At 45.3% G+C, this 66,647-nt stretch overlaps 2 protein-coding genes and 2 pseudogenes across 5 annotated transcripts in view; 2 read left to right on the top strand and 2 right to left on the bottom strand.

Annotated features, from left to right (window-relative positions):
- Positions 1-6,017: 6,017 nt before the first annotated feature.
- TENT4B (terminal nucleotidyltransferase 4B) lies at positions 6,018-49,704 on the bottom strand. Of its 4 annotated transcripts, none has more exons than XM_039880823.1 (13): positions 49,628-49,704; positions 48,398-48,993; positions 19,366-19,489; positions 17,908-17,954; positions 16,240-16,360; positions 15,059-15,166; positions 14,086-14,214; positions 13,133-13,346; positions 11,917-12,043; positions 11,718-11,821; positions 11,432-11,619; positions 9,867-10,031; positions 6,018-8,700 (listed from the first exon to the last, which is right to left on the bottom strand). In XM_039880823.1, exons 2-13 carry the CDS (start codon positions 48,958-48,960, stop codon positions 8,524-8,526), a joined length of 2,067 nt encoding a protein of 688 aa, XP_039736757.1. In that variant the 5' UTR covers positions 48,961-48,993; positions 49,628-49,704; the 3' UTR covers positions 6,018-8,523. The 4 variants fall into 4 exon arrangements, with proteins under 4 accessions (XP_039736757.1, XP_039736758.1, XP_039736759.1 ...); XM_039880824.1 differs by lacking the exon at positions 49,628-49,704 and having other exon boundaries at positions 6,018-8,390; positions 8,655-8,700; positions 48,398-49,089; XM_039880825.1 differs by lacking the exon at positions 49,628-49,704 and having other exon boundaries at positions 11,432-11,478; positions 48,398-49,090.
- LOC120617406 (uncharacterized) lies at positions 24,842-24,959 on the top strand (annotated as a pseudogene).
- Positions 31,148-31,266, top strand: LOC120617467 (uncharacterized; annotated as a pseudogene).
- Positions 49,705-66,095: 16,391 nt separating the features above from the next.
- The window catches only part of HEATR3 (HEAT repeat containing 3), a 29,996-nt gene continuing 29,444 nt past the window's right edge, over positions 66,096-66,647 (bottom strand). Inside the window, exon 14 of the mRNA XM_039881087.1 lies at positions 66,096-66,647. This exon is cut by the window's right edge and continues 203 nt beyond it. The gene's annotated coding sequence lies outside the window, so the exon portion shown is untranslated.

Here is a 66,647-nt window from a genome sequence, read left to right as displayed (position 1 = left end):
CAGCTCAGCTGGTGAGAGCACCACCACCCACCCACACAGCCACAAGGTCAGCACCGACGTCAGCTGTCGGGGTACCTCTACTGGGCGGCGGGGGCGGTGGGAGGCCCACACAGCTTCAAGAGCTAAAAGGCCAGCAGTGGCGTTAGAGGTATATTATTTGGGGACGTGGAAGTAAATACTCTACCCCCCGAAAAACCACCTACAGTTGCCAGGAGCTGCCTCAGGAGGAGAATGCAGAGGGGATGGGGGACAAACTTAGAACTACTCGGCTTTGAACTATGACACAGCTGCTGCTCTGCCCGCTATCCAGCAGCTTGTCACTCTGTGAGCAGGGCCCAGCCCAGCTTCCCAGCGCCCCTGCAGCCCACCCTGCCCGGCCACCTCCCGGTCTCTGTTTCCACAGGTGGTCGTGTGTCACCCTGTCCCCTTAGCTTCGGTCTTCCTGTGGGGATGTCTTGCCTACTGAGGCGAAAGCAGTTTTCCTGAATTGGATATTTTTGAAAGTAAAGATGCATGATGTGCTTCGCTTTACAGCTATGGAGAGTCCTTGCCCAAAGCCGCGTCGGCGAAGATGCCAGCTGAGCAGGGGAAGTACCAGATGGTTCGCATCCGAAATTAAGCAATAGCTTCTGAAAACTGATAGGCCACTGGATACTTTTAACAACCCTCTCCTCCCCTTTCAATGTCGACATTAAACACTGACTTTTTACAAACCTCTAATGGGTTTTCTCTTCAACGACATTTTAATCTGATGTTTTCAAATAGGAATTAGTTACCTGCTTTAGAAACGTACACACGTGTACACAGATTTATGCTATTTCCCAAATGGATTATCTGACAGATTCGCTTTTTTTCCTTAATGGTTTTCTTAGACACGCAAGAAATATAAAGCATTTTACTTAAAAGGTGAACAATGGTCCCAATTTAGAAGTCAGAGCTGTTGCAGCCTCAAGCTGACCTGGCAAACAGAGAATATCTCATACCGCACTTTACCGGACACTGATGAATAGAAATTACAGTGGAAATTCTACAATCACGTGATGAGAGCCTAAGAAAATGATTTCAAGGAGACTATCTCCTTAAAAGATGGCAGGTAGCACTATGCTGCTGAGACTAGATGGCTGTCTGCAGTTCCCCGCACCTGCCTTTCACCTTCTTTCCAACAAAACTTTCCAGCAGGTTCTCCCATTCTCACCAGAGTTCCCTCTCTCTGCTCACCACTGTACTTTAAAACATTTTTAGAGCTTTAGTTGTTGCTGCTACAGCTATTGACAGGTCTCGAAATTAAAAGGTCAAGTTTTAGGGGGCAGGTGGTGGTGAACGATCAACGTAAATGATGTTTTCCCGTCCGTTTTGCACACGCCGCATTTTTTTAAGTGGAATATAAAGTCAGCAGGGTGCACGTGTTAACACTTCAGTCCTAGCAAAGACATCGGCAGGTGAAACACTTCTCAAAGCAACTCATGAAAATTCACCTAAAAGGATAAAACTGGGCGTTTGTTTATAAGGGCCGTGGAGTATCTGACATGTTTTTTGGTGGTTTCTTTTTATTTACTTATTTATTTTTTTTTACCAAAGCTACCTGCGAGCAAAAGCCAGCATCGTAGAAAGGGATAAGTGGAGCTGTCTCTGTGTCATGACGTGGAAAGATCTTTCTGCATGGTAAGGAGTGGCAGAATCCGACCACGCGATATCACTTATGTGACGGGAAGACTCGCTGAAAGCATGTATGTGCAGACATGTTTATGTAAGCAAATGATCCCCAAATATTGAAGTGGCTAACTTTAGGGCGCTAGCTGGGTCTAGAGGGTGAAGGGCCCCTGGCTCATTTTATTTGGATGTTACATGTCATTTACATCTCCACAATGGAACACACAGTCACTTCTCGTTGAGAAATTAAGTACATTCACTGTCTGGGTAGAGGGACAAAACTGTCCTGTAAAATCACTTCATTCTCGAATTTACCCCTTGAGAAACTTCTTAACAGGATTATAGTTTTTTTGCTTTTTTTTTTTTTTAAAGAGAACATTGCCAGTAAATGAGTAAGACGTGAACAGGCTGGAGCCAGCAGTGGTCTACACTACCGACCTACCCTTTAAGTCGGCTTGGAATTGTCTCAAGCAACTGTCCTGGATTCTCTTCACCACCACTCAGGTGGGGCTCGGGCAAGCACCAGAGGCCCAGCCGTGGGACGGCCCCCTCCACTCCCTGGAGGAGCAAAACCACGCTGAATACACGGTTGGGTTGTCTTTGGCTTTTAACCACACTTGCTCTGTTCTTTGCAGAAGCAAACGTTTTCATTCCTCTTAACGGTCTGTGTGACAAATCTGTGCTGAAGTGTCCCGATTTCTCCAGACAGCAAGCACGACCCATTGCATTAAAGCCAAGGATAAAACCAGGTTGGCATTTGCGAACACCTGAGTTCTAGGGAGCCAGTCTCCAGCCTTGCAGGGGCTGCAGGCAGGCCAACGGGTATCTCTGGCTAGGACCTGAACAGGAAGGAAAAAAAATAGAACCTTGAGGGTCTCCCACTCCTTTCCTGGCATTAAAGAGGACGAAAACCCACATAAATGCCATCCAAGTACAAAACCTCTCATTGTTCAAACAGGGCTGTCTTTAGAATTACGAGATAAATTAAGAAAAAGCAGCCATTCACGTTCTACATAAAGGCTCATACCAGAGGTTTTGAAGATAAATTAAAACACAAAGCTTTTATTGACAGTGCAGGTTATGGATAATAAACCCAGTGGTAAGTGCTGGGGACAGGTGTGCATAGAAATGCAATTTATAAAAATCTTCCAAAGCAAACAATGGCTATCTTTGAAGAAATCGTCGTTAGCTAAAAAAAAAAATCCAGGTGTGCCATTCATTCACAGTATTGATAACTGGTGCCCAGTAATAGGACCTTGGGAAATGTCGAGATTTCGTAAATCATTTGTATCAAATCTCTTTGTCTGGTAAATTCCTCAGTGCCTCTGCAGCGGTAACTAGACAAGATTGGAAAGCTTTTCGAGATGATTCAAACCTCCAGCACCTCACAGGAGTCCGTGTTTCTTAACACAGAAGGCAAGGCTGATCAAAGGAGGAAATAAAAAGGTTATTAAAAACAAGCACTGGTTTTCCAAACTTCTAAACATACGTATCTATGTGTATAGTTCGCTAAAAAACGTTGATCTCAATAGTCTTCCCATCTTATTTCCAGAAACTGCGCTGGCTGCTGCCCAGCTTTTCACCTTTCACACCGTGTGAGAAGGCAGTGCCCTCATGAAAACAACGGGAAGGCTCTGATACCTGGAACAAGCCTTTGGGTTATTTTAGGATGACAGGACTTTCAAAAAAAATAACTCCTGAAAATTTCCATACATACAGCAATCTGAGAGAGGGGATCTTAAACTTTGTAGATTAAGTTGAGAGGACGAAGGAACGTGATAAATCGTAACCAAAGGTAATAATGACACGATTTAGGGAACAGCTATGCATTGCACAGAACCCGAGTTGAAAGACGAAGATAAATTTAAACTTAGAGAATGTGGGCTGATAACCAATAACCTCACTCCAAGAGGTATGGCTGACTAATCCTTAGAGACAAGGACAAAATAACCTTCACCAAGTTACCGACCTTAGAGAAGACTCCCCCAGACCTCCCCTGCCACCTCACCCCACTGTTCGGGTAACCATCGGTTGGTTTTAATTCACCATCTCTCGTTACTTCAGCATCTTTCAGATAAAGCGACACTTCTAACGAATTCATCCAGACTGTCTCCTTGGTGGAGACCTCCCCTGTAATCGCGTAGAAGCTGCTGCAGTAACAAGTGACCAAGGTCCTCTGAAACCTCAAGGACTTAAGTTAAAATGCCAAAACGAGGACGATGTGCCAATACGGACAAACGCTTTTGCACAAGAGCCGCCGATTTCCCCGTTAGCGTCATCGGCGCTGCTCACACATCTCTCGGTGAATCCCGGGAGGAAAGTCAAGTTAGTGACCCCGCAAGAGGACAGATAGCTCCATCTTGTGGGTTCAGCCTTTTGCTGAAGGTTATCTGCTTCAGGCTGGTGGACTATAAACTAGGTTAAACTTAGTAACACACATACTTAAGTAGAAAAAGCAAAGGCCGGACACTTAAAAAAAAAAAAACCTGACATAAGAGGAAAACAAACATTAACAGCTTATTAACTAAAAACTGTCCTTAAATAAATATTTAATTCCGGATATCAAACAGATCAGTAGAGTTTATAAGCAATTCTTCTGGTTAATAATTTTGTCCACATTCAGTTTATACCAATAACTGGTGTCCAGCGATATGGGCTAATAGCGAGCTAATAATTTAGTTCCTTATCTCTGATGAAAAACGAGCTGCTTAAAGTATAAACTCGAGACGGATAACAAGACAATTGAGAAAAAGGCTTCCAGGTTACGTCAAGTGTTTGATCCATGCCAATAACTTCCACAGTAAAATCTGCCTTGTTCCTTAGCTATGCTAAATATCAAGTACCCTATGAAAATGTGTTAACGTATGTTAACCTTTATTCCGCCCATAAGAGTTTTGACTAAATGGCAGTTAAGAGCCTGGAGGATCAGCAGCTGAGGCAAGGTGAAGACGTGACTCCCACGTGATCGCTTACACCTGTCTTTGTCCCCACTTGAATGCTGCCAAGTTCTCTAAAGATTTCACTAGACGAACAATGTCACTGATGAACATTAGGATAGAGAGTAACTATCACATATAACTTCTACCTAATTAACAGAGCTTTGTTCACAAACAGGAGAATGTTGCTTTCTACTAATTGAAACAGTTTAATGAGCTGAGACCCAAGAACCCATGAACAAAAATAAACCCTTCCGATCACTGATCTTAACGCTTCCGTGTCCATCATGACGAAGTCGTGAATGTCGTTTCATACTTTACCATTTAAATTTTAAAAGTTAACTGAGAAGAAACCGATTTCCTATCAATATTCCCAGTCAGTGGCTGAAACAGTGCAAAGTCAACAGTGTCATAAGGGAAGGAACTGAAAAACCTGTAAATTGATATTAAAGTAACATTGAGAAGACATAGTCCCAACCAATAAAAATATCAATAGGACTTAGCACTACCTGATAGTGGCAATTTCTAGGGATTTCCACAGACCAAGCTGGGTGACTGCATCCTGGTCAGTGGAGCGGGACTTGCCAACAAGCCCGTCGGCACTGCAGGGTCCTGCAGCTCACGAGTCACTCTCTCCTGACCCTCCCACAGTTCTGGAAGGCCCAAACCCTAGTCTGTAGGTTAAGGCGAACAAGATTCACCCTTACCATTGCATGGGGGGTGGAGGGGGGCGGAGGGAGGGAAGAAAACACATGGAGATGTAAGACTCCGGAGGAAAAAAGCTTTAAAAATACTCTCCCTCCCACCCACGTGTTTGCTCTGTGAAGATTTTATCCAAGAACGTCTGAGTCAAAGCAAATAACCTAAATATTGAGAGGCTCGAAATACAAGTCACGGTAAAAGCCACCCGAAAGAGGACAAAAATATAGTACGATCGACTGCGGAAGGCTGGAGGGCAGGTCCGTGTAAAACCGGGGGACCCCGCTGGTTCGGAAACCACGGGCAGCCTCTCCAAACCCAACAAAGACGCTGGAAACCAGGCCCCTTCGCGGACAGCTCCGAACCGGAGGGGAAAATGCATTTACCTTTATCGTCAAAACAGAACCACTCAGATCTTGTGACCCATCGGCGCCTCCGAAACCCAGGATTTAAATGTTCACTGACTTTTTAAGGAGCATTGACACCGACCAGGTGGTACAGGTACGTGACCGCCAGAGCGATGTCACCACAGTGAGGCGGAGTCTGTAAAAATCCAGTTCCACAAGCACTAGCGAAGGAAGGTTATGACTGGATAGGGATGGACTGTAATATTTAAATGGCGCGTTTCTCACAGGTTCACGGGATCTCGTGAACAGTATTAAAACTCAAAAAGGTAGAGAGACAGGAGTCAAATGCAGAGATGAAATGTACAAAACAAATGAGCAGGCAAACTAAAAGTTCTTGAAAGTATTTTACTTCAGATTGAAAAGTGAACAGCTTCCACACTGTTCACCGCAAGATACACAAATACAATGCTGGTTGTTTGAGGAAATGTACACACCTCAATTTCTCCTTCATGCTTTTTCTTTTAGAAAGATACTGTTTACCAAAAAGAAACATCAGCAGTACAGGAAAAACTATTTTCCCAATAAATTTACGAAAACCTAAGATTCCCAATGGAATCAAGATTTTTCTTCCCGCTACCACCACCTTAATATAATCACATGCTTAGTGGACACTAGTTACCCGCACCCTAAGAATACATTCACTTTCAACAAAATGAGGGTGGTTCTTTAAAAAAAAACAGCAACAACAACAACAACTTCAGTGTGGTAAATGTAACACGGATCTCTGCAAGTATTAAGTGTCTGAGATATAGGCAGCTAATACTGGATTTAATTTTATTTTATAAATAATTGTTCCCTTAGCGGTAAACATAAATCTACACATTCACAATAGTCCTAGAAAATAAATACTGTGATTATGCACACGCTATGTTATGACAAACTGGTTTCAGAAAACAAAAGCTCAACCAACATCTTGATAAAAATTCAGATCAGAATAAAATGTGACTCTAAAATTGAAAACATTGTCAAAGTAACAGCACATTTAAAATCTTCCGCGGTTCACACAAGTATTATGAGTTTCCAGGTTCGGAACACATTTTCTGTTGTGAATTAAAATACGAACATATTGAAAATTATTAACTTCAGTGATGACATCGGTTTCCGTCTTACTTTTAGCATTATTTTCTTTATAAAAAGTTGCACTAAGTGTCCATTAATGGTCTGATTGGTCTTCTGTATTTCATAAATGTATATAAAAGAAATTCCTAAAAGCCAAGAGTACTTTGTGTGTGTGTGTGTGTGCGTGTGTGCGTGTGTGTGTAAAAGAATCTCATCTCGGAAATGGCTGTAATTGACAGAGCCACACACACCGACGCTAAACAGAGAGCTTTCACCTCGAAAGCGAGCATTTTCAGAAATGTCACTTACATCCTATCATAGCAAAGATTCCCAACCAAGTTTCAAACTCAACATGTGACGAATGACAGAAGTATACATCTCATTTGCACTCAAAGCTGACCACAACCAAAATTTACAGTATGATTGAAACAAGCCAATGTTTAAAAAAGTTTTAATTAAAGATAATTCCATGGGAGGAGGGGATAAAGAATGGGATGACAAGAAGTATTTGATCTTAATAAGGCAATACAAAATAGATCCATTATCAAAGACCATTTAATTTTGAAAGATCAACAATACCAAAAGCATAAAGTGGAGTATAAGAAAATAGTTTTTTATAAGTATGATTTAATTAAAGCTGTTTACAGTTATTCTCTCCCACAGTAGTTAAGCGTGAATTTTTAAAAAAGAATAAGAGATGAGGAAAACAAGCAGGACCCCACGCGGGGTAGAGGAGGCAGCATGCAAAGGCTGTGGACTGCAGGTCTCACCGCAACAGGAATGGGACCAGACACGGCAGCCTTTTTTCCCTATTAGGGGGGAAAAAACGTACGCAGCAAAAAAAAAAAAAAAAAAAAAGAAAAAAAAAAAAACAATGTAATTGCCCACTGCCCAAGACGACAGCACTAGAAAATGGTTGCAAGTTAATTTTTAGAGATGACTAGAGATTTTTCAGTGTTTGCACAAAAGTACATAGTACATATATATATATATATATTTGTTTTTACAAAATAAAATAACCATCATTTGCCACCATCAACCTTTTCTTCGGAGAGGAACACATTTGCAGCAGCAGGTCACAAGGGTTCTATCACGCATTTCGATGCGGAGGAAAGCAAAATGAGAAACAGAACTAATCACTTCCCTACGTGTGGATGTTAAGATGACAATTCAGATTATTTTGCAAACTAATCCTGAGAAAAATCTGTTTACAATTTAAACAGTAATGTTATGTAAAAAGTATTAACAAATCCACTATTACAAATATCGATTTCCTATATGGTCATCTATATATACACACAATAAAATGGTAAATATATGCAAAAATATTTTAAAAAAAAAAAACAAAAAAACATGCACAGATCACTTCCCCCTTTGGAATCGGTCTTCTGACAAGATGCCTGTTCTCCTTCCCGCCCCGATCCCGGTCCGGGCGGTTCCCGCCTATTCCCCACCCGCACCGAACGCCACGCCCTCTAACTCTGCATAAAGCCAATGGAAATATATTTATTTTACATTCAAGCTTTAAATCTTAAAATGACCCTGTTGTAGCATAGACTCATCAGACGAGCAGCCTTCCCCCCCCTCCTGCTTTTTGTGTTTTGCAGTTGTCAGTCTTCATGATCCATTCCGTGGCGAGCTGGGAAAAAAACGCAGTTGCGAAAGCACGTGAGAACAGTGTAAAGGCTCCGGGGTGTGTCCGGGAGTCCCCAGGCCACCGTCCCGGGCGCGAGGTCGCCGCCCTCAGAAGACAGTCCGCCGCGCGCCCCCAACTATCTGCACAGGTCTGAGAGGGGGGCGTCCCGCCTGTGCCTCCGCTTTTTGCCGTGGTAATACTGGCTGTTGGGTTTGCCTTGATGCTGCTTGTTTGCCATCAGGGCGCCGTGGCCCGCTGGGGCTGTACCTTGGAAGCCTTTGCTGGAGGAGCGGAACAGCCTCGCGGACCCGTGCTGCGGGAAGGAAGCGGGCGAGAAGGCGTCAGCATCGTGGCCCCGGCCCGGCCCGGCCCAGCCCGGCCCGCTGCGACCCGACCGGGACTCCTGAACCGGGGGGCTCCTGAACTGGGGGGCTCCTGAAACGGGGGCTCGAACGTGGGGTGCGCTGACTTCTGGCGGGCCAGGGACGATGCCGCGGGGTGAACGCTCAAACCTTTGCAGTGTTTTTTAGGGGGAATCTGGAGACACACGCAGCACCGCCCTGCCTTCTCAGCAGTGTATATGGGATGTGAACCTTGGCGTGAGAAACCGAGCAGCCAATGTACCACATGACAAATGGCATTACTGAGAAGCTCGGAGACATGCAGGTGTGCTGCCAGCTCAGGGGTCCCATGGCCGGCCGCCCCTTTCCTGCTATCACCTGTCACTTTAATTGCCACGGCTGAGCTAGTCTGTGTTTGGGACATAGGACTAAGGCTGTACAGGTAAGGTGGATTCTAGGCGTCAACTTGGATCTGAGGTGACGGACATATAGTCACCTTCTACTGCCAAGGGCCTCCCCCAGGGTCTCCACTCTGCTGGGGGACGGTGAGGCGGCCTGAGGCCGGAGCCCGGCATGACCCAGCTTCGTCCCCTCATTTTGAGTCATTACTCACAATGAATAAAATTTCACACAACTGGAAAACTTAAACTAGAGTTAAATCTGTGGCCTTTTTAAGTCAAAGCTGATGCTGATCAACTGACCACAGCTGACCACTGCCCGATGCCAGCACAGGCAACTGAGTCCTGAACATTAAAACATAAGAGGATGTAAAATATATTCCCAGATCGGGGCAACATGCCACGAAGTCGGGCAAAAGCTCCATCGGGTTTACTTCAATCTAACCGAAACTTCTTATACCTTGATGCAAATTTTTATGCCACATCTGTGATAAAACAGACAGGCCAGGCCACCTTAAAAGGACAGGCCGCTGGATTCCCACAAAGGCCCGTGTCACGAAGGGCCCTGAAGGATGCCTTCGTCCTAGAACTGTTGTGATTTGGGACCTCTTCCGATAAAACAGGTTCCTTCTCTGACCTAGAGTCCTCTCTCTTCCCGTGATAGATACATACAACTGACATGGAAGAAATTCTAGACGTTTTGTTCCGAACGATAACAACCAACGACACCAGGTCCACACCTGCGGTTTGCTGCTGCTGCCGGACGAGCTGGCGGTCTGGGTGCTCTGCATTTTCCCGCCTGCCTGTGACGACTCCACGGCCACACCCGGCGGCCCCGCTCGGTTCCCAGGGGACGGCCGGCAGAGCAGCTGTTTCGGGGTTTTGCATGGTGTCGCATCGGAGTCCTAACACAAGCCACAGGAGTCACAAGGTGAAATGCTGAGAATCGAGGAAGCTTAGAGGAAACGAGTCCAGCCACGTGCTCGCCGGGCCGGAGGGACGCGCCCGGGAGCTGAGGGGCCCGCAGCGGGGTCGGAGCCCGTGGCTTAGGCTTTCCCCCCGGCACTCACGGTGGCTCGTTCTACCGCTCACTGCCAAGTCCATGCCCACCCGGCCTCGTTAATTGGCCCTGAGGGAGCTCACGGAGGCCAAGTTTATCTGCGTTTGTCTACAGTGACCGCGGTACAGTGGGAGGAGCCTGGTGTGGAGTGAGGACTCAGGTCCGCGTCCCGGACTCAGTGTCTTCGACCAAACACAAAAAGAGCGCTTTACGAGGCTCGGCCTGGGACTCTGCGATGACAACACAAGGGGCCCTCCCGCCGAGCAGGCCATGGACACGGCTCTGCTCCAGGACCCAAAGGGGCCCATGGCTTGGTTCCGCATGTGAGGGTCCGAGACTCCGACAGGACTCATGGTTGTTGTCAACAAAATTATGTCCCTTCCACATAAGCCCACTTTCAATGTCAATTAAGTAAACTGGGAATTAACCCCGATGAGGAAAAGCAACTCTAAGTGTAACGGATACTGAAAACTCGATGGGCACAGGGACAGAGAGCACACGAGGGGCTGCGGGGGGCAGGAGAGGACGTGGCAGGGATGGCCACAGGTTTCTTTCCGGGGCGATGGAAACGTCATGGAATCAGACGGTGGTGATGGCTGTACAACATTGTGAATATGCCAAAACCAATGAATTGTGCGTTTAAATGGTAAACTTTCTCCTATCTCGATGTTTAGAAATTGAATCAAGAAGCTCAAAAACATTATCGAGTGGAAGAAACCTCACACAAGAGTATACACGACAATGAGCCCACTCATGGGACATTCCAGAACAGAAGAAACTAATCTATTGCATCAGGCAATGGCGGCAGTGGCCACCCCTGAGGGCGGGCCGGGGAACGGCCAGAAAGCACGTGGAGGGGATGTTCAGGGATGGTGGCGATGGTCTACATCTTGCTAGGTTTTGGGTCCCTCGTGTACGAATTTGCTAAAATTTAGTGAATGTACAACTAATATCAAAAGGAAAAAAACAGACAAACACTGCGCCTGGCTGGTGACGAGCAAGCTACAGCACTTTGGGCGACGTGTCCCAATGCCTACGATGACTGAAGTGTACCAAAGAATAAGATGGATTAACGGATGGAGGGACGGGTGGCAGGTCAGACGTGGTGACAGATTCCAGTGGTGGCACAGGTGGGTGCTCACTAAAACCCTTCCGCTTTTTCCACATGCCTGACAATCTTACTACGATGTTGAGAAAAAGCACGATCGTTAAAGTTACTGGGAAAAGCCATGTCTTCATACTTACGACGTCACTAGAGCTGGACTGTGTGGCAGAAGAGGAAGACACGGGACCTGATGAAGAGTTTGAAGAGTGTTTACTAAGAGACTCCGAGGTTTTACTTCTACATTTTCCCAGGGCGTCATTTTCTTCAGATAGGTTATTATTACACTGATCTAACTGCTGAGTGTCTACTATCAAGGTAACACCATTTCCTGAAAGAGTGGCAAAAGATTGGAAAACGTTTCTTCCCATTAAACACACACAGCACAGAAAAGCCTCGAACGCCCCCCGCCAGCAGAGCAGCGCTTACCGTTGCACGAGGGCTCGGGCCTGTGCTGCAGGCCCCACTGCTTGGATATCCAATCTCTGTACGTGGCGACTTCGTCCGTCACTCTAATTATTCTGCCTAATATGCTGCACGTGTTTAAGAAAAGAGAGGGGTCCATTAATTCGACTCTAAGGAGCCACGAGCAGCTCCGACGTGAGGGGCCGGCTCCAGCGGGACTCACCTCTCCGTCTCGTTGTTGGGGTAGTACTTCGCGATGGGTGACACGGCATGGCTCAGAACGACGTAGGCGTAGTCAAAGGCCTGCTTCACCTGCATGGCCCCGTACGAGCTCCTGCCAACGTCGTTCCCTTGAAAGGAAGCGCACGCAGAAGATGGAGAAACTGGACCGCTGCTGAGCGTGAGCCCATGAGCGCCCTCTGGGGAAGAGGGGCGATCGCCATCGTCCCCGGGCCCCCCTCCCCGGGGCTCCGAGCATGTGCACCCTAAAGTCAGGAGGCTCTAACGCATCTGAGTCGCCTGCGGGTGTTCTAGCCTGACGGGGATGCCTCACGCACAATCAAGCTTAGTCAAAAACACTTAGTTTTATTTCTGTTCAACGCGTAAGTGCCGCCCACGCCAAATTATGAGCTCCTAAAAAGCAAGGGCCACCTTGCTAAAAGACCTGGGTGTCCCTTCGTAGCGCAGGCTCCCCATGGCCGCTCCCTCACTGAAAAACCACACACGGCTATCGATGTTGACAAGTCGGCTGGACGCGCCGGAAGGGGGTGCCCAGGCAGCGACCGGACCGCTTCATCCCTCTCTGTCATGTTTTCAAAGCTAACACATTAGAGCAGGTGACTAAAGTCCAATAATGCGGACTCTAAACATTTTACAATCCTATCAGGAAAAAAATATTGCCCAGAAAAACCAGGATACAAGCGAGCGAACAGAACTTCATGAAGCATGGAAGGGATTCACTTTCCAGACAACATAACGCTGGAGGAAGCACAGGGAGACCATGCAAGATCCAAGAGGACGGGAGGCCAAGGGGCGCACACGCCCCCTCTGAACCCTTCCGCTCGGGCCTCTGAGGCTATTTCTGTGCTGGCCACTTCAGAAAGCCCCGCTGGCCACTAGCTGGACCAGTGGCAATGAGGACACCCAGAGAAAAGGAAAACGGCCATCAGACGAGATGCACGCAAACCCACCCGAGTAGCTAATACCTGCTCTCCTCTGCCTTTAAGAGTCAAAGTGATTCTCCTCCCAGCTCGTCTGGAAGTATGCAACGTGTTTTTCTGGTGTGTGTGTTTGCTTATAAAATATTTTGATGGAAAAAAAAAATGACTATGATTAGGAGTTAATCCTTAATGTTTTCACCTCAGGGGAGTTCCAAGCACAATATGGTGACTGCCAACGGCCTTTCTTTGAATGCCCACAAATTTACCTAATTTCAATACCTGGTTGGAGAGGGTCTTCAATATAAAGCATGGACGGCCTGTAGCCGTCCAGCATATTTTTCTGTACTTCATCTTTGGCCACGTAGGAACCACCATCCTTTATTCGGATGCCAGTCTTTAAATAATTGAAGTGTCGCCCATATAATTCAAAAAATTCTATTAAGAGAACACCATAGTTCGTGTTGGGGATGCAAGCATCTTCTCTGGGATGTAACTAAAACCAGAAGAAAAAAAAAGAAATTATATTGGATTTTCTCTAAATTATCAAGGTGGGGATAATGAACGACATCCTAACTTCTGGAAGGTTTGGTTTGCACAGCGGTCGGTAGGCACCGGGGCAACAGCACGCTGTACGCACGGCAGAGACGACGCCAAGTCCCACAGGAGCAGCACTGGCTGGGGGCGACTCATCCGGCCAAAGGTTACAGCGGCCCCAGGCTGCTGACAGGGCCGCTGGCCCAACACACAAGAGCCCAACACTCTGACCCACGATCAGAACCAGGCGGCCGGTGACGATGTGCCACATAAATACACTCATGACAATCCTAAGGCTTCTCACTCCTCACAAGGGGCAGGTCTCCATCCCCACTAAACCTTCAAATTAGCTGCTTAGATGCTGTTTTTATTTTTGGCATTTTACTACTATTTACACTTCTGGAAAGCACGCCATACCTTCTTTGCATGTTAAAATCTGCAGTGACAAGTCTCAAAAAATAGTAGAACATATGGGATTAAAAAATATATATGTATATATTCTTTCCTAGGGATTTTTAAATACTTATTTGTTAAGTTATAAAAAAGGTACCTAGTTTAAAGGCAATAGTCTTAAGTAATCTAGGGAAACATCGCAATTAGGAGCTTGATAGAAATTTTTTCCAAAATGATTCCTCAACGGATTGATTTCTTTAAGCTTCAGTGCATACTAGCTAGCATGGTATAGCCACACGACTTACCTGAAGGAAGCTGACTGCCATTAAAAAGAGACTATAAGAACCAATTCCACCTGTAAATACTTCATTAAGGTCTCTCTGTAATAAGAATTGTTTCAATACTAAAACCAAGTATGGTAATACAGGATATTTCTGAAAAAAGAAAAAAATTGTATTTTAATGATTCCTCTATTAGTAACAGCTCCAAGCATTAACGATGTAATGATCTCTAAGCATAAACTGGTCCTTACATTACAAACTTAATTTCCTATTTTAAGAGCAATACATAGAAAAGTAAGCTATAAGCAATTAAGGAATTTTCAATCACATCTAAAATTTTAAATGTGTAGATGTAAATAATGGCCCTTGAGCACGCACTAGTAATATACGTTTGATGACACTCATTTACGCCATTACCGTAGGACATTCGTTTGTAAACAGGTAACAGAAACAGTACAGGACAAAGTCTCATTTCTTACGGCACTCTATCAGTGGGATTTTAAAGAATCATCTATCGCAGGTAGGTGGCACTCCACCAGGTAAACCAACCAGGGTCTCTGGAGCGGGAAGAGCGCCACCTGCTGGCTTCCACAGCCTTAAATCACGATGAGATACAGTGAGAGAAGCCCCAGAACCACCGTACAGGCTGACTTGGGGCTTAATCTAGAAAAGGCCCACTAGGGAGGTCCTCGATCTGAACTGTGGGAGATTAAAAGCAGACAGGCATCAACTGTACAGCACGGTTTCAGCCCTTAGCTCCCTAAGAGCAGAAGAGTTCTCCAGAAGCTTTCTCAACCGTTAATTCTCACTTGAAGCCTCATTATAAATTAGTAATTAGTACAAGTAGATTCAAGGAAAGTAAACCCATTGCACAGAGAAGTTTGTCAGCAACACACACACAGAAATAGTTAATAAAGTATATCAGAAAACAACAGAATCTCAAGGCCAAACTCCGTTTCTATCGCTTTCACTGAATACACACGGTAAGTCCTCGGACCTTGGTAAAATCTTTGATGAGGTCAGCTGCCCTCACGCCGTTTTGTACATTAAAGCTGATGTCGACTTTCACCTCAGTAAAAGAATCTGTTAATTTAATAATAGGTACCTAGAAGGAAAAGAAAGGTGAAATTAAAATACTTAAACCAAATTAAATGACAAAGTCAGGGATGGAAGGTCCTGGCCTCCCCACGAGGACCTAAAAACTGCGTGTTCTGAATATTACAAACCACAGCTAGCTGGGAGTTCTACACATTTTCCATCACATAGTTAGCACTTAACCTCATACTATATATTTTATAATTTCTACGGGTTGAGAATTTTGAAAGCAAGTACCAGAAACCTTTCTTGACATCATATACTTTGGAGAACAGTTGCCAACTTGATACCACGTCAAGAATTATGAACCTCGACCACATCCCCAAACCGTCACCAGTGAGAAGACAGCTGGATGCTTAAGTCGCACACATGACCCACTGGCATTATGGGGCAGTTTTGCAAAGAGCCCCCAAAACAACCTAACAAGAGAGGATTGAATGTAAGATTTATTCCCAAGTAAAAAAATGATAGAATGATTTATATGAGATTAGGAATTCTTTAAAAAAAAAAAAAGAAGAAGAAGTCCATTTGCACCGCGCATGAGAAAACTCAGGCCAGCAAACTCTGCGTGCGGGACTGGGTTTGCTCAATTAATAGCTTTTTATAAGAAACGATACCGGTTGCTTTGCTTCAAGAAAACTAATATGCAAAAACCCAAACTTCTTAAATAGATATATTTTGAGTTTCCATGGAAGTTCTTCATCAGCCATTCCAGATACCATTAAAATATGACTTGATTTACAAAATGTCGATTATACGCAATTCATCAAGGACACAAAGAGCAACATCTTCTGTGTCACCACCAACCGTCCCACAGACATCCGTGTTTTCACACGCACTTTTCTCCATTACAAAACCTCCGCCGTGAGCACCACGCACGCTGACACTGTCACTCCGGGGAGGGACGCACACCAGAGCAGGCCCACTTGTTCCTCAAACAGAACTCTCTGCACAAGTGCTGTGATGATTCCCAGCGGAAGCTTCGCGCACAGCCCGCCTGAGCTGGCCGAAATGCAATCGTAATTTTATAGGTTTCGTGCATAAGGAACTCGACACGTTACGATGAAATGCCCAAGAACTCACAGTCGCTTTGTCCAGAACCTTCACCGAGTCCTCGTCTGCGACCTTGTGCTTCCGAAGCGCTTCTTCCAGCGTCCAGAGGGGCAGGTTCTCCCACTTCCCGAACACCACGAGGTCGATGTCACTGGACACAGAACACACGGCCAAGGTGTTTGAAGAAGCAAGAAACGGTCCTTGTTTTGTTTCAACTCAGATTTGCGCTGACACACATCAAACCAGTGAGACGAGCACCCACCTCTCACCCGCCCCCGACAACCGAGACCGACTGTGCTGGCGGGGACTGCTTTGCAGAGGCCAAGAGGAGGTCGGTGATTTTAATGACCTCCTCCTCACAGTCACTGCACGCAAGTCAGGCCTCAGGAAGCGAAGTAAAACCTCAAAAAATACCAGTGAACGTTCCCTGTTCATACCTGTTTCTGGTACTAAAACACTCTCGATGTTGATGAGATACTGTTACTTAGACCATTCAGTGTAAAAACAAGATGCAGACAGTGTATCTAGTTTGCTACCATTTGTGTAAAATAGGGCATGAAAACACACCTGCACACACATTTCCTTTCGTATGTACAGAATTTCTCTGGAAAGATATGCAAGAAACTGTAACTGTGGCCTCTGGTGGGGAGGGGGGAGGACAAAGGTCAAATCCAGACTTTTCGCTGTGATTATTTCTGTGCCCTTTTCAGACCTGAATTATGTGGATGTACTACCTAGTCATAAAATTTAATTAATATTTTTAGAAAGAGTGACTCAGGACTTTGCTAAAGCTCAGAACCTAAATAAGGAAAAATATTAATGAATTCGAAGCTGAATATTTCATGGCTTCTCTAGGCTTAGGACGGCAATGAGAAGAATGGAAATCGCCAGGATCCAGCCACCTCAACGCATCCTAGGTTTGGGTAAAGACCAAGTCAAGCTCAAATCAAAACACTTACAGGATGCTTATAGTTAATCAAACTGTGACGTGCACCTAACATCTGTTAACAGGGTAAATCCCATGTTAAGTGTTCTTATCACAATAGAAACAAAAACGCCATCATGATGGAATGTTTTTCCTTCACGAAGACTGCAGCATCTCAGTTCTTAGAGAACAGGTATTCATTCGCCCCTCGAGGAAGCCTTACTATCCCCCAAAAGGGCCCCCACCCCCAGGCTGTGGGCCAAGAAAGCCCTCATTTGCGAGAGTGAAAGAAACGAGGGGCCTGAACAGTCCACGACCTTCCTCAGGAAGAGTCTGTGCCCTGAACGTCTGGGTCAGGATGCTGCAGAGGCTAACGCTATGAGTTCTCAGAAAAAAAGGAGACGCCTAGAGGTCCGGAGCACACACGGCTCCGCAGTGAAAGCAGGTGTTTCTCCACAATGTCCACCGACACCTCTGAGAGCAGGTTAAGGTGTGGGGCTGACGTGTTCTCTGCAGGGTAGTCCACTGCTCACTGGTGAGCGACTGCACTGCTCCACGCTCCCTTTTAACCCATCTGAGATGATCCAGATGTCATCTGTTTGATAAGATGATCTGGAGTGACATTCTACGTCAAGGCAGTTCAAACAAAACACAGGTAAGTGAATTTCTGTTTCATAGATCTGTTTCATTTCTGCTCTTACACCTTCAACAGCCAAAATAAATATACTCTAGAAAAATGCGCCACCCCTTGAAAGCTTCATAACCATACTAACCTAGTAGGTAAATACAGGCCAGTTTTGAAACTCCCAAATATCTGGACCTGAAATAGAAACAATTATTATATTAAGAGGTATCAGATGAAAAGCCACCGAGGCACGGTGAAGTGCTGGTTTCTGCTGCCCTCTACTGGCACTTGTTAGTACTGCATGAGCATGTCTCTACCGCCTGCTCTGGCGGATCAGGGATGCTGTGTGATCCACAGGCTCACTGGAATACAGGTTAGACATATTAGGTTCCAATATCAAACGCACGGACTAAAAGAGAGAACTTCCAAAGTAACTGGCAGGTCCCTAACGTTCCTTCATGATCACCAGCCCCTAATTTGTGTTCTCTAAAGCCAAGTGGCCTCGCAGTAGCTGCCTCAGGGTCAGGCCACGCGGCGGCCGTGTGGTCGTGCTGTGGCGCAGGGCCGGGCACGTCCCAGCCCTCCCCACGGAGACCGTCAGAGGACTCAGGCAGGCGCGTGTGTGCGAGTCGGTGCCTGCCACCTCGGGAGCGCCAGTGACACTCGGGGCAGACAGCTCTCGGCTGTGAGGGGTGTTCGGCAGCATCCATGGCCTCTACTCACCATGTGCCAGGACGCCTCACCGGTCACGATAATCGAACCGTCTCTGATCGTGCCAAATGCCTCCTAGGGGCAGATGTCCCCCGCTGAGAGCCACCGAGTTAGGTCACATAGGGGCCACAGTGTGGCATGTAGCCGCTGGGGACACAGTGTCCTCCCTCTTCCCTTTACTTAGAGCACCTGATTTGAAGCTTCTTTGTCTCGCCAATTGGACTAAAAAACTTCGCTGACTTCCCCTCACCACCCCACGACAGAGTCTAAGGAAAAGCGTGTGACACGAAGTAGTGGATTCCGTGACTGCACACAACTGCACAAGAGACCCTCAAAGGAGCCCTAAAAGGTGAAGGTTTAACTCTGTCCACGACAAGAACCGCAAATCGCAGCGAGGTCTGGGCCCGGGGTGGGGGCCGGGCTGGGGCCGAGGGGGCCGGACGGAGAAGAAAGCGGCACCTCCAGGGGAGGAGGACAGACTGCCACGGGCATCAGCCTCGCAGGACCTCAGATGGCACAGGAGGCCCTACGTGACCTTTCACTCCACCATGAGTGACGGCGTGAGTAATACGGGCAGGCTGGGACCAACGCGCGGCGGGGCTGGACACGGCACGTCCAGTAAGCGACGACCACGAGGAGGCTCGTCCTCCTCTTTACACTAAAGACCCCTAAGAGAGCTTGTCTTTACTCGTTGCTCTTCAGTACGGCAGAGACATCGTCTGAAATCAGCCAATTCGATACAAGTAATCAGGAAACCCCAAATTCTAAAGGCCAAAGAAACTGCTGGCCTTTGAAATTTCATTAGCTGCACGTGGACTCCGAATGCGACACCGACACGCACCCCCCCGGGACCCAACGGCACCCTAAGTGCCCAGCGACCCAGACAGGCACTCACGTCGGCGCTGGGCCAGAGCTCCTTAATCACGCTCTCGATCCTGCTCACCACCTCCATCCGCATCTTCTCCTCCTCCGGCCTCGGAGACATGTACTCATAAAAATCACTGATTTCTTCATGCAGACTGAAGGAGAGGAAAAGCAGAAACGTTAACATGGGCAGGGCCAGCTGAAGGAAAGATCGCTGTCTGAAATGACCTCATCTAATTACGTCTTATAACAGCAGATGGCTTTACACACGTAGATTCCTACCCTAATTTTAAAGTTGCAACTCATGCTGACTTAAAATGGGAATGCTCAAAACTTAATCAAAAATGCTAAAATAATTCAATATTAAAATGAGAATGTCCCAGAGGTCCTAAGCGCAGCAGCGGCTCCCGCAGTGTTTACTATCGGCCTGTGCGGACACTTGCTGGGTGTGAGAACCGGCCTCGCCTTCGCACTGCTGCTCGGCAGACACAGAATCCAGGCGACACGGGTGTGGCCCTCTCACTGCTCTGCACTCTACTCCTCCCAGAAGCAACAGCACGTCTTTCGTGATGTTTGCTTGGCGAATGAAGTGACAAATGAGTGAGCCGGCGGGTGAGCATCGGCAAAGACCTGAAGGGCAGGGCTGGCAGAGCAGGCTCCACGCAGCGAGCCACCAGGGGGGGAGTGGGAGACACCCGACGACAGCCGCTTTAAATGGCACGCTAAGAAGTTGGCACGTCCCCGATGTAACGGGAAACCACGCACTTAAAGGATTCTGAGAGAGACCAGGGAAAGACGGACTTCAAAAACGCAGCCTTTTCGGACGCGTCATCTGCTGACTGTACAGATGGGCTGGCGGAGACCGGACCAGACGCGGGGAGCACAGCGCCCACGTCCCTGCCACTGCGGCCTGGGCGGGGCCGGGAGGCGGCGGCGGGGAAGGAGCGGGCTCCAGACACAGCACACCGCGGCCGGGCGAGCAGTGAACCGGTGAGCGGCGGGAAGGCCACTCGGCGGCCGGCAGAGGAGGAATGCGGGCCCCTGATGCCGCAGGGCAGACGGGCACGCGAGCGTGGGATGGAGGGAACCCGCTAATCTGGCGGACGCTGGCCAGGAGGTGGCCGGAGGGAGGAGATGGCAGCTGAGTCAGCCTGGCACAGCTGCGGCTGGCCAGGAGGCCAGGCGGCCAGGAGAAGGACGCTGCGAGCCACGGACGCCGGTGCGTGGGAGCGCGCGGGGCGAGGGGCGCGTTGTGTCAACGACGCTTCTATAAAGCTGCTTAAAAACCGATGCCCTCCTAGCATCCCCCAGGACCACGGCGAGGGAGGGGTGCTCACTGCAGCGCCGCCTGGAGTGCCAGAGGGAGCCGGTCAGATAGCACAGAGCGCTCACCGACGTCCCCCTAAACGACAGTGACAACCCGGCAGACGGAATGGAGCAGAGCGATGTCAGCGGACAGAAGAGCGAAGATTTAAGTTTAAAAGAAAAAGCACAATGTGTGTAACAGGATGTCTTTCGTGCACGTCACACACACACACACACACACACACACACACCCCACATACCACAGAGCGAGAGACACAGTGTGTTTCTACCTGTCACACGTTTTCTGGGGGAACCCCTGACAGTGACCACCTCAGGGTGGGTGCGGCGGGAGAGCTGGGGGGACGATACTGTTTTATTTCATATCGTGGTGCAACATTATAATTTTCTTGAAACACTAGTGTGTGTTCGTCTGCTTTTCTAACAGAGTTATTACCTGTGTGCAGAGATTATAGGCCACCTGTCTTCTTCATCTTCTCCCACATGAAAAATGTGTGCACGCGTGCGTGTGTGGGTGTGTGCATGTGTACTTCCCGGCACCCCACAGAGCAGGATCTATACACCGTGCTGATTAAATCTGGTGAGTGAATTTGGGGGTTCACTTTTTAAAACGTATATATTTGTACAGGCTACCTCTGAAAAATGCATACATGTTAACTGCCATCATATACTTTTATAACAAGATCTTGAAAAATATTCACTAAAGAAAACTAACACTGAAAAGAGAAAGAACTCGTTTCTCCAACAACCTATCCTCGCAGACAGACGGGCTACACACCTGGCAGCCAGAGCACCTACGCCGCCAGGTACAGAAGTCAGTAGTTGGCCTGTGGGGAGGCACTGACCCCTGGGGACACAGAGGGACCGACGACACGACGTTTGGGGGTGTCACATGCCTGATACAGTGTGTAGCGAGTTTTTGCTGGTGTCTGACTCACCCTTTCTAGGGATGTACAGACCTAGATGTCTGTGTACATGCCGGAGGAATTTCTGGAAGAACACACCGAAAGCTGCTGGCGGTGGTTTCCTCGGGGGACTGAGGGCTGAGGGGCAGGGATCCTGTGCTGTCTGATTTTCCTCAGACGCAAGTCAAGTAACAGCACTAGGCTGAGGGCGAGCCCGGTACAGTGTGAGTGGCATCCTCAGGAGGCTCCGGAACACGACTTTACAGAGAAAGTCCCTCTCCCTCTCTCTCTCTCACACACACACACACACACACGCACAAGTGCCCTTGTATCTCCAGCTGCCACCTACACACCTCTACCTCAGTCACCTCAAACTCAGTAAGTCCAAAAAGAAATTCCATATCTTTCTCCAAAACATATTCCTTCTCCCGTATTCTCCCCGCTGAGTTACTGTTCCCCAAGTGGAAACTTGAGCGTCTTCCCTGGGTCGTCCTTCTTCATCCTCTGGAGCTAACAGGTCTCCAAGCCTGTCCCTTCCGCCCACCCTCCGAGAAAAAAACCCACCACTTCCAAATCAGAGCCCGGCCGCCTGGGAGGCCCAGCTCTGGTCTCTGAGCGGGACCCACGGGAGCCTCCGAGCCAGTCTCCCCGGCCCAAGCCTCTCCCTTCTCCAGACCGTCTGCCACACCATCTCCGGGGTCCCCATCCTCAGCCCGTCTGTGTCACTTCTAAACTCCTTATCAGAGCACCCCTTCCTGGCCGGCCTCCCGCCTGCTCGCCGTCCCCCAGTACGGCCACAGTGCGGGCAGGCTGCGCTGAACGGCCACACAGAAGCGGGCCCCTGCCCTGGGCTGGAACGGCATCCCGCTCAGCCTTCCTGAGCTCAAATGCCATCTCCCAGTAACACCCCCCAAAGCAGAAGCACTCTGGGTCCTCCTTGGTGCTCCTGCCCCGCTCGCCCCAGTCCCGCCTCCGGCCCAGCGGTCAATCACAGAGCATCACCCACTCACGGGCCTCTCCATTCGCACTCTGCGCAGTGTCCCCAGACCCAGGACATGGCCCAGAGAAGCCCTTCTCGAGTCCATGTGTGCACATGCATCCACACCCGTCCACGTGGCCATAAAAGGGAGATGCTGTGCCTGACGATGAGCTCCAGGACCCCAGAAAACGGGCTCATCCTGTGGGGGAAAATGACAGAGCCAGAGAGGAGGGCCATATGGCCCAAAAGCTACAGACGTCTTTTCGAGCTAGAAAAGGCAATCCATTCCGCAGAGAGCAGCCTGAGGGAGGCAGCGTGCACGAGCACAGACACACGGCTGTAAGGAGGCACCGCCCTGGGCACGTAACTTCCAGGCCAAGGCTTCGAGGCACGTCGAGAATGGATACCCTACTGTCTTTACATTTTCAAGTCTGCACAATATGTCTAACTGTCTACAGTACCGATAAGAACGCAGCAAGGGCACTTGAAAAAGCCTTGCCTCGCTAACCAGGAAGATCACCAGTATCGAAGCTAAAAAGCAAACAAAAGTATTCTCACTATACTCTAAGCCTGAAAAAAACAAGGGAGAAAACATGGATGACAACGTAAAATTATTTGAAAGGAAATGGAGTCTGCATATCTCGCTTTTGCAAGCTTTGTCGGCATCTAAAACTGTTATTCATCGTCGAAGAATGTCGTATTTGCTGGGTCAACCCCTCCTTGGTTAGAACGTGGGCATAAAAGTGCAGAGGAAGGATGCTCGTCTCTGTGTCCTAGATTATAGAGTTTTCGTTTTTTTCTCCTTTTAAGAGGTGCTCGTATCTGCTCTCCTGGAAATTAGAGCATTCTTTTTAAATGTCATCGTCTATTGCTCTCGATTTCTGGACCACAGTTTTATTAGGCCAGTGTTTCAGAAAAATAGTTTTTCCATTTGGTTTCCTCTCCGTCCCTTCCCCCTTCACGGCTGCGAAGAGAGGATGCAGCCATCTGCCTTCTTCCCCAGCCTCTTTGCTCCCAGCCTGCCGCTGCTTTCCAGCAATACACAGTGAAAGAAAAGCGAGATGAGGTAGGAAACTGTCCCCTAAGAGCTGCTATATCCAGTCGTCAGTTCTTTCCCCCTCCAGGAAAAATTCTGAACTCACCGACCAGTCTGAGCAGATCTGACCAAACCTGGATACAGTTGGGAAGCTCGAAGAATAGCTGACAGTATCCTCCAACTAAGACCGAACATCTCGAAATACAAGCTTAGTTAATAAACTTATTTCCCAAGTGGGAGGTCCTCAAATATTTGCTTAGTGAAAAGAACAAAGCTAAATCTTTTCTCATCTACAATGTCCAAATGCCAGTGAGAATAGTTCATTCACAGAAGTTTGTTAGATTCTTAACGGTGAAAGAAAGCTAGATGTGGTTAACACATACAATTCTGACACCAAGTTTTATTTGTTATTCGCTTTTCATTCATTTGTTTGTTTATCTATGGTGGAGGGCTGGCGTTTAAGAAGAGACATTGCTCTGGAAACACACAAGCACCTGTACTGTCCTCCCCTGTTCCAATACCAGCGAAAGTGGCACGGAACCAACACACAGCACTTCGCTTTCAAGGGCCCCACACGTGGAAACCTGGATATTCAGAATACATTAGAGGTGATTATTTGCTTCATAAATAATTTGTATCAAATATGGTAAACTCACTTACACATATGCCAAAAACATAGTGCACGTAAACCTAGGTGGACTTTACTGGCTCCTATATTCTTTCAAAATTAACAGCAAAAACAAAATAAACTCTAAAAGAAACATGGAAATTTACAGCTGTTTGGAAAAGCACAGAAAAACATGAATAAGTAAAAGTCACCTATAGCTCCACCCCCTCAGCAGCGGCCAACACAGCCGGTGGTGACCCCATGACAGACAGACACCCAAGCTCACCCAACACCTGAGGCAAGCCGCTTTACTCCACGTGCCATTCTAGACTCAGCAGTCACCATGCATGGCATCGGATACTATAAAAGTGAGTTTTCATTACTGTATTATTCTAGTATACGAATCTACCATAACTTATCCTACCAATCCCTTATCGCTGAGTATTTACTTGCTTCCAGTTTTTCACGACTTAATTAACATTATAATGCTAACTTGGCAGGTAAATCTGTAATCAACTCTCGTTTTTCTCGTAGAATAAGTTCTTAGAAGTGGAATCTTGTAGTGAAAAAATGTGAACAGTAAATACTTCTGCGAACTATTCCCCGAATGCCTCCACCAGGAGGGTGCTGACAGTCTCCCGCAGAAATGCATGAAGGGTCTACGGCCACGCCACCCTGAACAAGCCCGATCCTGTCTGATCTCGGAAGCTAAGCAGGGTCGGGCCTGGTTAGTACGTAGGTGGGAGACCACCTAGAAGTCCAGATGCTGTAGGCGTAAAAAGTTAAAAATAACAGATTGTAAACTGACAAGGTCCTTGCAATCTGTGAGGTCAACCAAGGGTTGCCTCGCCTAAAAACAACTAAAAAGAAAAAAAGACAGAAAGAAATGCGTGCGGGCCCTTCCCCAGCCCCGCACCAATGGCAAGTGCTTTCTTTTTATGCTTTGATTCCTAAAGATCAGGAACTTTACCCACGTTTATCGGACATTTGTTTTCTATCTTTCCAACTCATTTCAGTAAGCTATTGGACGGAATTAACGGGGTAGTTTAAAGAGCGGGAGCTGGGATCGAACCCGTGTCACCACCCCATGGGTAGGTGCTGCACCTCCCCAGGCCCGTCCCCCTCGTGTGGGGCGAGGACCAGGGGACCTGTCCCGGAGGGTTTCTGTGGACTAAACCAGAGTCTGGAAAGGGCTCAAGCAGGCTTTGGGTCTACTGCTCACGTAGCAAGCAGCAAACCCTCAGGAGACGCCAGCGATCACTGATTGATTACTAATAGATATTTACTAAATATCTACAAAGGGTGAGGCACCGCCGGGCACCCAGATACCCTGCTGAACAAAACAGACGGGACGCAAACAGCCTACAGGGAATTAATTTTCTTGTTCTTATTTTTTGTGTTGTGTTTGTCTTTTTTTCTTATTGGCATTCTTTATAAATTATAGCTATTAACGCTCTGCCATAGAGACAAATACTCTTTCTTTTTAGTCTTTCCATTTTCTGAAGTCTTTTCAACGTGCATAAATTCTTTTCTTATTTTGATGGATGTATACCTATGAATCTTTGCCTAAAAGAAACTGACAGCTAACATAAATGATTATAATTGTAACAAGAAAGTGACTCGCATACACCTGCAATGTTGGGGTGCATTACACAGTGGTGGGGAAGGGGGTGACTGGGGAAGCCCACGCCCGGGCTGCCAGACAATGCCGGCCAATTGCTGCCACATAGTGATGTGAGCCAACGCTTCCCATTTTTTAAGATAAGCAAGAAATCTCGACTTGTAGGTATAATTTTGATTTTAAAATTCTGACATAATTTTCAAAAGATAAACAAGACAAAACAATATAAGCAAAACATAGGGTGTGTGCAGGTCTGATCCGGTCTTTAGGCCATCGGTCTGCAATTTCTGCTTTTAAGTCTCCCTTTTCAAGAGTCTTTTTCACTCGGCGATTAGAAAAATATCTGACTATCAAGAGAAAGAGAAGATAAGCCAAAGACTGGGAGAAAACATTTGCAAAACACACAATCTGATAAAGGACGGGCATCCAAAATATATAAAAACTCTTAAAACGCAGTAAGAAGACAACCCAATTAAAAAATGGGCAAAAGGCCTAAACAGACACCTCAAAAACGAAAACAAACAAAAAACAGATGGCAAATGAGTATATGAAAAGACACCTGGCACCGTGTGTCATTAGGGAATTGCATATTAAAACAACGAGATGCCCCTACACACCTATCGGAAGGGCCAAATCCAGGAGCCCGACGACACCAAATGCTGGCGGGGACGCAGAGAAACAGCACCCTCAGCCATCACTGGTGGGAGGAGAAACGTGCGGCCACTGAGGAAGGCAGTCTGGAAGTTTCTCACACAACTAAACATATTCGCACCGCGAGATCCAGCAATCACGTTCCTCAGTATTTACCCAAGTGAGCTGAAAACTTACGTCCACACAAAAACCTGCACAGATGTTTACAGCAGCTTTGCTCATAACTGCCAAACCTGGGAAGCAGCACAGATGCCTTTCGGTAGGTGGCTGAATAAACTGTGACACATCCAGACAATGAATATTATTCGACACTAATAAGAAATGAGCTATCGAAGCCATGGAAAGACATGGAGTTACTTTAAAAGCTTTTGGTTTTTCAATGAGAGTTGATATTCAGTATTATTTTATATTGGTTACAGGTGTACAGCCTAGTAGTTAGACATTTATATAATTGATGAAGTGGTCCCCCGATTAGTGTAGCACCCACCTGGCACCACACAGAGTTATTACTGTATCACTGACTGCATTCCCTATGCTGTACATCATATTAAGAGATTTTTTTTTTAACAGGTAATCACTGACTTCCTTAAGATCACACAGAAAATCAACAGCAGAACCAAATCTGAAAAAACAGATCTCCTCACTTGAACACGCCAACCATTAGGATCAAGGTAAAATTACTTGCAAATCCCAACTAAGACTTTTCTAGCTGAGTGACCTTTCAGAAGTTATCAACCTCCCTCGGTCTCAGAATCTGCATCTGTGAAACGGGTACTGTGCCCACCCAGCAGCTCTGCGAGGCCCCGGCCCTCCGATGGGCCTTCGTGAGGCCACACGGACAAGGAGAGGGCATGGCAGGCCCACCGAACAGCAGAATCACTTAATACGGCAGCCACCAGCCGCCCCGCAAACCCTGATGGAAGGCAACGATGCGCCGAGCACTGTGCCGGATGCTGTTCTAATCACTTAATCTCTGTCACATACCACACCCCATCTGAGATTCCAGGATCTTCTGCGACTCTGAGGCTACCTGACTCCCTTCACCCTTGGTCCTCTGCCTGGACCAAAAAGCTATTTCCCACGTATGCTGACAAATAACCCATGTATCAGGCGGGCTGGGCTCCACCGCACCTCGAAGACCCACTAACTCCTCTACACAGAAATCAACAAACTGCACTCGCAGGCCAAACCCAGCCCACTTCCTATGTGGAAACAGCCCACAAGGAAGAAGGTTCTTACATTTTTAAATGGCTGAAATCAGAAGAGTATTCTGAGACAGGTGTTGGTTACATGCAATTCAAACCACCGTGTACAGACTTAAAGTTTTACTGGAACGTGGCCGTGCTCGGTCATTCGCACTGTCACGGCTGCTTTCGTGCTCGGCACCAGCAGAGCTGAGAAGCTGAGACGGAGACCGCAGAATCGACAAAGCTTAAAATATTTACGATCTTTATAGACAAAGCTTGCTGACGCTGCCCTATGGGTAGGCTCCATAATACATCCAAGAGTAACTTGATGGATCAAGTCGACCAAGTTACACTGTGTATTCTGTGCACTGCCTTGTACATTGTTTTTATTAGAAATATTTTATCATATCCTGCAATTATATTAGGGTACTACTGCATATCATGCGTAGAAGAGAAGGGTTTGACTTCGGGTGGTATATATAGGAGGTCACACTAATGAGAACTGCACCACGCACTGGGACACTTGAGAAGCTGAAGGGGATCTTCCCCATGGGGGTCTCAGCTCAGGTTTTAGCCACCTGTCCCCACACCTGTCTGGAGAGGTGAGAGGTTCTCTCCTCGAACAAGCATTAGGAAAAGGTCATCTTCAAGTAGAAACAAATGCCAGAGGTGTTTATGATCAAAGGAATATTTCTTCGTAGCTTTTCTCACCATAACTCACTTCTAATATTTTCCAATCATCAAATTGGCAGTCTCCTACTTAAAACAGGAACGCTCAGTTGAGAATTTAACGGTGAGAAGACACAGTATTCAAGCATCATGTTAACCACATAAAATGAAACTAATGTAGTAAAAGCCACTCGAGAGATTTTCGGCAGTAAATTTGTTCTTAAACGTGCACTGCATGATCTAAAGATTAAGGATACACGCTTTTATTTTGGTTGTATTCAAGGGGAAGAGCAATAAGATGCAATCACTAAAAATAAGCAATAAGAAAAACTGAAGTTACAATGAGAATAACGGAAGTTAATGGAATTAGGAAAGAGGTGGACCAGCAGCTAAAGGAAGGAACCTAAGGAGCATCGCCTGGGAGCGAGCAGGCAGCACAGCAGCAGGGAGCAGCAGCAATGTCGCAAAAGTGGTTACCAGAGGAAAAGGAAAACCAACCAAACAAACAAACAGCGAAGCACACTCCTCCTGCCAAACCTGAATGTCAGCATCTCCACTTAACTGTTTAAACTTGAGGGAAAGTAATTAAATTTATAAGCAGCCTCGGTCTTAGCTGATGACGTTTGCCGAACATTGAGAAATGGGTCTCACGCTGAGTCTGCAGACACATCTCGAAGTGCACACGTTCTCTACGCGAATTTTCAAACTGGGTGTTTTCATTTCAATATTACTCTAAAAACGCGAGCACGCGCCTAGCCTGCATCGCCCAGATGCTTCCCCGGAAACGCAGAACCGCCCAGGAATTTCCCGGCCCATGTGAGCTGCTGTGTTTACCATGAGGCTCGGGCCAAACAATGAGATTCCAACTGGTCTGTACTAACGGTCAAGAATGGAGTAAGACCTACCCATGTGTAACACACACACGCCGAGTAAGGTCAAACGGCACCCCTGCAAAGGTTTATGGTTTTCAGAATAGAGAAAAGGGGTGAAGGAACTGGGTCAGCCCGCGGCCCAGTGATAACGGTATTTCCAAACACACCCCAACCCCACAGCAGGCCATGCCACGCTCACACTGAGTAGAACAGCATCTGTCCCATCAACTTAGATTTAATTGTATTGGCTTTGTCATTTTATCTATATTTAATTTGTTAATCTGTTTTGTTTTTATAACCTTTTAAGCATAAGGAAATTTATACCTGGATGGCATGCTTACGTTATAACAAAAATAACATAAGCCGGGGTGCCAAGAGCAGCCAGTGGGGAGGGTAGTCTTCAACAAATGATCGCAGAAATTGCATACCCACATGCAAAACAACGGAGGTCGGCCTTTAGCTTACGGCATGAACAAAAATTAACCCAGAGTGGACCAAAGATCTAACCTTACCAGCTAAGATGAGACAATTTTCAGAAGGAAACACTGGGGAGTCAGTGAACTTGGTGATGAGTTCTTGGATATGACACCAAAAGCGCAGGCAACAAGAGAAAAAATAGATAAATTGGACTCCATCAAAATTGAAAACTTTTGTGTACCAAAAGACACTATCAAGGAAGGGAAAACACAAGCAACAGAATGAGAGAAAATATCTGCATATTACATATTGGATAAAGGATTAATACCCAAAATATATGAAGAACTCTCACAATTCAACAACAAAAGAACCAAACTGCCCAATTCAGAGATGACCAAAGAATCCGAATGGGATTCTTGAAGAGGACGTACAGACGACCAATAACCATATGAAAAGATGCTCGACCTCATTAGTCATTAGAGAAATGCCAATCGAAACCACGAGATACTGTTTCAACCCATCGGGATGGCGGTTATAAACAGACAGACAAACAAACAAACCAGAAGATAAGTGTTGGAGAGGATGTGGAAAAATCAGAATCTCCCTGCCCTGCTGAGGGGAATATAAAATTACTTAGCTGTGGTGGAAAACAGTTTGGCAGTTCCTCAAAAAGTAAACATACGATTACCATATGATCCAGCGATCTCACTCTTAGCTATAAATCGAAAAGAACTGAAAGCAGAAACTCAGAGACTTATACATCAATGTTCACAGCATTATTCAGAATAGCCAAAAGGTAGAGACAGCTCAAATGTCCATCAAAAGATAAATGGATGAATAGAATGTGATATAACCATACAGTGGAATATTAGCCTTAAAAAGGAAGGAAATTCTGATATATGCTATAACATGGATGAACCTTAAAAACATTATGCTAAGTGAAGTAACAGGCCAGACGCCAAGGACGAATGTTGCATGATTCCATGAAGTGCCTAGAACAGGCAAATTCATAGAGAAAGCAGAACAGAGGCTACTTTCCAGGTGCTGGGGGCGAGGGGGATGGGGAGGAATTGTTTAATGGCTGAGAGCTTCTGTCTGGGATGATGAAAAGGTTCTGGAAACGAATAGTGGTGACGGCTGCACAACACCGTGAATGTATTTAACGCCACTAAACTGTATACTTAAAAAAGATTAAAATGGTAAATTTCACATTCCATATATTTTTTTCACAATAAGAAAAACTTAAGCTAACACTAGATATGTGCAAAAAATATTTCATGAAGATTTTAATTTGAGAAACAGTGCTACAGAGTTAGAACTAAAAATTAAACTGTTTAGGGAGTGTTTAAAAATACAGACATTGATGGTGTGTACCGCTACAGATGTAAACGTAGGTAGACAGAAGCATGAAAACGTGGCTGGGAAGAACACACACCTGCCTGCAAGAGTAGTCACCTCTGGGAAAGGAGAGGACAATCGTGAGACGGACCAAAGGCAGTTTAGTGTATCTGAAAAGCTGTACTCCCTAAAAAGAACAAGAGGCGGGGTCTGTGGCCACGCCCCCATGAACGTGCCGGATCCCATCTGATCTCGGAAGCTAAGCAGGATCGGGCCTGGTTAGTACTTGGATGGGAGACCACCTAGGAAGACCAGGTGCTGTAGGCGTAAAAAAATTTTTTTTAAAATTAAGGAATTGTAAACTGACAAGGTCTTTGCAATCTGTGAGGTCAACCAAGGGTTGCCTCGCCTAAAAATAAATAAATGAATAAAAAATAAAAATTATAAATAGAAGGCAAAAATTCCTAAATAAGGCAGGAACTTGAAAGCAACTGCAATTTTGTGCTTGCTACTTGGCCAGTTATACCAAGACTACAAATAAGATTCGAGTGGAAATAAGCCTATTCTCTCGCGCGCGCGCACACACACAACTAGGTTTTGTTTTTTTCTTCTTTTTAGCCAAAACACTATTTCCATGTAAGTACGGGAAATGTGAAAGCACATTGGGCTTAAAATGACACTAAGAACCAAAAAAGGAAACACTGCCAGGTCACCTACCCAAGAGAACAGAAAATGTTACACCCACACAAAAACTGGCCAGAGCAGCATTATCCGTAACAGCCAAAAAGTGGAAACAACCCAAGTGTCCATCGACTGATGGTGAACAGAGAAGCATAGTGTGCTGGAGCCACACAGTGGGATGTCGGTCGGCCACGTGAGGAACGACATGTTGGGTACGCTACGACGTGGACGAACCTTGAAGACATTACGCACAGTGGAAGGCAGACACGAAGGGCCACGTCCACCAGAGATTCCACCGACGTGAAGTGTCCAGAAGAGGCGCACCCGTGGAGACAGAAGGCAGACCGCTGGTGGCCTGGGGCTGGGGGTTCAGGGCAAGATGGAGAGTAATGCTCACGGGTGCGAGATTTCTTTTGGGGGTGATGACCACGTTCTAACACTTATTCTGGTGATGGCTACACAACTGTATGAATAGACTAAAAACCATTTGAAATGTACGCTTTCAATGGGTGAATTACATGGTGTGTGAATTACATCTCAACAAGGCTATTGGGGGGGTGCAGGGAGGCGGGATGAGCTGCCGTTAGTCCTAAAACACTCGACCTTGACTTGCATGCCACCACACAGCGAGATAAGAGGGTCAACAAGTCGATGAAAAGACGACACGTACATCCAGGTGACTTACACGAACCCGAAACGGAACGAGCCGGAATCTGAGCATCCGGACTAAGGTAACGAGCAAGCGAAGTGTCACCGGAAACACTTGCAGACAGCATCATGTCAGGACCCAAGGGGACGAAGGAATCCGAGCACCACTTACCAAGGCGTTCAGAGCTTTTAAGGTGCAAACAATCCGATCCTACCTGCACCTGCCCATCTCAGCTCCTGGGCATTGCTGGCTTCTCAGGGTAATCACGCGTCCACAGGAGGTCACAAAAAAACCCTTTCGCCCTTAACTTCCTTACCTATGGGCACACACTACATGTCCTGCCGCTGACCATTACTGAGGGAGCCCATTTCTGGCACTGCCGAGTCGTTCACCTCACCCCGTTCCTGGGCATGTGATCTTCTGGCCAAGGACAAACAGCGACGTTCGGTGGTGCGGAGTCCACTACTGTCTCACTTCCAGATAACAAAGTGATAAGCATGAGAAAATGTAATGCTAACACGTTAGTGAAACTTCAAAGTGGAATGACATTATAGCCAATACATGTACACGTGCCTCGAATTGCAAACACACGCCAACAAACCCATGGGGCAAAAATCGCACAACCACTGTACCAAGACGAAAATGGGGAAACTGATAGTGGGGGCAGGAGAGAGGGGCCCGAGAGGCTGGGACGCCCCAGGAAGCGAGAACTGTTTCCCTATTCACTGTCAACCCTCAGTCTCTCCAGCGATACACAACAGCGCTTGTAGCAACAGGAAATAAAGACCAACTTAGACGTCCAACGACAGGCGAGTGCTTAAGCACCCTTGGTATGTAGACAAAGGAGTAGGTACCCACTGTCCCCAAAGCCGCGTCCGCGGCCTCTGTAGGCACAGAGAAACACCGTGCAAGGTGCAAACAGGGGAAGCACTCAGGCCTTTCGTGCTGATCAAAATTATTTGCAAAAATGGAACACAAAATAAGAGTTGATAGAGACGAATACAGTTATACCTTATAATGAAGAGCTTTGAAATGGCAAGTTTGTTATTTTACAGTCGAGTTGATCGAATAGACAAGAAAAATTATTAAACATACAACCTAAAGTTCCTAACACCATCGTGAAAGGCAAGCCCCAAAGAAAATGCAGCACGCATCAAATTCTCTCCATATTGCTGGCTGTTTTGACACACTTATTCTGGCGACCATTATCTGTTAATCATCTTCACCTCACTAACCTAATTCAGCATTTTTTAGAAATGTTTCCAAGTCAGTACCCAGCACGCTGGCACTGGGCACACAGACGCGCAGGGTCCATAGAGCGAACCCAAATGCCCCTCATCTTTATGACAATTACAAACAAAAACTGGCACTTGCTCTGCTACTCTGCGTTTTCACTCAAACATCTGTCACCTCTGCACAGCCTGGCTGGAGGACACCTGAGCGTGCACCTGTCCGGCCCTGGCCCCAGCAGTCGGCACACGCGCACACGGAGGCAGCTGGGACACAAACTTTGGAAACGAACTGTTCGTCAAGGGGAAACTGGCTCACAATACGGCTGAAGTCTACATGGCACTTACACCAATGTGAAAAAATGTCCGAGGTATAGTAAGTGGGAAAAAGCAAAAGTTACAAAACGTGTACTTTCTGAGGTCAGTCTACCTGCCAGGAAAAGTTCTGGAAGGATCCATAGGACACTGGGGACAGTTGCTCCTTCCAAGGAGGGGGCTGGGGCTAGAACATTGGTCACGTGAGACTCCCGGCTTTTCTGTAATACTTGTTAAGTTTTCAGAAAGAGAACAAATTCATGTCTTACTTACATAACCAAAATTAAAGAAAAATCTCTGGATCGTAAATTGCGTGCTGACTTATTTAATACTCCATGAAGGAAATTCGAATCTATATGAAGACAGGAATCCAATCGACAAAGGGCACATTTTCACATCTAAGGACACGTCCCTCTGCAGCTCCCCAATAATACCAATACTCTTCCTTGCTTAAAAACAATCCCAGACCCCCTCACCGCCCAAAAAATTAAAAAAGCACTTTTAGTACAAGACCTAGTTTGTAAAAAAATCTTATACAAAAGCTCAAATTCCTTAGTAAACATTTTTACTTTTAATCCAAAAAAACAATAGTGTTACACGGCCTGAGCCAAACTTCGCTTCGTTAAAAATGAAGCCTGTTGCCCACAAAGCCACTCTGAAGTCTTTTCACACCCCGGGCCTGGTTCTGATTAATACAGAAAAGCGAGCGGGGATGCCAGGCTGTTGCACCCTGAGTGTAACCTCAGAGGACTCCAGCATCTCGGCTCCCCTCTGACCCCAGCCCCTCTGTAGCACCCAGGTCTGAGGGTTCTGAGCTCCCAGGGGACTGTGACAATCAGCCAGGTTTGGGAACTCATGCTTTAAAATATCTTTAAGCAGTATTTCTCAACCTGTGCTGCATATGATTATTATTTTTAAAAATAAGACGTGAGAGCCATCGCCCCCTGTACATCTGTTCAACCAGAATCTCTGAGGAGCGGGCCCCAGTCAACAGAACTGTGTTTTAACTTCCTCAGACTAAGACGCCTGCTGTGAAGTAACAGGTGTCAGCCTTGCCCTTCTGAAGCCCTAAGCAGAGCACCGGTCCCTGCACGTTCCCTGCACGGGCTGTAGGAAACAGCGCATGCCAGGGGAGGGGGTGACCCCAAGCCCTGGGTGTATCGGACATCACACATCTAGGCTGACAGGACGCCGAGACCTGTCAATGCTCAGAGCCCTGGTGTCGGGTAAAGATAAAGTCACTTCACTAGCTGTGACACTTGGGAAAGTCATGTAACCTCTCTGGGGTTCGACTTATCAATTCTTAAAAAAAAGGATTAGAATGAAGGACCTTTAAAGATCCTCTCACCTCAAACCCCACGATGATTCTACCACGTGGCTACAAATCAGACCAGTCGACAAGCAGAATGGACCTTAAACGAATGCATGAATATCTCCTGCAAGTGTAAGATTCATCACATATACAATTTGGTGCCGGTCTACATAAACATTTCATTCCTCAACACACTATAAGAAATCCTAACGGAACGTAATTATGTTCTATTGGATGAATCACAGATGAAAATTAAACTAGTTGCATAAGTCTCAAAATAAATGCAAACATTTGGAAGATTAGAATTTTTAAAGTAACTCTAACCTTTTCCTTGTCAACATTTTTATTTTAAAACATTTTTTTCCATTTTTCAAAATTGTTGTAAAATATACATAACATTTAACATTTTAACCAGTTTTAAGTATAGTTTTATAGCATTAACTGCATTCACACCATTGTGTAACCATCACCACTATCCATCTACAGAACTTTTTTTTAAACACTTACTGAAGTATGATCGACATAGAAAATATTTAATACTTAATGTATACAACTCGCTGAGTTTGAGGACAAGTATACACTTGTGAAACCATCACCACCATCAAAGCCAGACACATCCCGTCACCTCCCAAAGTCCCCTCCTGCCCCCTTTATAAATTTTTTATGTAATATTAACATAAGATCTATCCTCTTCGTAAATTTCAAGTATACAACACAGTATTATTAGTTACAGGCACTATGCTGTGCCTGTAACTAATAGATCTCCAGAACTTATTTATAGTGCATTATACTCCCGTCCAGAACTTATTTTCTCCAAATGAAACTCTGCACCCATCAAACAGTAACCCCCCATTCTCTTTTCCCCGTAGCCCCTGGCAACCACTATCCTACTTCCTGTATCTATGAATTTGACCACTCTCTAGGTACCCACTGAAGTAGAATCATTCAATATCTGTCCTTTGTGACTGGCTTTCTTTTTTTTTTTTAACTTAGCATGTCTTCAAGGTTTATTCATGTTGTAGCACGTGTCAGAATGTCCTTCCTTTTTAAGAGTGAATAATATTCCATTATGTGTATATACCACTTTTTGTTTATACATTCATCCATCAATGAACTCTCGGGACGCTTCATTCTGATTTTAACTGTATGTTTTTTTGAAGTCATATACAATAAAGTTGAGAGAACTATACATCATCAGCATTTCTTTAAAAATAAAAAAATAAAAAAATAAACAGACCACATTCTGGGCCAGAAAACAACCTTAAGAAATTTAAAATAGAATCATACAAACTATGCTCTGAGACCACAATAAAATTAAACTAGAAATAAATTACCAAAAAAAAAGCTGGAAAATCCTAAAATACAATATTTGGAGATTATACACATACTACTTGGAGAGTAAATAAAACATGGGTCAAAGAAGAAGTCTCAAGAGATATTTCTGACTAAATGAAAATGAAAATATAACTTATCAAACTGTGAGAGACAGGAAAAGCAGTGCTTAGAGGAACATTTATAGCAAATTGAAAGCAAGTATTAGAAAAGAGAGATCTAAAAATCAATTATCTAAGTTTCGAAATTAGGAAACTAATAAAAGATGAACGAATTAAATTCAAAGTAAGGGCAAAAAAATAATTAAAATCAGAAGTCAATGAAAAGAAGAAATCAACAGAGAAAAAAAATCAATGAAACCAAAAGTTGATTCTTTGAAAAGATTAATAAAACTGATAAACCTCTAGCCAGATTAAGAAAAAAGAGAGAAGATACAAATTACTAATATCAGAAACAAACAGGCCATCAGTACTGAGCGTATGAACATTAAGAGAATAATAAAAGAATACTATGAACGACGCTATGCCCACAAATTTGATAACCTAGGAGAAACTGACCAATTCCTTGAAGGAGACAATCTGCTAGAATTTACACAAGGAGAAAATAACAATCTGAACAGACTTATTTATACCTATTAAGGTAAATTAATCAATAGTAATAACCTTCTAAAACAGAAAGCACCAACCCCAAATTGGTTCACTAGTGAAATCTACCAAAGGTTTAAGAAAGAAAATGAACTCAATACTCTACGATCTCTTCAGAAGACAGAAACAGAGGAAGTACTTTCTAACTCATTTTATGAAGCCAGCATTACCCTAAACCCTAAACCAGACGAAGACATTACAAGAAAGAAAAAGTACTGAACAGTATCTCTCATGAACGCAAATCCTAAAAAAAATCCTAAACAAAATATTAGCTGAGTCCAACAATGTACAAAAAGAATTATATACACTGTGACCACATGGGATTTATTGGAGGTACGCAAGACCGGTTCAAAATTCAAAAATAAATTTATGTCATCCATCAGATCGAGAGGCTAAAAATGAAAAATCCTATGATCATATTGATAGATACGGAAAAAGCACTTGAAAAAATTAAACACCCAATCAAAAGCTCTCAGTAAACTGGAACAGGAAGTTCCTCAAGAATGCATACCAAAATCCTACGGTGAACATCATACTTAATGATGATAAGTGAGATGTTTTGCCACTCATTAGGAGCAATGCAAGATGTCTACTCTCACCACTCGTATTCAGCACCAGCCTGAAAGTACTAGCTAATGCGAAAGGACAAGAAAAGGAACTAAAAGTGCACAGACTGGGGAAGAAGAAAAAAAAACTGCCTTTCTTTGCTAATGACGTGATTATCTATGTAGAAAATCTCAAAGAAACAACAAAAAAATCCCTGGAACTAATATGCCATTACAGCAAGGTTGCAGGATACAAGTTAATAAACAAAAGTCAAAAGCTCTCTTATACACCAGCGATAAGCAATAGGAATTTGAAATTTATAACACAATGCCATTTGCATTAGCATCGAAAAAATGGAAACACTTAGGTATAAATCTAACAATATACGTACAAGAGCTACAGGAAGAAAACTATAAAACTCTGATGAAAGAAATCAAAGAAGATATAAAGAAATGGAGAGTTATTCCAGGTACATAAATAGGAAAACTCTATATTGTCAAGCTGTCATTGTCATTTCTCCCCAATTTGATCTACAGATTCGATGAAATCCCAATCAAAATTCTAGCAAGGTATTTCATGCATATCGACAACCTGATTCTAAAAAGTATACGGAAAGGCAGAAGACCCAGAATAGCCAATACGATACAGAAGAAGTACAAAGCTGGAAGACTAACGTGACTAGACTTCAAGGCTCACTATGAAGTTAAAGCGATCGAGACAGCGTGGTCCTCGTGAAAGAACAAATGCAAAACCGAGTGCCCAGAAACAGACCTACAGTCAGCTGATCTAAGACCAAGGAACAGAGGCAATTCAGAGGAGAAAAGACGGTCTTTTTGGCAAATAGCACTGGAAGAATCGGGCGTTCACATGCAAAACTAAATAAATAAATCCAGACACAGATCTTCTACCTTTCATAAAAATTAACTCGAAATGGGTCACAGACCTGAATGTAAAGCACAAAACTATAAAATTCCTAGAAGATAAACATAAGAGAAAATCTAGGTAACCCTGAGTTTGTCAATGACTTTTCAGACGCAATATCAAAAGCACGATCCATGAAAGAAAAAACTGTTCAATTGGACTTCATTAAAAGTAAAACTCTCGCTCTGCAAATGACACTGTCAAGAGAATGAAAAGGCAAACCACAGACTGGGAGGAAACTTTTACAAAACATATCTAATAAAGGACTAGTATCCAAAATGTACAAAGAACTCTTAAAACTCAACTATAAGAAAATAATCCAATTAAAAAATGGGCAAAGACGTGAGCAGACACCTCACCAAGAAAATGCAAATGGCAAATAAGCATATGAAAAGACACTCGATATCAAGTGCCATGAGGGAACTGCAAATTAAAATCACTAGGTACCACTATACACCTCTAAGAAGAGCCAAAATCCAAAACACTGACAATACTAAATGCTGGCACGGATGTGGAGCGACAGAAACTCTCATGCATACCTGGTGGGAATGAGAAATAGCACAGCCACTGCGGAAGATAATTTGGCAGTTTCTTACAAAACTAAACATACTTTTACCATCCAATCCAGCAATCACACTCCTTGGTATTTATCCAATTGAGCTGAAAACATGTCCACACAAAAACCTGCACACAGGTGTTTATGGCAGCTTTATTCACAATTGCCAAAACTTGAAACAACCAAGATGTCCTTCAGTAGGTAACTGGATAAATAAACTTCGGTACATCCATATAATGGAGTATTATTCGGCGATTAAAAAAATAAGCCACCAAGCCAGCACGAAGTATGAAAGAACATTAACTGCATATTGCTAAGTGAAAGCAGACAATATGATTTCAACTCTATGGTGTTCTAGAAAGCACAAATGCTGGGACAACTGGATATACACAGGCAAGAGAAAGACTATATATAAAAATGAACTCGAACTGGATCAAAGATCTAACGTAAGAGCTAAAACTATAGAAATCCTAGAGGGAAACAGAAGGGTTAATTTTTGGCAACGTTTCTTAGATATGACGCCTAAATCACAAATAGAAAAAAAACTGGGATTTATAAAACAGGAAAAACAAACCTTTGTGCTTCAAAGCACACTCTCAAGAAAGTAAAATGACAATCCACAGAATGGGAGAAAAAATCTGCAAATCATCTCTCTGATGAGGGTCTTATATCGAGAATAGGAAAAGAACTCTTACAACTCAACAGTAAAAGACGACCCAATTACAAAAACGGGGAAAGGATTTGAACAGGCATTTCCCCAAAGACATACATATGGCCTACAAGCAGATGAAAAGATGTTCGACATCATTAGGCATCAGGGAAATGCACATCAAAACCACAATGAGAATCCACTTCACACCCACTAGGATGACCGTAATCAAAAAGACAGAAAATAAAATTGTTGCCAAGAATATGGAGAAACTGGAAACCTCATATGTTGCTAGTGGAAATGAAAAATGTTACAGCTACTTCCTATGAGCCAGAAATTCCACTGCTAGGTATTTACCCAAGAGAAATGAAAACATATGTCCACACAAAAACTTGTACACAAATGTTCAGAGCAGCATTATTCACAGTAGCCAAAAAAGTGGAAACAAGCCAAATGTCTATCACTTAATAAAGGGATAAAAGAAACATGGTGTATCCATACGATGAAATATTCAGCCATAAAAAGCAGTACAGGCACATGCTACTGGTGGATGAACTTTGAAAACATCAGTCTAAGTGAAAGAAGCCAGGCACAAAAGGCCACATACGACATGACTCCATTCTTATGAAACGTTCAGAACACTGAATCTACACAGACAAAAAGTCGGTATGAGGTTGCCAGGAGCTAAGGGGGAAGGCAAGAGTGGGGAGTGATATTGGGTCCGGGGTTTCTTTCCAGGGGGACAAAAACGTTCTGGAATCTGACAGCTGGGATGGTTACACAACCCTGCAATATTCTAAAACCACTGAACAACACACTTTAAAAGGGTGAATTTGATGGTATGTGAATTATATCTTATAAAAACAAGTAGAAAAGTAAAAGAGAGAATCCTGTTTGGCGCAAAGGCTTAGCGTGTCTTTTATTAAAACAAAACAAAAAAAAATGAAACAAAACAAAAAGGACTGGAAACAAACTAAACATCCAGCCCAAGATGGGTGAAATAAATTAAGGTGTATTCAATCGGTAGACTGCGGCGCCCACGCACAGCAGGTACACAGTCACACTAAAGGTGATGGGGAATTGAAAAACGGAAATACAAAGAAATATATTTTACATGGAAAGATGTTTGTCATATTGTTACAACTTTTTAAGTCAAAAAAAGTATGCCCACAATAGCCTTATGCCCTTCTCCAAAAGAAGAAAACAATCCTAAAATAAAAACCAGTTCTAACTTTTGGCCTCCAGATTGTGAGAGAATAAATTTCTGTTGTTTAAAAAATATATTTTGTTAATTTATTTTTTAAATCGAGGTATGATTGACATAATTGTATTAGCTTCAAGTATACAACATAATGATTTGATATTTGTATATAAGGAGAGATGATCACCACAATAAGTCTAGCTAAAATCTGTCATCATACATATAGATCTCCTTGTCTAAGAGAACTTTTAAGATTTAGCCACTTTCAATACGCACAACAGTATTACTAACTGTATCACCACGCTGTGCATTACATCCCCAGGCCTTGCTCATTTTATAACTGGAAGTTTGTAACTTTTGACCCCATTTACCCTTTCTGCCCACCCCCATACCTCACCTCTGGCAAACACCAATCTGGTCTTTGAATCTATAAGCTTGTGTTTTTCGTTTTTAGATTCCAAATATAAGTGAAATCATATAGTGTTTGTCTTTCTCTGACTCACTTCACTTAGCATAATGCCCTCAAGGTCCACCCATGTTGTCACAAATGGCAGGCTCACTCTTTATTTATTTTAACTTATTTTACTTATTTTATTTTTTTAGGCGAGGCAACCCTTGGTTGACCACACAGATTGCAAGGACCTTGTCAGCTTACGATCTCTTATTTTTTATTTTTTACGCCTACAGCACCTGGTCTTCCTAGGTAGTCTCCCATCCAAATATTAAGCAGGCCCGACCCTGCTTAGCTTCTTCCAAGATCAGACAGGATCTGGCTTGTTCACGGTGGCATAGCCATAGACTCATTCCTTTTTATGGCTGAATAATATTCCACTCTGTGTGTGTGTGTGTGTGTGTGTGTGTGTGTGTGTGTGTGTGTGTCAAATTTTTCTTTATCCAATTCATCCCTCGATGGACACACACTGTTCCCATATCTTGGCTACTATAAGTCATGCTGCAGTGAACATGGGGGTGTAGATAGCTTTCCGAGTTAGTATTTTCATTTTCTTCACATAAATACCCAGAAGTAGGATTGCTAGGTCACATGGTAATCCCATTTATAATTTTTTGAGGAACCTCCATGCTGATTTCTATGGTGGCTGCACCAAATTACAGTCCCACCAACACACACAAGAGTTCCATTTTCTCCACATCCTCACCAACGCTTGCTATTTCTTGTCTTTTGGATAATAGCCATTCTAACAGGTGTGAGGTGATATATATATATTTTTTTTTTTAAATTCTTTAACTTGGAAAAAAAATTTAAGTGTACCCACAGTAGGAGTCCACATTGACAAAAAGAAGAAAGGAAATAATGTATACATTCATCAAAAAGTCTAAAAATATTTACATCAAATGTTAACAGTAGCTATTCCTAGTAGTGGTACTATAGGGGCTATTTGTTTCTTACTGTGGTCTACCTGTATTGTCTGGTTTTTGACAATTAGCATTTCTTATGTAAAACATATGTTGATTTTAAAAACAAGTATTCTAAAGAACAGTGGTTTTAGCACCTCATACAAAGAAGAAAATAAAAGGTGAATTACTAACTTCTGGGAATAAAGACATCAAAATTTCAAACCACATCACAGACCTAATTCTTTATTAAAGCCAAATTACTGCAAATTAACTTTTTACACTCCACAGCCACAAACCTAACGGATTCTTATTCTTGCTTTGGTGGTAAATACTTGACGGTGCTGAAAGTTATGTTATTTTGACAAAATCGAAACAGCGACTACTGTTGTCTCTTATTAGAGACCAGCTCTCATTCTCAGTCCAGAAAATGGTTCTGAAGAAATAGTTTATTCTAGTACAGATCTGAAGATACGAGTATTTATTCTACACAGTCTGAAAACATTGTGCAGATATAAAAATGCTGTAAAAAACTTAACTACCACCACTAATCACAGGGTATAGTCCCCAAAATAGAGCCAAGCCAACAGGAAGTAAAGTTTACCCATTTACGAGAGGAGAGGACTCTGAATTTTGAAAGGAACTCTGCGGCTGTCTTTTGCATGTTTTTAGAGAATGAAAATAAAGCTCACTTCATACCAGTTTCTAACTAGTTTCTAAAAATGAGACATGTAAAGGAAGCCCTTCAAAGATAAAACAAAGAAAAAATATAAAACCAAAGTACAACGTGAAAATTAGAACCTTTTCAAGTCATAATTTTATCCCCAAATGAGTACATATAAAGTTGGTGAAATGTGAATAAGGCTATGGATTATAATAATGTCAATTTCCTGGTTTTGATATTAAACCATAGTTACGTAAGATGTTATCATTTCACCAAACAAGGTGAAGGGAACATGATCTCGCTGTACTATTTTTTTTTTTTTTTGCAAATTTCTGTGAATCTGTATTTCAAAATAAAATGTAAAAAAAAAAAGATGGGGCTATTCACTGATGAGAAGGTTAATACAACAAATAGGAAAGGTTTAACAGAACATTTTGGAACTTGATAAAAAGGCAACCAAGAGCACTTTGATTTTATTGAGCAATCTGAAAATACGGGTTTCTGCAAACTATTCAAACTACTTCAGCAGAAATCAAGGCTTTAGCTAAAGTCCTGAGTGAAGTTACCAGATCCTCACATAAAGTCTCAGGCACACGGCAAGGTTTTTTTCAGACTTGAAATGGTTCGACTGAATAAGGAGTCAGTGCAAACACACACAACTGCACATTCAGTTTCTCCCAAAATCTTTAACTCAAATCTCCATGTGGCCCAAAGCCCTGAGCACACAAAAGTCTCTTACATCATCAAGTAACTTATAGGATGGAAATAAACATATCTCCTGCTATTTGGGTCCAAAATAATGGAAAGTCTAGCTAGCTTAAGGACAACCTCAACTTGGATAAATATCATCTTAGAAAAAAATAATTCCCTGTCATTTTTAAATTGGCAAAGTGACTGTGAAGGCTTTTTGGTGTTTGGCGGCAGTCGAGTCCCGAGCACACATTCTGAGGGGTAGAAAGAAGAGTCTACAGGTGACCCTCAGAATTCCTCCAGCAGGCTGAGCTGTCCGGGCCAGACCCTAGTTTTTCAAATCAGCATCCTCTCTGGCCTACAGCCCCTTCGAGATTTCGGTACACCTGTGTGTGGGTGAGTGATCGACACACACTCTCCAGTGCCATGGGTGTGATCCAGAAATAGTTTCACTAAATGTTACTGTAACGGATTCAACAGGCGGGAGAAGGGAAAGCCAAGCACAGTCTTACAGTTTTTCTCTCCTCCATAGAAAAAAATGGTTCGAATCCTCTCAGCTTCAGCAGGTGTAAGAGTATCTAACCACAACCATCTGACAACCCAACATCAGCAAGGGTGCCCTTGAACTTTCTTCTCATGGACCCCTCTGGACTCCTAACACTAGGATTCATTGGCAGGGGGTCACAGAAGGAGCTGTGATGCTAGGCCACTAGCACCCCAGAACCAGAATTGTTCTCACACTCGCTCTCCCTCCTCCCTGCCTTAGACTTTTCTAGTATCTCTTTCTCATCCTTCCTTTCCTGCAATATACTAAACCTTCTGTGTGAACACGGAGTAGACTCCGAAAAACTACTCACTCACTGTTTCAACAGCTAAAAAACTTAATGGAAGATGAAAAAGATTCCAGACACTGAAATGTCAATAATTCTGACAGCAATGGCGTTCACTAGTCACACATTTTGGAAAGAAGATGAGTCGTGGCATGAAATTAACTTAGCTGAACGCAGTATACTCGATTTGAGGAAATTCTCAAATGTGAATCATACTACTAATGTAGAATCTACACTGTAGGAAACTTAACGTCTTCTTAAAAGCACATTTCAGTCCCCAATGCAGCAAAACTCAATCACCTGAAGGTTTCAGTTCACTAAAGAATTACTGTGGGTGACATGTGCAAACACACAGAAATTATACTTCAATCAAGTGCTTGGAGTAAGGCCTCTAAATTCTTTCACACTCCGCCCATGTTAACCTGCCTGACCACTCTGGAGCCCAGCACGCACGCCAATCCCACTGACCACGGTGTGTGGAAATGAGGAGGAAAAGGCCACAATGCCAGGGCTGAAGCCAGCGTCAGCATCCTGGACTTGCCATGACGAGTGTACATTGTACGTAAGGACAGACGGACGCTGCCCTGCACAGTAGAGACTACGTCTGAGCCCCAAACTTCAGCTCCTTGCTGGACAGTTCCACCTAAACATCACCCTATCTTTTGCTCCAAACCAGTGGTCGTAAGCCTTGTTTTCGATAATAACACCAGCATTTCCCCAGTCACTCAAGGTCAAGGCTGCAGAGTGACTATTAAGTCCATGAAGTGACTCAGAATCCTCTCTGTTCTTGGGCTGAAGTGCTGCTCATATTCATTCTTCCTTCCTGTCCCCATTTTTAAACCCAGGCCTCCCAAAGGGGTCTTCTTGGTGTCCCGTGGTCAAATGCGTATTCCAAAGCATCATGTTAAACAAGTCAACCAAGCCTTGAAAAAGTATCTCCAGATCTGGTGGCATGGCCAACACAAACCTCCCCTCATGAGCTTGGACAAGCACCAAGCACCTTCCACGGGAAGTTGCTGGACACCGGGGCTCGGATCCAGGACTCTGAATTTCCATAAGTTTCCTCTGTTTGCTGATTTTTGTCCTCACTTATTTCTCCATGGTGATCAACAATTAAATCTTTGCAAAGAAAAGGGTTTATGGCTCGTTTTCGAGGACAACCAGAAGGAGCAGGTGGACTGCTTCCTACACCACGGTTAGCCTTGGAGAAAAATGAATCCCAAGCAAAAGTAAGTGAAAGCAACTCTGAAGAGAAGAAAAGGAAAGCAAACAACCCCCAGAGTCTGTGGGTACGCGGAGAGGGGCCACGATGGTGAGCCCAGGTGAGCTGAACTTGGAAAGAGGTCTATTAAGACTTGGGGATGAAATCCAAATAACTTACTCCACATCTAAGAAATTCCTATCTTAACTGGTGACCTAGTGGGTAAGAAGAAACATATACATCAAAAGAAAAGTAAACATAAATAAGCAAGCTATGCCAAGAGCATGAAGCAAGTACTTCCAGAATTCAGAGGAGGGACCTAAAAAAAATCAAGAAACCAACAACAGAGAAGTCAACCAGCTTGGCCGAAGCAGAGAACCCAGAGGGATCAAGGCAGATGCGAGACAGTGCATACAGCTGACCCACAGTTCTCGCCCACTGTTCATGTGCTTCTCTCTCCCCTCCCTATCTGCACTGTCAGTTCAGAGGCCAGGGACCACCACAATTTGTTAACCTATTAGCTAAATGTCAGTCACATCTCAACAACTCAGAATGCTGGCAACAGTTTTACTATGTTTCATCTCAGAATAGACTAACATAGCACTCTGAATTCAGAGTTTTAAAATATTTGTATTAAAAATAGCAAAACTTCCGTAAAAGTCAAGAAATAAGGATCCATAAATCAAAACAAGAATTTTTAAGCACCCAGACACTCTTATAAAAATACTCTTAGGAATCGCCTGACATAATAAAAAAATTTTAAACAGCTGACAGCCTCTAGAGGAGGCGGCAAAAGAATGGAAAGTCTAATAAAGTCATAAGCAGTCTTAAAATAGGTTTACAATCAGTTTTTAAACAGTAATCCCTCTGGGAAATAGAAATTCCTCTCTTTAATCCCTTTGAGGGCAATATAATATTTGACCATGTTGCCTCTACTCAATTTCAAATGTGACCCTTTTACAGTATCCTCGACAATAAACAGCAAACAGAGGACAGGACAGTTTCTAATCTATCGGCAAGACAGGCAGCCAGCATTTGGGACTGATGATATATCTTTGCTAGACACATACGCAGGAGCTTCAGTAAAGCAAAATTAGGGAACTTCAAGGTTTTAGTTGACAGTGATTACTTAACTGGAGCCTGTTCCTGTGAAACGAAACTACCAGAATCCCTCAATATCAATTTGCTTGTCACTAAGCCACAGGTTTATGCCGCCTCTTGGAAATACTAACAGGATGGAACTGTGAGCCTTTTATTAAAACGTGATGACCATGGAGAGCGCCCCTAAGCTCCCCAGCAGAGGACTCAACCCTAAAAGGTTCACCAGGGGAAAGCGAGGACGGGTCTGACAGGTGCCTGTCCCCCATGGCAGTCTTAACACACTCGGCTGCATTTTCCATGAAAGGTGAGAGTTGTAATAGTAGCACGCAGCAGACACCAGCCCACTAGAAGCAGATGGAACCCACCAACCTAAAAAGGTGAACTGTCTTTGCTTGCCAAAACAGGGCCAATCTGAATGGGTGAATCTAAGAAAAGGTTTCACAAGGGATTACTGATAGTGAATTCATTTGCCTACTGTAGCCCCCAATGTAAAACAGGAGCTGAAAAGTGAAAAGCAATTTGAAAGCTCATTCTCCATATTCCAGGTAAACATATACAGACATAAACAAAAATGTCACCTCCCCCCAAAATAAATAAATAAATAAAAGACTCAGTAACCTATTCCAGCCCAGGGGATTTTCCAGAAGAGAAATCTACCTGAAAACATTCCCTGCCTATGTACATAATTCGCTAGGGGTCAGGTAGGACTGCATTTTGTAACAGATGAACTTTAAACAGTCATTAGTGGTGCAACACTCGCTCATTAGCATAAAGTTACCCCCTAGAATGAAAAGCATTGGCTGTCTCTGACAGGATGATAACTTTACAGACAAAAGCTGGGTCCAAGGACCATGAACTCCCAGAAAGTTCTATCGGCCTCAGAGGAAGAGCTCGCCACCTCCCCCAGCCTAAACCTAGCTGTCAGCCCATTCCTCACTCCCCGCGGAACAAGGCATCGCTAATACGCGGAATTTTTTAAAAATAAAAAGTGAAATGATGGGCCAAAGGGTCAACAGCAGGCAAAGACTTACAGGGCTGACGACTGCTGTTTGGGACTGGGGAGGGGGAGGAGCTTCTGGATGTTTCTATTCCTGGCAAGGAAAGCACCTCCAGGTCCTGTTCCATCGAAAGGCACTAACCCGGGAATGTTCTCGGGGAATGAATGATCTGCCTGTGCTAAGCAAGCTCATCTAGGGTGTGACGAGGGGAGCAAGGTGGAGAGGACTGGAGCGGGGAATCGGGGAAGGTGTGTTTGACAGGGGGGATGGGAGGAAAGAATGGATGGATAAGGGGGGCCGGGGAAGCTGTGGACGGTTAAGAGGGAGAGTGTGGATGACTAAGGGAGGGGAGCGGAGGGTGTGGATGGCGGAGCGGGAGAGGGAAAGGTGTGGACCGCCAAGAAGGGTTAGGGGGAGGCGTGGATGGTGCAGGGTTGAAGGGGTGGCCGTCAGCCCCCTCCGAAGCAGCAGCGAAGGCAGCCGAGGGGGTGGCCCCGCCCGGGCTCCCCCAACCCCCCTTCTGTGGGCGTGTGCCCGGCTGCGCGCTGGCAAGGACCAGGCCCCAGGCCGCAGGGCAGCCACTCACCCCACGACTCCCTGGTTGTAGTTCCTGCGCTTCCACGGGGTCCCGCTGTACACGCCCCCGCCGCCGTCCGCCCGGCCGCCGCCCGCCGCCCGCCCGCCGCTGGGCTGCAGCAGGCTGTAGTTGAGTCCGTAGGTGCTGGCCTTGTTGTCGCGCTTCCTCTTGTTGCTGCTGCCCGAGGCCGGGTCGACGGACTCCGCGGCGGGGCCGGCGGCCGACGAGTGCGGGGACGAGGACGCCGAGGGGGACGGGGATGCCGAGGGGCCCGCGGCAGCCCGGCGGGCCCAGGCCGCGGGCTGGTGGTGGTTGTTGTTGTTGTTGGTCGTCTCCAGGGGCAAGAAGTCCCGCTGCTCCGCCGGCTGCGCGTGGCCGCCCGGCAGGCGCTCCCCGGAGCGGTACATGCCGGCCGGGGCCGGGGCCGGGGCCGCGCCGCTGGGGCTGCCGCTGCCGCTGCCGCTCCCGCCGGTGGCCGTGCTGCCGCCGCCGCCGCTCGCGCCGCCGCTGCTGTGACAGTGGTGGTTGAAGTAGAGGTTCCTCAGCCCCTGAGTCGTCTCCCAGATCTGCATCCACAGACTGTTGGACGGTCCGAGCTGCTCTGGCTGGAACCAGGCGATCCTCGGATCCATCAAACGGCGGCGGCCGCTGCCCCCGCCTCTCCCGGCCGCCCGCAGGGCCGCCGCCGCCGCCGCCGCGCCTCAGGCGCACGCCCGGCCTCGGCGGCTGCTGCTGCTGCCGCTGCTGCTGCTGCTCCGGGCCCGCCACGGGCGGCGCGGTCGCGCAGGGAGCCCGGCCGGCGCCGGCCGCGTCGCTCCCGCCCTCGGGGGCTCCGCGGGCCCACCCCCTCCCTCCGCCCCTCCGCCCCTCCGCCGAGCCCCTGTCACTGGGGTCCCCGTGCAAATGGCGGCCGCGGCGGCGGCTCGGGAGAAGGGCTGGCGGCGGCGGCGGCGGCGGCGGCGGCGGCGGCAGCGGCGGCGGCGGCGGCGGCGGCGGCGGACGCGCCTGCTCCGTAGCGTCCTGCTCCTCCGGCCCCGGGGCGGGGCCTCGGCCGGCTCCGCCCCGCTCGCTCCGCCCCCGCCCCGCCCTCCCGCGCTCGCCCCGCCCCCGCCGCGCCACGCCGCCCGTCAGCCCGGGAGGCCGCGCAGTGCGTCACAGTGGCCGCGGCGGGGCTCAGTCGGGGCCGCAACCGCCGGGCCCAACCGTCCCCGTGCCGGCCGCGGAGGGGACCTCACGTACCTGGGCGTCCGGGCGCCCCTCACGCGCGCGCCGTCCCCGGTCTCGGTTTCCGCGTCCCTAAGACGGTGAGGCCGGACGGAAGTCGCCGTCAGCTCCGCCAGGACTGGATTGTGGGAGGAGCGCCCCGCCCACTGTGCCCTCCCCCACCCGCCTGGTGGCCTCCGGGACCTCCTCAGCCCTCTGCACCCCTCCCGAGGTCTCCGCTCTAAGCGCACCAGCAGGAGGGAGAAAAGGTCCCCCAACCTCTCGAGCACGTCACCTGGACCCTACCTGACCCTGCCAGGCTGCGCTGCTGCACCGCTGGCCCGGCCGCCCCTCTCCCTGCGCCCGCCCTGCCGCGCCCTGGCCTGGCGTGGAGGGCGCAGGTCTGGGCGGAGGGTCCCCCAGCCGCTCGAGACTGCACACCTGCGCCCACCTGCTCGGCCTCACGCGCCTCTTCGTTGAGTGTGTAAGCCATGTGCTCAAAGCCCACTTCTCGGAGTCACGCGCACGGAAACACGCCGGCATGCACAGGCACCGGCACCTTTGGAAAGCCGTCCAGTTCAGAAGGAACGGAAAACCCAAAACCTCTTCAGCCAAAAATGAGGACCATACTGTTGGCATCAGTGGAGATTTTCCACAAAGTGCTTATTTGCATGTCTTCTCAATCCCCGTGGGTAAAAAAAAAAAAAAGACGAGGAAAGGAAATTGTAAGTATTTTAAAATGTCAAGAAAAAAAGAATGAGCACATTTCATGTGTGTCCTCTAAGGATGGTCCAAAGTCCAGAACAAGTCCCTGCGCCGCATTTTGGCCGCCTATTTTGGGAGCTCAGTATCCTGGAAAGTTTTTTTTTGGCAAATGATGAAAAACTATGAAATACGAAGCATTGCTCTACCTTTTGTCCTGCCGAGAGAATTACATGACCTCTCGTAACTACGGAAAACATACAAAAAACCCTTCAGAATTTTGGTTCACTGTATTTGTTGCTTTACTATGAATCAGTATCAAAAAGTTTTTCTCAATGAAATTTGCTGTATACTGAGAATTACATAGCCAGAAAAATGAGTAGTGGTCTGTTTTATGCTAGTCACACTGACAAACAGAAATAGAGCATTGTATAGAAATAGGTTTCTCTGGACGACTTCGGATATTTTTAAAATTCAAAGGAAAAATGGAAGGCTGAACCAAGAAACGTTATCAGTGTTCCACCATCTAGAAATAACCACCATGAAGACTTCATTAAACGCTTCCAAAAATCTCTCCAGGCACACATTTGTATCAAGATAGTCTTTTTTATTTTTACTTACTTTAAGTGTGATTCGGTCTTTCAAAATATTTTTTCAGATGTCCAAGAACACATTAAACGCTACTGACATCTAAGCCACCCCCCAAATAGTATTCAAAATTAGTAATTGTACATGCCAGAAATTAACATTTGCTGTATTCGAGTGCTCGTTTCTTCAGACAAACCTTAAGAACTACTACAGTATTGGCAAAATGATCAAGTGAGTTAACATAAAAGTACTTTGTAAAGGGGGCTGAAAGGCAAGACATTACTGTTCTCAGTCACCTGCAGGGAATGCTGACTAAACCATTCGGCCTGTCACACACATGTTTCAGGGCATTCATTCAGTAAATCTGGGGTGAATGTCTCATCATCCATGAAGAACTGAGCTAATTGCTTTAGAGAAGATAAATAAGCAACCAAGGTCTTTGGCTGCCTTCCATGAATTTATTGTCTGGTTAAGGAAGCAAACGAGGTAAATATTTAAAGTCAAATCGCAATTCATTCCATTCATTCAACAAATATGTCTTACGCGATTATCATGTACCAGAATCCAGGGCCACAGCCATGAACAGTGCGAACGAAGTCCCTGCCTTCGTGGACCTTCCATTCTAGTGGGTATGGCAGGTACGTAAAGTCAGACGATGGTTAAATGCTATGAAGAAAAAGGTTCAAGGGCTAGTGACACCGTGCTCTTTTTAGATGGGCCGATCAGGGAAGGCTGCTCTGAAGTGCCATTTGAGCAGGGACTTAAGGGAGGCAGTGGACCATGACCATCTAGAGAATGACCTGTCAGGCTTAGGGAATAGCAAACGCAAAGGTGCTGAGGCAGGAATATACTTTGCGTGTAAGGTGAAGGCGGTGTGATTGTGTGTTGAATGCGTGCCATGGTATAGAGTCATACTTTATCTCTTTTCAATTTTATCTCTTCTGGGAGTTTCCTCAAAAGTCATCCAGTTTAAAGTAAAACAGTAGGAAATTTTACATACCCCCAAATGTATTCACTTTCTCCAACAAATCTGCAGTGTTTTGCCTCAAATTTAAATATGATTTCAGTGATGTATTATCTTGAACAGAGGGGACTAGCACATACGTACTACGTGGCATTATTAATCATTGTCATTATAGTTAAATTTTAGACAGTATGTGATTATATTATTCTACTCCAGAGCTAACAAGAACCGTGAATAATAGTCACATAGTTGTAGTTATTAGTATCGTCATTGTTTAGATTATGAAGCATTTGTACCAGGTAATAATCTTAGGCTTAGGCCTCATTTATAAACTTTCCCTTTTTTTTGTCACAAAATATATATCATCATACCAGGTTTTTTTCTCCTTCATGAAATGAATACAAAGCAGATTCCAAGTAAGGGGATCTTTTTCAATGAGAGTGCAAAATAATATGCAATGTGGAACCCTGGACAGTCAAAATTTCTTCCATTCCTGTTTTAGGAACAGACTTGTTTAAGTTGTGTACCAGCCCAGGAATCTCTGGAGTGTGAGTGTGTGTGTGTAAGAACTTTATAATTTCTATATCATTTATAGTATTTATAAAATTTGCTTATTTTAAGTGTACTATTTAATGATTTTTAACGAAGTTAGAGTTATGCGACCCTTGCCACAATCCAACTTTGGAATATTTTCAACCCCAAAAAGATCTCTAGGGCTCATTTGCAGTCACTCCCTTTTCCCAATCCCAGCCCCAGGCAACTACTCATCTACTTTCTATCTCAAGAGATTTACTTTTTCTGGATGAATTCTATTTTGAATGGTGTTTCTATAGAACTTGACCTTGGTGGCTGCTAAAGCCCCCGCAGAGAACTGCTTGCCCAGTCTAATGACAACGGAACACAAAACGCTGCAGAATGGGTACATTTTCTTATAATTTTTCAGATTCAAGTTTCCACTTGGCTATTAAGGCAGCTCCTTCTCCCATGTTTGCTGTCATGAGGGAAATGGCATCCTTGGCCACGAGCATGCAAGGCAGGTGACGGTCCCTAGAGAAAAGGCCCAGAAACTCAGCCAAGAGCCAATGCCCAAATAACTCTGCATTTTACTATTTCTTTTTAACTTGTCTCTGTGGTGCAGTCTGTGGACGAGGGAGAAGACTTCAGATGAGATGTTCCTGGGCTGTTGTCAGCGCACCGAACAGCCCAAGTAGAGACAAAGGCTCTTACTAACATTCAAAGACTTACTCTGTCTGGAATATTCTCTTGCTAGAACCTACATAATGTGAAATGCAGCCCAGACCTTCTCCTCAAAAAAGTTATTTGGCGTGATGGTTAATTTTATGTATCAGTTTGACCGGCCATAGGATGCCCAGATTAAACACTATTTCTGGGTGTATCTGTGAGAATTTTTTGGGTGAGATTAGCATTTCAGTCTGGGGGCTCAGCGCAGTAGTTGGCCCTCCCCGGTGCGGGTGGGCCTTATCCTATTGGTTGAGGGCCTGAACAGAACAAAAGGCAGACGAAGGAGGAATTCACCCCCTTTTTCCTGCCTTGCTGATTGAACTGGGACCTCTCATCTCAACTTCTCCAGCCCTCGGGCTGGGATTCACACTACTGGCGCCCCTGGTTCTCGGGCCTCCAGATTCGGACTAAATTGTACCCCCAGTTTTACTGGGTGCCCAGGTTGCAGATGGCAGATCATGAGACATAGCAGCCATAATTTCTCATAATAAATCTCCATATAAATCTCTAAGGATATGTATTTTATATACATATATATATGTACACACATACACAATACATATATATATATAAAATCCAAATATGCACGATTCTCCCACTTCTGGAGAACCCAGACTAATACAGAAAATTGGCACTGAGAAGTGGAGGTGCGCTGCTGTAACAAATACCTAGAAATCCGGAAGTGGCTTTGGAACTGGGTGATGGATAGAGGTGAGTTTGGAGATGCAATGCTACAAAGAGCCTACGCTGCCGTGAACAGACGGTCAGAGGTAATTCTGGTGAGAGCTCAGGAAGAAAGAACTGTAGAGAGAGGCTCAGTGTTCTTTGAGAACACCTAAGTAGTCAGTCACGAACGGTTTGTTGGTAGAAAGACGGACGGTGAAGACCGTTCCGGTGAGGTCTCAGAGCGGTGAGGACCATGTTGCTGGAAACTAGAGAAATGACGATTCCTGTTATAAAGTAGCAAAGAACTTGGCTGGACTGTGCTCGTGTTCTAGTGGTTTGTGGAAGGTAGGATTTGCAAGCAATGAAATTGGATATTTAACTGAAGCAATTTAAAAAAAAAAATGTGTTGAAGCAATGGCTTGGCCATTGCTGGCTGCTTATAGTAAAATTCAAGAAGAGAGAAATGGCTTAAAGATAATTGTTAAGCAGAAAAGAAGCAGAACTTAATGATTCGGGAGATTCTTAGCCTATCCATATTGCAGAAAATGAGAACACTGCAGGTGTGGCCAAGTGACCGGTTGGGACGTCGGGAAATGAGTCTGGATGTGAACCACAGATTAATCAGTCACCCCAGGAGGAAAACTTCTGGTTTGAACAGGAGAAGAAAATGGGAAGGAATGAAGGAAGGCTTCAGATTTAATGGATTTTGCAGGATGCAACTGCAGAGCTCCTGGGCGGAGACGTGCATGTGCTATTCTTCAAGATGAGGGGCGCGTGACCCCAAAGGCAATTCAGTGAGCAGTAGGGCTGCCTCCTACGTTTCAAAAGAGGGGACCATTTCCTTGCTTCCAACAGGCCAGACAGCTTCTGCCCAGAGCTGTGGGGATAGGACTTCCTGGCAGAGCCCTGGGGGCTGACTTCTCCCCAGTAGAGCGGCGATGGGCAGTACCTCCACCCCAGCAGAGGTGGGACCACCAGCCACCCCAGTGGGTCAAGAAAGTGGGATTTCTGCCCCACTGAGCCTGGAGGGCAGAGCATGAAGCCAAAGAAGATCATTCTGGAGCCTGAGTTTGCCTTGCTAGGTCTCTGACTTACCTGGGACCCATCACCCCTGCCTCCTTCCCTTATTTCACCCTTTTAGAATGGGATGTCTGTCCTATGTCTGTGCCACCACTGTATTTCAGAAGCACACAACTTGTGCGGTTTCACAGGTTCACATCTGGAGAGGCCTTAGCCTCAGGATGACTCCGCTGGAGGCCCACCCATACCTGATACAGATGGTACTCAGATGAGATTTGGACCATAGACTTTAGAGTTGATGCTGCAATGACTTAAGACTTTCAGAATTTTGGAGATGGGATGAATGTGTTTTGCATGTGAGAAGAACATGAATTGGGGGGATTCAGAGGCAGAATGTTATGGCTCACATGTTTGTGTCCTCCCCAAATTCATATGTTGAACTTACTCCCCAGCCTGATGGCATCTAGGAGGTGACAGGATTAGCTGAGGTCATGAGGATGGAACCCTCATGAATGAGACTGGCACCCTGTGAATCATGAGAGAACCTGCTTCTTTCCTGCTCTTCACCCCGTGAGGATACAACAGGAAGTCAGCCAGCAGTCTGCTACCGGAAGAGGGCCCTCGCCAGAACCTGACCGTGCTGGGACTTTTTTGTTGCTTATAAGCCACCCGACCCGTGGTGGTCTCTTTCAGCAGCCCAAGCTAAGACACTTGGTCACGAAAGAAGTTTCCAGGGCCCCTGTGGAGAACGTGATTTCACTGTTGTTCTGGTTCTACTTTGAGAGTCACCTTCTGCTTCATGCCTATCAGACAAGTATGATCTTCCCCCCCAAAAAAAACAGCAGACCGGTTCCAGTCCGTGGCCCGTTAGGAACCGGGCCGCACAGCAGGAGGCGAGCTGCGGGCGAGCGAGCGAAGCTTCGTCTGTATTTGCAGCCGTTAGGTTCTCATAGAGACACCGGTCCCTGGTGCCACAAAGATTGGGGACCGCTGATTTAGACGACCCAGACCTTCCTTATTTTACCTACAGAATGCATCCCAAGCACATTCACGTCCCTTACTCCCATCCTATCCGCGGAGCCCTGACCACCATCACTTCCCGCCTAGGCTACTACAGTACCTTTCCAATTTTTGGTCTCAGAGTGAACATCAACATCTCACAGCATCCAGAGTGAATTTCAAAAATATACATTTGAGCATATCACTCTCCTCAAAGTGTATAATAAAATCAAACTCTAGAATCTTGCTGCCAAAATCCATTCCTCTCGCTGTCTTCTGCATCACAGTAAACGGTGACTGCATTCTGCAAGTGGCTCAGGCCGAAATCCTCGCCGTCGCTCTAGACGCTTCTCTTTCCTTCCCCAACTCTCAAGACCAGACCCCACTTCAAGACGCGAATCCACGCCACTGGCTGTACCTTTCAGACTCTAGCCGCCTACAGGAAACACCCCAGCACCACCTCGGTCCAAACCACCATTGATTCTTGCCGAGATCTGGTTTTCCCGCTCCCAGGACGCCTGCCCTGGTCTGCGTTCCCAGCCCAGGAACGGTGTGATCCTTTGCGCAGGTAAGACAAACAGCTTCTTCTCCGCCCCACTTTTTCCAATGGCTCTGCCTCTCGCTCAGAGACCCATGTATCCACAGGGCAGACCTGATCTCACCCCCGCAGTCTCGTCCTATACCTGAGCAACAGATCCGGCCACACTGGCCCACTCGCCGACACAGAACGCGCCAGCATGTTCACAGGCTTGCCCCAAGCTGCAGCCCACTGCCTCGGCTACCTGTGCGGCTCCCTCAGTGTCGCTGGCCCCGAGATGCCTGCCCTGCCCGCCCCGCTCTGGAACAGCGTTCCTTCACTTCTGGCCCATTCGGCCGGCTTCATCATTCTGCTTTAGCACTATTATCCTGCGCCCAACATTTGTCTTTTCCTTTGTTGTCTGTCATCCTCCACTAAAATGTAAGCTCCGTGACAACGGGGGCGTGGTTTGTGACGCAGATGGACTCTAGGATGGACACTTCCTGGGGTTCCCATCCCTGTGTAATCCTCTCCCCTTCAGTGGGGGTGGGACCTGTGACTTGTTTCTAAGCAATAGAATGTGACAAAGTGATGGGATGTCACTCCCATGATGATGTTACGTAACATAAGTCTCTGTCCCACTAGTGGACTCACTCTCCTGCTGGCCTCCAAGAAGCAGGCTGCCGTGTGAACTGCCTGAGGGCGGCTTCGGGGAACTGAAGGCCTCTGACCAACAGCCAGTAACAAACCGAAGCTCTCAGTCCTACTGCGAAAAATTCATTCAACCAACTGGAGTGCGCCTGGAAGCAGATTCTCCACATGAGCCTTCGGATGAGGACGCAGCCCGGCCAGAGTGCAGCCTGGTGAGAGCCTGAAGCAGAGAACTCAGCAGGCCCTGCCCAGACACTGACCCACTGAAACGGAGAGAATAAATGTCTGTTGTTTTAAGCTGCTAAATTCACGGTAGTTTGCTACTCAGCAATGAAAAACTAACACGGTTTTGTTCACTGCTCTCTCCTGAGTACTTAGGATCCAGGGTATACTAGGTGCCCAGTAAATATTTGCTGAATGACTATATTGTTATAGAAAAGCAAAACAGGGCAAATGAGTTGACAGCAATGTTAGAATATGCTCCCAGTTGTGTGTGTGTGTGTGTGTGTGATGAGTATATGTACACAAATGTAGATAGCTCTTGAAAGGCGTATAAGAAGCTGACAGAATTCTAGAGACTTTCATTTTATACCCTTTGAACGGCTTGAAAATTTCTTTACTCTGTTTCACTTAAACACACACAGTACACACACAGCAAAACAAAGCAGCCACGGTGACTTCAAATTTTAATGGTTTCCAAAGTAAAATCACTTTCTCGGCACTCACTCCTGTACTGGGTGCTCTGCTTTCCCTGCCTGAGTGAGTGACACCCCGGTCTATTATTCATTCCCACCTGATCCTCCTCCAGGATGTTTCTCCAGGAGCATCTTCAACAAAAGAATGGGTACAGGCAGAAGTAAATGTTTTGAACTTGACTGCCTCACAGAAGCAGAAAGGCAAATTTTGTTTCCAAACACGTGTAAGCCAAACCGCAAAGGCCTTTCTTTTTTTCCATTTATTCTTTAAATTTAAAAAAGTTAGACATTTATACAATTCACGAAGGGATCCCCCCAATGACTCTAGCACCCATCCGGCACTACACACAACCATCACGATCACACTGACTGTATACCCTATGCTGTGCTCTAAATCCCCGTGGCTCTTTTGTAACTACTAATTTGTACTTCATCCCTTCACCTTTTTCACCCAGCCTCCCCCCCATCCTTTTGTCACAGGGCCTTTTCTAAGGCAAAACGCAAGACAAAGAGAGCCAAGCTTTCCCCTTATTGTATTGAGTATTAGCTTAAAAGGCATTTCATTCAAGAAAAATCTGAATAATTTAAGTTATGGAGTTACCCTGGAGTTTGGGGTTGGTCTAATAGACTTGGAAAGGTGCAGTCGAAATAATGGGGGGGGCAACTTCTGTATTTGTTTGTCGCAGGTGAAAAATAGCCAACTGGAAATTTGCAGGCCGGGGACAAATGGACAAAACATTATGCAGCAGGGAAAACTGAGTGAGAGCACAGCATGGAGCTCTGGGAGGTCACACGCCAGGCGCCCCAGATAGAGGCTGCCCAGGTTATCACTTACGAAGAGTGGCGTATATCAAACTTGTAGCCTTTGGCCTGTTTTGAAACTAATCTATGTCACGAATCTAAGATACACCGCGAGCCATTTCTTCTGCAGCTCTAGAGAACGTCTGAGACACGGTCGTTCACTCTCGGCAATTAGTGATGGACTGTGACCACAGCAACGCACGATTACCGGCCTTTGCTCCACGTTCTAGAACTGGACTTGAAAACACACAACCATACTGCACGTTCAATAATTAATATCTGTGAATCGATGGCTAAAAAACAGTGAGTTATATCATTTCTTCTAGTTTCTGAAATCATGATTAGTTGTGTGTGTGGCGGGGGGGTGGTTTAAAACATTACAGCTTCTCACAGGTGACATTAAGGCCATTATCAGCTTGACTGTTCGGTCTCTTCAAGCCACATATCTTGCCAACCTGGCTACAAGGTCATGGCTTTGAATCCTATGAACATAAAAAGCTGTACTCAGCCTCTTGGCCAAAATAACATCCTTCCCAAGAAACGTTGCATACTTAAATAACTAGTGTCTTTGCCATTCGCCCATTATTTCATTCCATCAACATTTAACACCGGGGTACAAAGAGACACGTCAGGGGCCTTGCTCACAGCCCCCTGGTTCACAGATGGGCTGGTGAGGGCATGGGAGAAACAGGCCTCGTTCACTGCGTGTGGAAGAGCACAAGCTTTGGAGCATTACCTTGGTTCCGTCCAGCACGTTAAAAATGTGTGTCCTTGGACCCAGTGTATCGGTCTGCTCGGGCTGCCATAACAGAATTCCACAGACTAGGTGACTTAAACCAGAGGTCTCCAATCCCCAGGCCACAGACCAGTACCGTGGGACCAGGCACACACCAGGTGAGTGGCAGGCAAGCAAGGAAAGCTCCATCTGTATCTGCAGCCGCCCCCCAGCGCTGGCATCACCGCCTCAGCTCCGCCTCAGATCATCGGGTGTTAGGTTCTCATAGGTGCACCAGTCCATGGTGCCAAAAAGGTTGGGGACTGCTGACTTAAACAACAGAAATTTATGTTCTTACAGTTCTGGAGGCTGAAAGTCCAAGATCAAGGTGCCACTGGGGTTGGCTTCTGGTGAGACCTTGCTTCCTGGCTTGTAGGTGACATCTTTCCCTGTGTCATTTCCTGTGCACGTGCAGAAAGAGAGAGATCTCCAGTATCTCTTAGTCTTCTTATAAGGACACTATCTTATTAATCAGGGCCCCACCCTTATGATCTCATTTAACCTTAATTTCCCCCCTAAAAGCCCTATCTCCAGATACAGTCACATAGGGACTTGGGGCTTCAACACATGAATGGGGCAGGGGGGACCAATATAATTCATAACACCTAGCAAATCCAGTTTCATCATTTGTCCTTCATGCACGCTTGCATAAGTGCACCGAGATCTTGGGTCATATGGTAATTCTATGTTTAATTTTCGGGGGAATGAATATTACTTTTTATCTCATTTAAGTATTTAATCACACTCCATAAATGAGGCTGTATAGGGCATGACCTTGAAAGATCTTTGAATGCAGTCTCTGTCAATGGACATTGTCATTAAAGCAGTAACGGGTTCAACACTCTGTTTTGTCTTAGGGCCTTTTAGACAGATCTCTTCTGCAAAATGGACACTCCAATGTTCTTGCTGTTGAGACGAACTGAAACAGTTTATCCGAAAAGGATACAAGTATTCTTTAGATGACACTAATATCCTTAGACAAGATACAATGCAATAAATAGTAATGATTCTATTTTTTAGGTATTGTTTAATCAAAAAATAACTATTGACCACTTTGCACCCACTAGGAGGACTATTATCACGACATAGAAAATAACAAGTGTTGTCAAGGACCCGGAGAAATTGCAACCCTCGTGCACTGTTGGTGGGAATGTAAAATGGTGCAGCTGCTACAGAAAACAGTATGGGGGTTCCTCAAAAAAACCCTGTAACTACCATATGATACAGTGATCCCGGTTCTGGTGGCATTTCCCCCAAAACTGGAAAGCAGGGATTTGAACATATGTTTGCACACTCACGATCATGGCGGCATTACTGACAACAGCCGAGAGGCGGAGGCACCCCAAGTGCCCAGGAATGTGGGGGCGGGGTGTTAACGTTTAACTGATACAGAGTTTCAGCTGAGAAAACTGAACAAAAAAATGAACTCACAAAAGTAAATGAAAATAAGCATTGTGCTCCCGTAAGACACTGAGGGTATAGCAGTGAACAAAACATAAAACATAGTCTCTGTCTTTACAGAACTTACTAGCAGAGGAGACAAAAAATAAAAATAATAACAATACACACACTCTTAGAAACACATATATATGCATCTTTATATAAACGGCTAGTGTCTTTTTAAAATATAGATGAGCATTTTGTGCTGCCACTTCTTGCTCGATGTTAGAGATTTCTCAGTGTCAGCATATGCAGATCCATCTTCCTCCCTTTCCTCCTCCACACAGGATTCCACGGGGAGACCGCACAGTGACTCGGCCGCGCCTCCATGGATATAGCCTTGAGGTGGTTTACCATCTTTTGCTGTCATAAACACTGCTGTGCTGTAAGAAAGATCTTCATAGACGCCTATGCCACTCTACCTCTTGAAAACTGGTCTTTTCCTAACAACTTCACTTTTATTTTGAGAATGAATCCCCAGACCCTTCTAAGGAACCATCAAGATAACCCCTCTCGACAGATGCAGAAATGGGGGCACGGCTGCATAAGCAAGTTCCTCCACTTTTGACACTTGTTGTTTCTCCTACATTAAAACCTACAGGTTTTTAAACTAGAGTACATTGCTCTGATCTCCTGGTACCTCGGTTCATCTTGTTCCTGTTAGACAAGAACTTAGCTGTTGGCTTTTCAACTGTGATTTCACGTGCAGGTCAGCATCTTTTCCATCCATGCACACAGGGATTGGATTTCAAAAATTAGTCTTGAAGTTCGTTGTTCATACCTCCGAACCCAGCAGTAATTTTGAGTTTTAGGGTGACAGATTTCTCTCTTGAATCTGCTTCCCATGTAACTGGCAATGACATGGCACGTGTGCAGAGTGACATGTTTTTCCACTGTTTAGTACTTTTTTTTTTCAGTTCAAACAGCTATACTGTTCTGATCCTAAGTGGGTCTAAATATAGTTTCATCCACCGTCAAATGAATTTCTATTAAATAGAGATTTGGACTGACAAGTAATTTTTATATCTGCAGAAAGGAATTAGTTTGATAAATGGAAATGAGAATTATCTTCTATCCCAAGGCGAGAAACATCGACTAGTACTACTTCAAGGGTACAGCTAATGCATGAAACTCTTACACACCCAGAATGTAAATTTACGAACTTACAAATCTTACACACACACACACACACAAATTTCCCCCCTAAAACACAACTTAAATATGTCTTGTGTCACTTTGGGTTCCCCAGAAGCAGACACGGCCAAGATTTCAAGTGTAAGCAGTTTGTGTGGGAGGCGATCCCAGGAAATGTCAGTGGGGAGAGGGGAGGTCAGATGGGGAAGGGAGGGTGGTAATAAAGGGCTTGTTTTCAAGCAGGGCTACCGACCACCGTGAGAAACTGAAGCTTAATCCTGCTTCAGGAGAAGGCAGGGACCCCAGAGATAGCCTCGCTAGGGGCGACAGTGCTAGATATTTGCACATTTCCTCCAGTCGGTCACTGAGAGATTGGAGGCCAGGGTGTTTCATTCATTATTTATACTTCTGGCCTGTCATGCTGGGGCAAAGGAAGATCTCAGGGCCAAAGAAAGGCTTAAGGCAAAAAAAAAAAAATGTGGAGTGGGCAGAAAGAAGTCAGGTTGATGCGCACCAAAGTAGTAGAAATGAGGGTAGATATGCAGGTTGGCATCTGCCTTCTCTCTTCCTGAAACTTCTAAGTAGGATTAATTGCCACTTCTGTTTCCTCCAGGATTGATTTGGCTGCCCACGTCATTCCACATATCCCGGAGACGCACAGGCAGGGATTCTGCAAGGCCCCTGGAAGGCGGGGGGGGACAGTCCCTTCTTCACCCCCAGCACTGGCAGGAAATAAGGTGGTGAGAACTACATAACAAGCTGCTTCCAGATACCCAGCTCTTTCTAAAGCAATGAAGAAGTCTAGAACACAGGAGCGAGCTCAGGTTTCTGGTTCTTATGTCACTTTCCAAATGTAAAGAGAAGAAATCTAGGCCAATTTAGGGAATTAAAAATATAATGTTCTAAATAAATGTATAGGTCAAATGGCGATGGGTACTAAAGGAGAATACAGCAGAGTAAGGGGGCAGTCGAAAAAGGGTTCGCCGTGTTGGAGGAGGGGTGTGGGAAGGCTCTCTGATAAAGGGACGTTGTGACATATATTACACGTATATATGTAAATATATACTTTTTTTTCTTATCCTTTAGTAGGTCAAGTTCTCGGGTTTTGTGCGTAGATATTCACACGAGCGCTGTCCGCAGCAGCAAGGAGCTGGACACAATCTAGAAGGATGGCTATTTCGTGAGAAACGTGTGTAGCGTGAGTATGTTAGGCACTGTTCTGGGTCGTACAAATATTAACTCGTTTAACCCTCAACGAACCTATTAAGCGGCTAATGTCATTATTCCATTTGTCCAAGTTAACACCGGGAGGAAACGGTAGAGTCGGAACTTGAACCCAGATTATCTGGGGAGGAAACGGTAGAGTCGGAACTTGAACCCAGATTATCTGGCTCGAGTCTGAGCTCTTGGCGGGGAAGCTGCCTCCCTCTCTGAGGGGGCACTAACTAAATTACAGTTCCATCGGGGGGATTCTATGGAGCTGCTGAAAAGAAAGGGGGCCATTTCTACATGTACTGATACGGAGTACCCTGCCATTTGTATACTAAATGGAGGGGGACACACACACGTGCCTTACTGGGCAACGAGCATTTCCAGAAAGGTACATGCGAACTGGTATGGGGACTTCTGGGGAGAGGGACTGGAAGACAGAAAATTTTTAAGGCCTACTTTCTGGCACTGTTTTAATTGTTCACCATGCACATGTATTAACTGTCTTATTAAATGTAACTTTAAAGACAGAAAGGCAATATAACTTTTTTCAACAGAACGACGGAAAATGTCACCTTCTGAATTTTTCAAAACTTGTATTACCTTATAATTCAAGATGAAAGGCCAAAGGTGAAGACTTCCATATCTTTCGTATAGCTTTTATTTTCTTTTGGTTGTTTATCAGGTTATTTTATGAAATTGTGAAATGCCCTAAAATTCATGTGTAAATTTTAATGAAAACAACTGCATAATAATTTCATTAGAGTGCATAACATTTTAAAGCCTGTAATGATTTCAAACACTTCCTGACTTTGCACACTAATCTTTGAAACAAAGAAGGAAAAAGGCAGGCGACTATTTCAGACAGCTTTGTGGAATCATTTCAGCTTCGTGTTCTTTGCCTTTTCCACTGTCTGGCCCTAAAAGAAAACCCATTATTCCTTTAATTCAATAACATTTATCACACATACAAAAAAAAAACCCCAATTCATTTCTTTCTATTTTACTTAAATGAATTTAAGTGTCTGTTAAATAGACTCAGGAAATTGGTCCCTACGAATCAGAGTAGGAAAGTGATTTTCCTGGCTTCATTTGTACTAACTGTAAGTACTTGAAGACAGTAGTTCCTTTATTCGAAAAGAATTTGTCCTTTTCATGGACAGGCATACATTGCCGAAAATGTTGAAATTTTAGGGCAACTGTGTTCTCATAATTAGGATTCCCATGTAAGATTAGGTAGGATAAAAACAGATTTAAGCAAATACTGGAAACCACTTGCTTATAATTTCTCACTCTGCAAAAAAAAACAAAAAAACAAAAAAAAAAAACCTCAAGTTAACTCTGCTCATTAAAATAAGGAATTTCTCAATTAAGTGGACCAACTTAGTTTCGATTAAATTTCTCGAACGGCAAAATGAGGATCTTCCACTACATAAAAGTGTCACTTTTTTTTTGTTGTTGTTTAAATAGTAAAACCAAGGTGTATTTTTAACTCAAAGAAGGGACAAGATAAAAACATTAACTAAGACCTTGAAACTCTCAGTGTTTGTCACCAACGGCAGCAGTAAGCAGGGCTTGGCGGGCACGGGGCAAGGGTAGAACAACTTCCTTAAAAGGGGAATTATTTTCTAGGTTAAATGCTCGCCCCAAGTAGAACTATAGGCATCCTCCATCCAACTTGGGTCTCGCTTCCCATCTCAACAAAGAATCCGTAAGCTAGAAACCAAGTTTGTTTGGAATTTCCCCCTGCTCTCTCCTCTGTATCTGAAGCCTCCAATTTATCCGTTTATCCACTTACAGCAAATTAACAATTGCCACGCCTTCCTTCAGCTCCTGTCTCGTCTCTTTTCTGCCCTCCCAAGACTAGTCTGTTTCCCAAACTCCCTCCAATCTGACTTCTGATCTGATCACTCCAGGGAACTAGCTCTTGCTAATGTCACTGGGGACATCCCCGTCACTAAGCCGGTGGACATTTCTCAGCTCTCCTCTTATTGGCCCCTAAGCGCATTCCCCGCTCTTGCCCCTCGGCCTCCCCGACTCTGCGCCCTCTGCTCCCTCCTCTTGGGTTGTTCTTTCTGGGGTTTCCTTCAGCTTCCTCCTCCAAGCAGACCCGTCAGTCCTAGATTTCTTCAAGGCTCGCTTTCAGTCCTTCCTCCTTTCTCTTTCTGGACTAATCGTTCTCAGAGTTGTGTTCCATAGATCCTTTTTAGGGGGGTCCACAAGCTCAAAACTATTTTTGCAGCAATTTTTTTTTTTAGTTTGAAATGTTACCTGCCACACTGGCAACTGCAGGCACGAAAGCGATGGTGGGTAGAGGTACTGGTGCCCAGGACGAACCAAGGCTCTGGCACCGAACTGTACCAACAGTCGTGTATGCTTCCCCATCATGCACTTATAGGGGAAAAAAGTCAGCTGTGCTTAAGAATATACTTGATGAATTAGTAAAAATCTTGAATTTTATTCAACCCTGACTCTTGAATATATGGTCTTTTCTCAAGTAAATATGTTATTCTAGCATCATTTATTGAAAAGACTTATTTCTTCGTTGAATTAAACTTGACATCTCAGTGGGAGATCAACTGACCATATAATTATGGGTCTATTTCTGGACTCTCCATCTTGGTCCACTGATCTCCATGTCTTTCCTTATGCCAAGACCATACTGTCCCGATTCCTATAATTTTATAGTAAGCTTTTGGTCAGGCAGAGTAAGTCCTCCAACTTTGTTATTTTTAAAAGTTATTTTAGATAAGTCCTTTGCTTTTCCACGTAAGTTTAGTATTAGCTGGTCAATTTCTATAGAAAGGCCTGACGGGATTTTGATTGAGATTGCCTTGACTCTATAGATTGATTTGGGGAGAAATGTCGCCTTCTAGTCCATGAACATGGTATATTTCTCCATTCGCTTACGTTTCCTTTAATTTCTCTCAACACTGTTTTAGTTTTCAAAGTCTCTAGGATATTGAGAGTAATGCTAGAGGCTCCTGCTGCGAGTCCTTAACATCTCGCATATATTCAAAGCAGTACCCACTAGCACGCAAACACCCAGGAGTAAATATGGTTATCTTTTAAAAAAGATTTTGTGAAGACACAAAGCTTTTAAATTACAAGTTATTTATTTAAAAATATTTTCTAATTCTTATTCTGTATCAAATTAAACAAGGAGTGAGGCTGTTACAGAGCAATAATTAGTGAGATCTGTTTGCACAGACGATGGTGATCGCACTAGCTCATTCAGTACATTCTACTAAAGAGCGGAATACAAATTCAACGCGTTCGCTTCTTCACAAAGGTAAACACAATTGGTGTACTTCATACCAAAAAACTTTATAAAGCTTGTCTTCATATTTCTTCTAAAAATTGAGCTAATATAAAATGATATTGGCTTATAAGGGCATCCAAGCCACGCTTTGGATTTTTCCTTTTTTTGTGAAATTCGAGCAAACCGTGATTGTTTGGAAGCCTCTTCACTGCTCACGAAGACCCGCCTGAGACCGCTTTGTGTCTGCTCTTCGTGCTTCCAGTGATGAAAACGTGCTGGGAACCTGATTCAGAGCACTGGAAATGCCACGCGGATCCCAGAGCTTAAAAAATTTTGGAATAGGTTTTGAAGTTCTTAGGAACTTCAAATTAATATACAGAATACAGACATT

This window comes from Pteropus medius, unplaced genomic scaffold (genome assembly GCF_902729225.1).
Source record: "Pteropus medius unplaced genomic scaffold, Ma_sr-lr_union100, whole genome shotgun sequence".
Lineage (NCBI taxonomy): Eukaryota > Metazoa > Chordata > Mammalia > Chiroptera > Pteropodidae > Pteropus > Pteropus medius.
Note: the sequence above shows the minus strand (reverse complement) of the source record. Positions and strands in the feature narration are given on the sequence as shown.

Excerpts from the sequence above, each read along its gene's own strand:
- TENT4B (XM_039880822.1), bottom strand. The coding sequence starts at position 49,020 with ATGGATCCGAGGATCGCCTGGTTCCAGCCAGAGCAGCTCGGACCGTCC. Across the intron at positions 17,955-19,365 it reads AGCTCTGGCCCAGCGCCGAC|GTCCAGATATTTGGGAGTTT; the intron begins GTGAGTGCCTGT and ends TTTCTATTTCAG. Across the intron at positions 15,167-16,239 it reads AGGTTCTGGACAAAGCGACT|GTACCTATTATTAAATTAAC; the intron begins GTGAGTTCTTGG and ends TTTTCCTTCTAG.